The 60948-nt window shown below is 38.5% G+C and overlaps 4 protein-coding genes and 1 pseudogene across 5 annotated transcripts; 1 reads left to right on the plus strand and 4 right to left on the minus strand.

Annotated features, from left to right (window-relative positions):
- Nucleotides 1-11714: 11714 nt before the first annotated feature.
- On the minus strand, nucleotides 11715-13917 carry LOC113329033 (BTB/POZ domain-containing protein At5g17580-like). Of its 2 annotated transcripts, none has more exons than XM_026576004.1 (3): nucleotides 13788-13917; nucleotides 13628-13700; nucleotides 11715-13297 (listed from the first exon to the last, which is right to left on the minus strand). In XM_026576004.1, exon 3 carries the CDS (start codon nucleotides 12773-12775, stop codon nucleotides 11990-11992), a length of 786 nt encoding a protein of 261 aa, XP_026431789.1. In that variant the 5' UTR covers nucleotides 12776-13297; nucleotides 13628-13700; nucleotides 13788-13917; the 3' UTR covers nucleotides 11715-11989. Both variants share the same exon structure in this region, with proteins under 2 accessions (XP_026431789.1, XP_026431791.1).
- Nucleotides 13918-14322: 405 nt separating this feature from the next.
- LOC113329240 (protein TIC 56, chloroplastic-like) lies at nucleotides 14323-17279 on the minus strand. The gene is made up of 5 exons (XM_026576204.1): nucleotides 16501-17279; nucleotides 16105-16302; nucleotides 15345-15630; nucleotides 15010-15172; nucleotides 14323-14881 (listed from the first exon to the last, which is right to left on the minus strand). Exons 1-5 carry the CDS (start codon nucleotides 17213-17215, stop codon nucleotides 14687-14689), a joined length of 1557 nt encoding a protein of 518 aa, XP_026431989.1. The 5' UTR covers nucleotides 17216-17279; the 3' UTR covers nucleotides 14323-14686.
- A 4856-nt stretch (nucleotides 17280-22135) lies between these two features.
- Nucleotides 22136-24825, minus strand: LOC113329179 (annotated as a pseudogene).
- A 14623-nt stretch (nucleotides 24826-39448) lies between these two features.
- Nucleotides 39449-39793, plus strand: LOC113329180. Its single transcript, XM_026576146.1, has one exon. The coding sequence runs from the start codon at nucleotides 39449-39451 to the stop codon at nucleotides 39791-39793; it is 345 nt and encodes a 114-aa protein (XP_026431931.1).
- A 4331-nt stretch (nucleotides 39794-44124) lies between these two features.
- Nucleotides 44125-45645, minus strand: LOC113328992 (rust resistance kinase Lr10-like). Its single transcript, XM_026575973.1, has 2 exons — nucleotides 45409-45645; nucleotides 44125-45288 (listed from the first exon to the last, which is right to left on the minus strand). The coding sequence occupies exons 1-2, from the start codon at nucleotides 45602-45604 to the stop codon at nucleotides 44132-44134; spliced, it is 1353 nt and encodes a 450-aa protein (XP_026431758.1). The 5' UTR covers nucleotides 45605-45645; the 3' UTR covers nucleotides 44125-44131.
- Between the last annotated feature and the right edge of the window lie 15303 nt (nucleotides 45646-60948).

Below are 60948 nucleotides of genomic sequence, written 5' to 3' on the forward strand. Positions count from 1 at the left end.
CCTTAATATCTCCAACAGTTGGTGCATGGGCAAGTACTCTCTTTGGATTATGGCTATTTTGGGAGGAACACAATAATTAGCTTTTTTGTTTATTTCTTTTTCACAATTGGATGTTTGAGTTGTGTCTATCTCCATTTTTCTTAGATCCATTTCATTTGATTTTGGAATCTGGGATTTATTAGAACTAAACCCAGTAACAAAATCTCCAAGTATTTTTTTTCTCCCATTACTAGGTTCTCTTTCGATGTTCACTAATTTAACCAGCTTAGGCAATGTAAACTAATATACGAAGTAGTAGTTCGTCGTTAACATGCTATGTTTGGAAAAATGCGTCACCTGACAATTAGATAAAATGAAGGAAATTTTGATTCTCCAATACCTAACCTTGTTGAATGGATTTGTTTCATTTATAAATTAGGGCTGTACGTTAATTTCATGAATTGTGGTCACGTGGAAAAATTGGCAAGCTCTTTAAAATAAAATAAAATAATTATATAATGTCCCCTTTTTTTCAGTAGTGTGGTAAGAGACAAGAGGTACACATTTCACTGTAGACCAAAATGCTAGACATCCCCCAGATTTGTACCCCAGATTCATCCCCCAATGTATGGCGCTGATGTGGTCTGGGACCATTAAATGAGTATTTTAAGAGTTAACAACGTTAATGGAGACAGAAAGTGAAGAACAACTTTTATAGTTTTCACGTGGACCCTAAATTAATTTACTGTGTCTATCTGTCACGTCTCTCTTCACGGTGAACAAATTGGTTTTCAAAATTATACAGTATTTTATTTAATATCAAGGTAGATATATTAGATAAGGTAATTAATTTCTTATTTACTGTAATAGTAAGAGCGGTAGATATATTAGGTAATGTAACTAATTTTTTATATACTGTACAAGAGTAAACCGTTGCATGTTTAGATCTAAAAGAAAATTTTGTTTCAAATTCCTAAATTTCCTCCAAAATCACGGAACCAAGATGGAAGATAATTTTAAGGAATCCGAACAAATTAAACAGTAAGTTACATTTTATTTTCACTAATTTAATTCGTAAGTAAATGCTTGAGTTTATCCATTAATTTTCATTTAAATGACATATTTTGCAAAGATGACGGAAGAAAACTCCGTGAAGCATTTACTTACGAATTAAATTATGATAAGATGTCGTCTGAGCAAAGTCTAGCTTCACCAAAATACGTTGGTAGCTCTAAACCAAACACGGATGATGACTTCTTCACAAATCCCCTCGCTGCAGCCCGGAAAAATCATCCCAATTTCGTGTCGATCCTTTTGACCGGTGCGGAAGATGAAAGTAGGACCCGTTCAGTCCGACCAGAGAGTGTAATACGGTTTTGTATTCACAGAGGAGAGTACTATGCTTCTCATATTGACTTCAGAATGTGACAAAGCCCGTTGCGGTCCTTTGATAAATGTATTGAGTTTATGGTGAGCCAGGAACATATTAGTGCTATTTTGACTCGAGCACAGATCATTGATGCCGTTAAGGCTTCTGCGAATCTTCAAATTAGGAAGGACATCCATGGTTTAGTTGCTTTAATCTCTAGATGGCATCCAGACACTCATACAGTCGTATGCAGGTGGGTGAAATGACCTTCTCCTTAGAAAGCGTGGCCCTTCTGTTGAATCTTCCCGTAACAGGAAACCTTAATATCCAACTATCGGAACATGAAGAAAATATGCGAGCTATTCTTGTTGCGAGGTCGAAAGATTTCGTTCGGAAAAAGAACGAAAAGTGTTTCTATGGCTGGTGGGTGTCTCAATGGTTCTCGGATGAGCTGGAACCGAGTCAGAAGATTAGTACACTTCATGTTGCGTCATTCTTGGCTCTCTGGTTGTCCATGGATGTTTTCGATGATGGTTCCGACAATAAAGAGATAAGACAAGAGCTCATGATGATTGCCATAAGGTTATCCAAAGGCATGGTTCTCCCCGTTGGTAGCTTGTTCCTTGGTTCTCTGTATATGCATATGGATCACCTGGTTGTGGACATGTGTGTTTCAAACGGCTACATGAAAGTGGACTCGTATATCCATGTTGCTTTCCTTCAAGCGTGGTTATGGGAGCATTTTGAGAAATATTCTCCGAAACCATTGCCTTCACTTCTTGCTAGTTTGGGTGGCTCCAAAATACTACGATGGGTGAACAGGCGTCCAAGGGCCGGCTTGAATTTGGTTGGGTTCCTTGATAAGTCACACGAAGTCAATTTTCTCCCGTAGGCCCTAGTGCATGTGTCCGTAGTCCAGATTAACACCTTTGCTTATGCTCCGAATATGGCTTTGCTTTTCGAAGGTAACTTGAGTGTTGGTGAAAACTTGTTTATGCGGAGTTGCATGCCTGGTTGTATGTCGTCCTTCTTTCGGGGATTTTTCCAATCAGACTCTTATAATATCGATCGTGCTGCTCGTCACATGGGTTTCGACCAAGGGATCCCTCTGGCTCGTCAGCCGGCTGCTCCAAAGAATTCATTGCCGGTCATTCTCAATGCCAGCGTTCTTGAACCGGGTACGCGTCTACCTTTCTTTCCTTCGGAAAAAATCCCTTCGACGACCTTCAAGTATAATGAGTTCTGGAAAGATGAGTTCCTTACTATCCGTGGTTTTGTAAATCACATGGTGGCGAACGACCGTTGTAGACCCCCTCCCGAGGTTTTGGTAAAGCATCCAATGTTGAGAAATCCTCCTGCGACTAAGCGAAAGTCATCTGGGAATGTGGAAAGTCCACAGGTGAAGGAAAAAAGGTAGAAGAACCGCTCCGGTGGATTTCGGTCGGTTTTGACAGACCCGACGACTCCCGTGTCTTTCAATTCCTCCAATATTCAGGTAGGTGTCGCCTTCTTTGCTTGTTCAACAAAAACGTGTAAATCTTAATTTCGTTTCTGAATGTTTGCATCTTGTCTCTACCACGTTTTCGGTTGTGTTAACGCCTTTACTGCACTTGCTAGCCGTCTGGAGACGACAACTCTTCCGTAGGAGGTCGAAAGTGTTGAGCCTTCTAGTGATAGGGAAGAGTCAGGGAAAGAGAAGATTTCAGAAGACGAAGGTAGTTCTTCTGGAAGCAGCACTGGATCTTCTTCGGGAAGCGGTTCGGTGAGTCTTTCGTATATATTTCTCTTTTCCTTTCTTTCTTCTTTCTTTGAAACGTCTAACTCAAGATTGCAGGAAGGATCTGATTCTGGAGATGATTCTGAGATAGAGGTTTGCAAGGATTCGCCTCTAGCTTTGACGACTGCTATTGGCGCCTTGGAGATGGGAGTCAATCAAACGAAAGGCATGGGAACGACTCAAACAGCGGAGAATGCCACGACCGTTCATGAAAGTGTGGAAGTGAACCCTTTGCCAGTCGTGGGTCTGGTTGCGGGCGCCACTTTAGAACCCCCATACTTGGTTCCTTATCCAAATCATGTGCTGGTTGGTGGATTGAGAGTGCTGGATAAGTACAAGGTGTTGTATACCAAGATCTGGAAAGGCACGAACATATCGCCACAAGTAGGAGGATCACCATTCGGTTCGCGCTGGTCAAACGTGTGGAGGAAGCCCTGTCTTCCGTCGAGGACATGTGCGAAGTGACCAGCCACACTTTTTCTGAGGACGTCATAACCAGTTGGGAGTATCATCGTGATATGTGTGTAGAAAATGAGTTCAACGCCCCGTGGTTCGTTAAGGGCTTTGCTGAAATCCAGAAATTGAAAGCCGCAACAGTCAAATTCTTTTCCACATATGAAATCGCACGGCACGAAACAGAGGTCGAAGAATTGTCCAAGACGTTGACTCTGAAGAGAGCGGCTCTCGAAGATGCAAGGGAGGCTTTCTCAAATAAGAGCACCACTGTTGGATAACTTTCCTTGAATTTTTCTCTTTTTTTTCCAAACTTTCGTTTAGGTTCTCTTTTTTTTTTTGTTTGAAAGGTACATCTGGTGCCTGGTTTAGAGTTTAACTGGTTTTGATAGACGGTTGTGGTATTTTATGAGGATATTGGGTTATTTTGGAATGGATGGTTTTAATAGTATTTCTCTGATTATAACTTGCGAATATGATATCGATTTCATGAAAGTACGTGACGCTAGTCAGTTTTCTGGGTCTTCTGATGAAAACCAGATCCTTCCCGTGTGTAAGATCGAGTTTTTTGGGAAGCATCGCCGCGACTGTGGAAAGTCCCCAGTCGTTTTGAGTCACTTGATGACTGGATCGTTTGCTTTCAATTTTTGTGAAGTCCCCAGCCGTCTCTTGAGGTTTGCGACTGGTAACCAGGTTGTCTGGTATTCGATTGTGGATCTCTGAACTGATCGCTCGCTTCTGCCGTCCTGATGTCTGGATTGAAGTATGAGATCGAGGATTGAAAACTGACATTGTAACCGAAAGATCAATCTCCCACTGTGGTCGCCAATTGTTTATGGGCAAAAACCGTTTCTACCGATTTTGGTAATTTCGGTGGGTGAGTGAGAAACAAATCTAAACCCTAAACAAATGTACTGCACGGGAGTACTTTAGATTCGAGAGATCAATCTATACAAATCTAGCCTAAATCAAGAAATGGTCGTTCCAGATTTACTTTGGTCACAAAGAAGAGGAGAAGGGCTGGTTTAGGGAGGGAATCAAAGAGAGTGTTGAGACCAGAACAGTTATGGAAGAGTAGTGCTTGACTTGTATCAGAAAGTGAAATCTTTGAGAAAGCTAGCAAGAGTTTCTTTTCGGAGTGTTGTATTTCTCCTAGACCAAAAACTTGTGCCTTGGTGAAAATAGGTTAAACCTATTTATACAAGTCTAAATGAAATGTACTCTGGCCTCGTAAGAAAAGAAACAGATGAGTTAAATGAGAAGAGGTGGTAACGCCTGGTATTGATGGAATTGATGTTCCATAATGAAAGAGCGTTTCACCATTACTTCCTGTATTTACTAACCGTTTTATTCTTAATACACCATCTTGAAACGGGTATTTGTGTATGCCGCACGCTGTAAACCGCCAAACCAAAATCGTAAAGAGCATCCCCCAGTTTGTGACATGTATTGATGTCTCGAGTGTTTTCGTGGAAAACATGTAAAATGTCGCTGGTGTTTGATAAACTGAGCTTCAGAGACGTGCCGGCTCAGTGACGACCTTCGACGGTCGAGATTTTGCATCTTAAGAGGAATCGTGGCCTTTGATGTAGGCGCGGCATGCCAAAGTGCAAGGGTTGCATGGCATGTGTGGCATGCCTTGGCCGCAGGTTGCACATTGGGTGCAAGTGACAACGCCAAAGTGCAAGTGTTGCACGGCATTTGCCAATGGCATGTGTGGCATGCCTTGGCCGCAGGTTGTGCATTAGGTGCAAGTGGCAATGCCAAAGTGCAAGTGTTGGACGGCATGTGCCAATGGCATGTGTGGCATGCCTTGGCTGCAGGTTGCACATCGGGTGCAAGTGGCAATGTCAAAGTGCAAGTGTTGCACGACATGTGTCAATGGCGCGTGTGGCGGCTTTGGCCTTAGGTTTGCAAGGCTTGGCATGTCAGGTTGCAAGAGTTGATTGGCATGTGCCAATGGCGCGTGTGGCGGCTTTGGCCTTGGGTTGCACGGATTTGGCATGCCAGGTTGCAAGAGTTGCTTGGCATGTGGAAATGGCACGTGTGGCGGCTTTGGCCATAGGTTGCACGGCTTGGCATGCCAGGATGCAAGCGTTGCATGGCGTGTGCCAATGGCGCGTGTGGCGTCTTTGGCCCTAGTTTGCACGTCTTAGCATGCCAGGTTACAAGGGTTGGATGGCATGTGCCAATGGCGCGTGTGGCGGCTTTGGCCCTAGGTTGCACGGCTTGGCATGCCGGGTTACAAGGGTTGCATGGCATGTGCCAATGGCGCGTGTGGCGGCTTTGGCCCTAGGTTGCACTACTTGGCATGCCAGATTGAAAGGGTTGCATGGCATGTGCCAATGGCGCGTGTGGAGGTTTTGGCCCTAGGTTGCACGGCTTGGCATGCCAGATTGAAAGGTTTGCATGGCATGTGACAATGGCACGTGTTGCGGCTTTGGCCCTAGTTTGTACGGATTGGCATGCCGGGTTGCAAGGGTTGCATGGCATGTGCCAATGGCGTGTGTGGCGGCTTTTGCCCTAGGTTGCACGACTTGGCATGCCGGGTTGCAAGGGTTGCATGGCATGTGCCAATGGCGCGTGTGGCGGCTTTGGCCCTAGGCTGCACGGCTTGGCATGCCGGGTTGCAAGGGTTGCATGGCATGTGCCAATGGCGCGTGTGGCGGATTTGGCCCTAGGTTGCACGGCTTGGCATGCCGGGTTGCAAGGTTTGCATGGTATGTGCCAATGGTGCGTGTGGCGTCTTTGGCCCTAGGTTGCACAGCTTGGCATGCCAGGTTGCAAGGGTTGCATGGCATGTGCCATTGGCGCGTGTGGCGGCTTTGGCCCTAGTTCGCACGGCTTGGCATGCCAGGTTGCAAGGGTTGCACCGCATGTGCCAACGGCGCGTGTTTGGGGTTTCGGCATTTCGGCATGATTGCCATATATAGCGCAATGATTGCACGGTACGTGCAATTGCTATGTATTGCGTGATGGTTGCACGGTACGTGCATTCTGTCATGCTTTCCATGGTTTTGCGCAGTGGTTGCGCGGTATGTTTGAGTGGCATGATTGCCATGCTTTTGCACCATGGTTGCGCGGTACGTGCAATTGCTATGCTTTGCGCGATGATTGCATGGTACGTGCATTTGACATGTCTGCCATGCTTTTGCACAATAGTTGCGGGGTATGCGTAGACTTAGGGTTTTGTGTATCGAAACCCTAATTCAGTATTTGAAAAAGGGTACCCTGGTAATTTTTACATGAGCGCGTTAAATGCTCTAATAAATGTGCTAGTGTCACCGGTGACGTCATGTTATATGTGAGGTTTCACGGTTTTACCTCTTGTTCTAAAACCACCATCAACAGTACCTATATATTTGTAATCTTTCGTCATATTTAACTTAAACACTGTATAAGTTCAATTATGTAGATTTCTATGTTTTAGATTGCTCTCATCATTTGTAAATTAAACATAGAAAATCTTCCTTACTCATTTGTTATCGTATCATTATCACACTGCACGCTGCAAATATACTTCAACAATCACTCCCCACTGCTAGTCTTGAAACCTTCATGGTGAACGCCTCTCTTCATGGTGAACGCCTCTCCTTCTACATCGATCATGCCAATTATATAATTGTTTCATCTAGCAGAAAAACCAAGATGGAAGCTAAATTAAATTCATATTTGAAAGCAATTGAAAAAAGTTAAAAAAACACTACATTAATTTCAAATCCCATACTTCAACAGCTGTAAGTTAATTATGTGAAATCTACACGTAAGTAATGAGAAGAACTCTAGCCAAAGGGAACCCATCATTAAAATCTCCAAAACTATGTAAGCAATTTCAAGGATGGAGGATAAGATCACCTCTATCAATGGTGTGGATCCAGACACACTGAAGAACTCCAAGTTGTCCATCGAGAGTTTCGACACCATTAGAGTTATTCTTCTGTTCCTTTACAAATTGAAACAAACAAGGTTGTAAGTCAACAATACATAGAGGTGCGAAAAACATGATAGTAAGAAAATGTGTTAAATGTGGCTATATTACCTGCAAAATGGAAGTACATATATTAATTTATATTTTTATTACAAGTTAAAAAATAGAGGAAAGAAGTATCTAAGGTATATGATCAATGAAATGCCCTATCCAGAATTAAAACATTAAAAGTAAATACTCAATATTAGTGTCAATTATCAAATAACATATCCCAGAATGAACGAACCGGTAAGTGGTTTTAGATCTTAAATCAAAGATATAAACGACAAATTTTAGTGTTGGTTCATATATAGGTAATAACTCTATCAACCATCCAATCATCATCGTAGGTTCCTTAACGAGTACATGGCAGTCTCTCAAATCGAGGATCATTTGCAGTACTATCAAACGATAAATAACATGTCACACAGTTTAGCTTAAGAACAATTCCCATAGTTAACAATAAAACGTGCTAGATGATCTACAAAAAAACCTTCTCAAATAAACATCTGACCTCATAACTACTCGGTTCTCTTTTGTTATGACATAACTTCTCCATCTATGTCACTGCGCAAGGTCTGCCTTGTCAGTGAAAGAAAGGAAAAAACAGTAATGAGTCATATATCAAGCATATCAAAATAATCGGACACAATTAAGAATAAGCACTGAAGATCAAAAATACATAAAAACACCGACATTTTGCATGCAAGCAGTATATCCTAATATTTCTTCATGTTTCAACAAGTTTATCATATCTTTCTTTCATGATATTCTAAGTTATTATCTACTACTATTTCACTTCATCCACTAACAAATATACCATTTGATATATATGGTTATAAATTGTAGCATTAAACAACAATATATTACTTTCAAAGATCGATAAACAACTGAAGAAAATTTATCATTCCCTTTTGAATTTATGCAAAGATTAAGTCTCTGTAATCATTATCCAAATATTGATGAAAAATAGAATGAATCTTTGAATATTCCATAGTATTGATCTTTCCCTGATTCACTTCTATGTGAAAGTGTTGTGTGGGTCCGTAAGTTTATTTATGTTGGGCATTTCCGATTAAGTTAATCATTAAGGGCTCTTTGTGGTTAATTTAATTGAGTATTTTGGATGACAAATTCATGTTTCATGTTTTTGTGTATGTCCAAAGAAATCCTTCTAATCTTGTAAAAGTAAGGTCGCTCTTGTTGTTCCCTTGGGAATGACATTTTATGGTGGAGAGTTTTTAATTTAATGTAAGAGTTATCTTGTATCTTTATAAACTCCTTGATGAATGGATTTAGTTTTGACTATATGATTTCATCTAAACAAAGTTGATATGTTCTCTTTTAGTCATTAAGTGTCTCTTTGAGAACTTCATTATGATCCCGCTAGTTTTTGTACCTTTGCCTATTTATATTGACAAAAAGGGGGAGAATTATTTTGTAGTTCACACTACACACTATCCACATGTTGATGACGATGTCATCGGCTTGGAGGAGCATACAAAGACGTTGCTCACTGAACTGGTGAAAGATGACGAATGGCGTTGCGTACTATCTATCGTCGGTGTTGGAGGTCTGGGAAAAACCACTCTAGCTAAGAAGATATACAAACATGATACCGTTATGAGTCACTTCGATTGCCGCGCTTGGAGTTCTGTATCGCAACAGCTTAACCTAAGAGATGTTCTATTAAAAATTATAAAAAAGTCGATGAATCCAAATGACTATGAGTTAAAAAAGATCAAAAAACTGAACGATGAAGATCTTCTCGAAAAGGTGTACAACTACCTCAAAGATAAACGATACTTCGTAGTTGTGGATGATTTATGGAGTTTCGAAGACTGGAATACGCTAAGTCTTTCCTTTCCGAATGGTAAGAGGGGAAGTAAAGTATTGCTAACTACTCGAAATAAAGAGGTTGCATCAAGAGCAGCTCCCCATAGCTTTCAACTCGAGCCTGAACTTTTAAATTGTCAAGATAGCTGGGAATTACTGTGCAAAAAAGCATTGCCCAAGAATTCCAACGGAACTAATTGTTACCCTGCAGACCTGAAGAAAATAGGGACAGAGATGGTGCGTAAATGTGGTTGTCTGCCCTTGGCAATTTGTGTTCTTGGAGGGATACTAGCAACAAAAAGGTCAGAAGTCAGGGCATGGGAATATGTCAATAGAGACATCCCCTCAAACATTAATGAAGGCAAAAATGGAGGTGTGATGGGAATACTGGCATTAAGCTACAGCGATCTGCCAATTCACTTGAAACCATGTTTTCTCTTTCTTGGTCTTTTCCCGGAAGATTATGCTATTCCAAGAAAAAAATTGATCCGATTATGGATTGCCGAGGGTTTCATACCACATACAAAAGAGGATGCACGAGTAACAATGGAGGACCTAGGGAAACACCATTATCTAACAGAGTTGATTCAAAGGTTTATGATTCAAGTTGACAAAGATTTCATTCCTGGAAAGCGCAAAACATGTCGGATACATGATCTCATGCGAGATCTTTGTTTGTCAAAAGCCAAGGAGATGGACTTCCTTGATGTTTACGCTCACCGCAATAATGGCATATCAAATTCTTTGAGCACTGATACATACAGAAGACTGCGGAGGTGTGCTATCCATCTTAATGACAAACCTACGAGGTATGACTTTTATTTCAATAATTCAACTTGCGCACTTCGTACTCTTCTTGTCATAAGCCCAATGACGACGCCATTGAAGTACCAAAACATCAAACTGCTTCGAGTCTTAGATCTCGAAAATGTAAGAGAGACTTATATAACAAAAGAAGTTTGTACATTAATTCACTTGAGGTATTTAATATTATGGGTTGATCAAGACGCTCCAATTTTATCATTCATAGACAATTTAAAAATTTTACAAACCCTCAGATTAAATACTTCCAAGGGATCTTACCCAACACAATAATAAGGCTGGTACAATTAAGACACCTAAATATATCATTAGGTGTAATCACCGAAAATTCTCAATTATTAGAGAAGTTGATAAACTCCAGACCCTCAAAAATATAAAAACTGGGAGATGGATAAAAAAAGGTTGTTTGGAGAAGCTGTCAAGACTCCGGAAATTGAGGGTGTTGCATGCTTCACGAATGCAAAGTGATGTTCTTATAGATGAGATAGTTAGCAACAGGAGTTCATCATCAACGATATTCATAGTAACGATATATTTGAGCAATATCAGGACCCTCTTAAGGTTTTGAGTATTCATAGTAACGATATTTTTGACGACAGTATATTTGGTTCACTTTCTTGTTGTCGTAATCTTCACCGAATGCATTTGTGGGGTAGACTAAATGCTCTTAACCTCCTGCGGTATCCACCGAATCTCAAGAAGTTAAAATTCTATGACAGCGAGCTGAAAAATGATCCGATGGAAACTCTTCAGTATCTTCCGAACCTAACATTTTTAATGATGAAGAAGGCATACACAGGAGAGGAAATGGTGTGCTCAGCAAAAGGATTTCCTAAACACCGTTTTTTATACATATATGAACTTAAACAACTAAAGAAGTGGAGGGTTGAACAAGGAGGGATGCCATGTCTTAAAGAGTTGTACATACACAGGTCAAGGGAACTGAGTATGCTTCCTGAAGGATTGAGGTTCATCACTACACTAAAGAAATTGGAAATTTGTGGGATGCAACTGATCAGAGACAGGGTTGTAAGAGATGTAGGAGAAGATTGGTATAAAGTCCAGCATATACCATCACTGGTAGTAATCGATTAGAAATTCTGATGTGTTCTTGTTAAATTATTGATTGTTCAAATATTCTTGTTAAATCTATTGTAAATTAATGTAAATAAACAGTCTCTAATAAATCATTTCGAAAGTATTCGAATAAGTGTGTATATTATATAGTATATGACGCCCATCTTTGTAGTTTTCAGTTTTGGATTCTAGTCTGACCTATTTCCAGTCAATTCTCCGTTGAAATGAAATTAGGAAAGTGTGAAGAAAACAATGTTTGCAAGGGTTTAAGAAGGTTTTATCTCACACCCTCAAGAAGTCGGGGGTTCGAATCCCACTTCCACCAGTATTTGAGTAAAATTTTCAGTGCCATTTTCATTGAAAACGTTAACAAAAATTCTACATATAGCAAATTCTGCACCAAAAACTTAAAGATTAACTTCTTAAACAAGAATTCAGATTTTCACATTAACTAACTAGCTAGGCACCATTTCTAGGATGGACCTTCTTCTTAACTTGACAATCAGTATGGGCATGGCTACTGCTCATGCAACCAAGCTTCCTTTTCAACGCCTTCCACGTGCTGTTTTTCTCTTTCGCTACGCCTCCTTCTATTTGTTTCTTCATCCTGTCACACTCGTTCTCCAGCTCGATCACTCTGTTCTCCATTTCGATCCGTGCATCGTCAGTAATGTCGCTTACAACAATTGAATCTTCTTTTCTGGACCCGTTATCCGATTCTTGTGGTGATAACGTCTCTTAGGTGCAGCTGGCTCGCGAATAATGCCTGCACCACCACCCTGAGCGGCAATAGACTGTTTTGTGCGGCATGAGTGCATGCTTCCGGAGACAACCTGGAGCAATCCAGAACTTGACATATTTCTTCTTTCTCAGCTTCTGTCAGGTAATTGTGTTTGTCTAAGTAGATATTGATAGCCCGGTATAATCCGTCTGAGTATCGTTTTGTTTCTATTGATGTTGCAAGGGATAGTGCGGAGAGTGAAATGAACGAATCCTTGGTGAGATTTATGTCTCTCGCAATTGTGGACAGGAAATCTTCTATGAGCTCCGCAACTTTGATCATCCCGGCATTGTCTGACGAAGTATAGTTGGCGTAAAAGTTTTTTAGTATCCTTTTCACACAAGCTGTATCAAATTGCATTTCAGCTGCATAACCTTGAGAGGGTATCAACAAATCTTCCACTGCGTCTTCTTTTAGCTGCTTCCCTATCCTCGTTTCAAATCCGTACCTGCAGCTAGGGCTGGCATTGAAGACAATTGCAGCCTGGAGCATCTCAAACAACAATTTGCAGGGAAGTACTTCTGTTTCGTCAGGAAAAAGCTTCTCGATTGTTTCAATGACTTCTTTACAATCCTTCACTGCTTCCCCTGTGATGTCAACATTCGCCCATTTCTTTGCGTATTTGTAAAGAGAAGCAGCAATGTATTCCGGTTGCACCCCATTTTGAACCATATTCGATATGGTCAGATCATAAAGCCGGAGACTTAACGACATTAAAGCCTCTGATGAAGGACGCTGATTAGGTGGAAACAATTTCTTCCTTGCATTAGGTCTACAATCGCCATTTTGTTTGCTGACACCATCGTCACCGTGGGTTGGTTTCTTGAATGGTTCTCCAAGGAGGCGAGGATTCTGACGGGCCTTTCAAAGTAAAGATTCTAGACAGGAATCAACCAAACCAAGATGACTCGCTTCATCAAAAACCAGTTCCGTCGTTCGAAACGCCTTAACAGCTTCATTCCATGCAGGTAGGATTTTCGAGTAAAAGAAGCATAATGCAATGTTTAAGAGATTTCCCTTACAGTGATATTCGGTCATGTCGAGGTAGAAAGCAAGACAAATGAGAGGAACCACATTAACAGATGTCAGTTTTAGTTCATTGCCATAACAAAACTTCATGACAAGTGCAAAGGTTGTGGAATCTCCGGGTATGTTCTTAAAAGTATATGCAAGCTCTTCATTCTTGTGATTTTTTAGTAAGGCAGCAAATTTTCCTGATTTTGCTGTCAGAAGTTTCTGCAAACAGAAAAAACAGACACATTGATAAACAGTAGGAATGAAATTCCAGGATACATCTCTAGTGACCGTATCCCTCCGTTTCAGAAAAATTGGTACTTTCATTTATTTATTTTCATTTTTGCCTAAAAATAGGCCAGATTGAAAAAGTGAAAGTATCACTTTTTCTGAAACGTAGATTGATACAAAGAATAGTAACATATATAATACCTATCTTTTAAGAGATTTACTACAAAGATGCAAACCATTAATCGAGCACAAAGATGCCTGTGCAGTATCTACATAATAACTGCAATCTGGCTACAGGTAAAAAGTGAGTGCAAATCTTACTCTATCTAGACAATATTGCTCGCCATGAATCTGAAAACGAACTTCCGATAACGCTGCAGTGGGCTTACGATACCTGCAACAACAACACCAACGAATCAATCAAAATGGAGACACAAACATACAAAGATAAATATGAAGAATTCAGAAACGCATTCATTACCAATTATTAGAAGAAAAAGAAATGTTGGTGTTTTCTTTATCAGCCATCATGGTTGTTCAGTGTTAAAACTGGATTAGTGTTTTTCTATGTGTTTAGGGTTTATGAGAATGAGATTAGTAATAGAGAAAATGATGCAGAATTTTAAGTTGGTTTCAAATTTATGGATCCTGTAACTAACTGCATCTTTTTGAACGTTTACTTGACCAATTCCTTTATTCTTTTCAAAACTTATCGGCCAGTGTTCAAACTTTTAAACAGTCAGTAACTACCTTGAAAAGGATATTTCAACCCCATTTATATCCAGATTCGTCAAAACTACAAACCCAATCGAGCCGAGTTAGCAAAAATGATAACACACTCCATTTTTAACAAGGATATAGTCGAACTAAGAAGACGAGCGAGCCGAGTAAGCAGAACGCATATGCAAAATTATGGCTGGAATCTGGTCGTATATGTTGTATTTTTGCACCCAGCTTTATAAACATTGAAGAGAAATGAGTCAACTCAGATAAAATCACCTAGGTGCCAAGTCAACTCAGATAAGACCATGGAGTGACCGATTCAACTCAGTTGGAATTATGCTGATCCAAGTCGCAATATATGCAATTTGATCAACAATGTTGTGACAAAATGTACATTACAAGAAGTGTTTTATATCTAATGCAGCAATTCAAAAACTTCGAAAATAAGCACAGAACTAGAATGCAATATAGATTACTCTCTCAGGCTGTCAGAACAGTAGTGTTCTGACAACACATATAATTCGAACCCTAACAAAGTAACCAATGAAGCCCCAAAAATAGAACCTGCTCACCCAAAACGATATAAAGAACAGGAAGGGATGGTGGGGATGTTTGACATTACAAACGTTCGGCTAAGAGCGGAATGTGACATGACTATTAATTAGTAGGAGTAGCAGGTCCGCTTACGATGGATTTCTCTAGTTCCAGTTTCTTCTCTGCGGCCAACTTCTCATTCCGCTTTTTCTCTGACTCAGCGCGGACCTTCCTCATTACTTCACCGAATCCAGGAACTGTACGCTCTAATTTGTTATAAACTCTGTAGCTGAGGGTGTAGAATATTCTAAAGATTCTCTGGAACAAGTAAGATTAGATGTTAAGTGGCTTATACCAATCAAGAATAAATTACAAAACAAAAACAAGAAGAGAAAGCATCATATCTGATAAAGTTGAAGTTGAATGGTGAATGGAAGTAAACATACCTTGACATCCTTATTCCAATTCCTTAGATATGGAGGGCCTGTTGTGTAGGAGCCAAGACGCTCACGGTACCATTTTCCACCGTATGTAATCTGATCCATAGCTTGTTCGATGCTAAGAACTTCCCACGGCCTCAAACCAGGAATTTCTTTTTGCAATTGTTTCCTGCCAAACACATAAAAAATCACCAAACCTTTCTCTAGTTGCCAAATGATAAGTAATTTGGAGGCAGGACATGTAATGCAAGGGAGCGAGATACAAAAGAAGCTATGGAACTATAAGAATAATATGGGGAAAGATCTGATGAGTAGGAAAAAGATGTAAGAGAAGCTCATACCTAAGATCTTTGGAGATATACTTATTGGGCATGTGGTCTTCACCTCTCAACATATTGGTTAGTTCTGAGCCACTAGCCCAGAGAAATAAAGCATGGCTAGGTGTTTTCATTCCAGGCCAAACACCATCATTAGCTTCAAGAACTGCTAAATCCCGGTTTTTGCTTGCAATTGCTTCTTCTTGAAGTTGCTTACAAGTCTTCTTTTCCTGCCCCTTGAGTGGTACCCAGGGAGGTATACCTTTCTGTAGTTTATGAACGAAAGCTGTTGCAGCAGCTCCTAGTCTAACTGGAGATAAACCAAACAAATGCTAGATTAAGATCTTTGCATCGAAACAGCTCACCAATATTACAGCTATGTTACAACGAAAACCCAATTTCTGAAACATGAAATGCCAATTGAAGAAAACCATTTCTATAATTCAACAGACGACGTGGAAGTAGCTTAGCTAAAATCTCAAAATATCTATCACACAGATCACTCAGGAAAAATGAACGCTATGAGCTGCTCCAGAAGGTCAAGCCACTTCCACCACAACCATAATTTTTGGCAAAGATTGATTTTTATTACTCAAGTACTTTAAATTGACGGTCAATAACTACTTTCAACTTTGTATACCCATCATTAGATGGTGGTTACCCAGCGGCATCGTGACATGCTCATGCAAAGTTATCCTTAAAATCAAGTATCAGGGTAGAACAGTTTTGACATGATTTTAGAAATTTAAATGGTAAAAAGCAGAGCAAAAAAAAAACTACCAACCTTCCCAAGTGGCAACTGCTCTTTCTAAGCCATAAACCATGTGAATAGGTGCCCATTCATCCATGTCTTCACCCCAAATGAAGGTATCCTTATCAATTATCCCAGCACCCCAAGCAGTTTTCATGGTTATCAGCTGTAAAGGCCCCCTTGTTCGACCCAATCGATCCTTGTAGTACCAACCACCACTCCTCATTATAACTACAAGAAACAACTAAAATTAAACAATCTAGCAGAAACAATTTCTAAGATTCAAGGTAACAAAGTGCATATGTACATAAGCACCATAATTAAACAAAGTGGTTTACACACGAAAGATGTTCACATGCATTATGAAGATTCCCAAAACCCATACTGAAAATCTTGGTACAAGCGAAATTCAGTAATGATCATACTTACAATCGTAGTACCGTTTCTCGAGTCGCTTATACCCAATAGCTTGAGCAACATCAATAGGTCTACCAGGTGGATAAGGTCTTTGTTTAAAACCCCAAAGACCAAAAAAGAACTGTCTAGCAAAATCCCAAAACTTATCATCAGATTCTTCATCAGTCTTAATAGCTTTCCTAGGCATTGGTCTACCATCTAACCCCGGAACATGTGGTACAGCTTTCCAAAGCTTCCTATCCTCTTTCCTATACGGAGTCTCATTCTCTTTCAATTCCTTCTCATTCTCATAATCAGCAACTTCTTCAGCTCTTCTCAAAAACTCAACAATTGGGTTCTTATGAAATTCTTCCCACCATTCAGCATTCTTCTTAATCTCTTCGTCAGTTGGGTTAGTCTTTTCCTCAAACACTTGATCTTCATTAAGTATTTTATCTACTTCTGGTGTATGCCGATAATCTGGATTGTTCTCACATTCCCATACATATTGGTCATACATATTTCTGTAATAACCAGGTGGTGGTCTATCTGGGTTTTCATCTTCAGGCTTTTTCTTAGGTTTTCCAAAGAGATTTGAAACTGAACTACTGATTGAAGCAAAATTTGAAGAGGGTTTTGAGAAATTTGTTGTTGTTGTGAAGGAAATGAGATTGATTGGAGAAATTGGGTTTGGGGGTTTTTGAAACCAGTTTTCTCCACCAAACCAATTGAAATTGATTGATGCCATTTGAAAAACTAGGGTTTTTCAGAGAAACATTTGGGTGTGAAGTGCACTGGAGAAAATGAGAATAGGATAGAGACGGAGAGGGAAAAATAACTGAGAGGTTTCGATGTTTACACCCAACTTTTCACTTGTGACACTCACTGGACAGAGATGGGGGGAAGTTGACCATGGAGTAAAGGTGGTAATATCTAAGGTTGTTCATTATCGTGTCAGATGATTTTGGAGTAAAGCTGGTAAAATTTATAGGTAGTTTTTTCTAGATATTCGAGTCAGATGATTCTGGAGTAAATGGTAAAAATTTATGGTTTTTTATTTTACAGACCCGTTAGTTGAGTCTGACGACTCTGACTCTGGAGGTTCTGTCTAATTCCTGGTTTAAACGAGTTAAGGGTTTGGCTGGTAAATTCTGAAATGTGAAACATGATTTTTGTCTTTGGAACGTCAACTCATTTGGTCATATTAAAAGCACCATTTTTAAACTGAACTCTGAGATTGAAAAGCTTCGATCCTTGCCATATTCTCCTGCTTTAGGTAATTTCATATTAAATTATTCCAAACAGCTCGACTATTGGTATGAAATTGAGAATTCATTCTATAAAAAAAAAATCGAGAATAAACTATTTATTCATTATGACAAAAATACTCGGTTCTTTCATTAATTCAGTTAAGCTAAGAAACATGTATAATACCATTCATACAGATAAAGACGAGCAAGGTAATTGGTTGGAGTCCAGGGAACAAGTTGTCTCTCTTTTTGAAAGTTATTTTAAAAAAGTATTTCTCTCTTCTAATCCTAGTCATGTTGATATTCAAGATGTTTTGAAAGATGTTCAGCCTGTAATCACTGATGAAATAAACCTTTCTCTCGTGTGAATCCCTTCCACGTAAGAAATTTACTCTACAATTAAGATTATGGATACATGGAACTCTCCTGATCCAGATGGCTTCTCGATAGGGTTTTTCCGTGATAACTGGGACATTGTTTCTGTTCAGGTAGTTGAGCATATACAGAATTTCTTTTAGACTAAGTTTTTATTAAAACAGTTAAACTATTCCTTTATTGCTCTCATTCCTAAAATGAATAATCATTCGACTCCGAATGATTTTAGACCTATCAGCTTAGCCAACTCTGTTTACAAAATCATTTATAAGATTTTAACAAATTGCGTTAAACCCTTGCTTGATACTATTATCTCTCCCTTTTAGTCAGCTTTTGTTTCTAGCAAACAAATTTAGGATAATATCATAATTAGTCATGAGATCTTACATTCTTTTAAAATAATGAAAAAGAGGGTGAAAAGGGGTTATATGGCCATTAAACTTGATCTGTCGAAAGCATTTGACAGATTAGAATGGTCTTTTATCTTAGCGGTCTTTAAGAAACTTGGTATTTCGGATGATTGGTGTCAGTGGATTCTCAAATGCATTAGTACTGTCTCATATTCAGTTCTTATTAATGGGTCGTCGGGGGAAGTTTTATCTTCTTATAGAGGCATTAGGCAAGGGGATTGTATACCCCCCTAAATCTTTATACTTTTTATGGAAGCTCTTTCTCAGATGCAATTAAAAGCGGAATCGGATAATTTGATCCAGGGTTTTAAAATTAGGAACAACGGTCCTACTATCACCCATTTATTCTTTGCAGGTGACTGTATAATGTTCTCTAAGGCTTCTATTGCTTATGCTAGGAATCTTATGCAGGTTTTAAGCAAGTTGCCAAAGCTTCGGGTCAGGCTATTAATTTTGAAAAGTCAGGTTTTTTCACTAGTACGAATATGCATCATAAACACATAAAATTGCTTTCTATATCTTTAGGGATTCAATTCCTGTCTAGTTCTGAAAAACACCTGGGAACTCTTTTGTTTATTAATAGGGATAGAACGAAATCCTTCAATTCCTAATTGATAAGTTCCATGCTAGATTGGGTAATATGAAGAAAAAAATATGAATGGTGCTATTAGAATTGTTGCTACGAAGCATGTTTTTTCTAGCCTTACAGTCTATCACATGTCTTGTTTTCCTCTTCCTAAAAAACTTACTTCTAAATTTGATTCAATTCAAAGAACTTTTTGGTGGTCGAAGAAAAATCCTCGTAGAGCGGTTTATTTTCGATCCTGGCTTGATATAGGCAAATATAAGAGTTGTGGTGGCCTTGGTATTTGAAACTCATATGCTTTGAATCGAGTATTTATATCTAAAATTGCTTAGAGAATTACTCAGTTCCCTGATCACTTAGTCTCTATGTTCTTGAAAGACAAGTATTTTCCCAACCAAAATTTGCTTGAAATTGATGAAGCTGTTGACACCTCCTCTTGTATTTTGAAGGGCATAGTTAACAGTCTTAACTTTTTAAAGTCAAATACAATTTATAAGATAAATAATGGAAAATCTACTAGGATCTGGACTTCTAACTGGTTTCCATATTCGGCTTCCCCACCTTTATATATTCATCCTAATTTCAATAATTATACTTTTTTTAGTGAACTTATTGATTCATATTATAGTACTTGGAATCTTGGCTTGCTGAATATTTTGTTCTGTCCTGAAGATGTGGCCAAATTCGATCCATTCATCTGAATCTTCTCTGTGATGATAACATCATGTGGGCTCATTCTAGGGATGGTAATTTTACTATTAAGTATGCTTATAAAGTTTACACTAATGACTATAGTTCTGCCGAAGAGTCTTCTTTTTGGAAAAAGGTTTGGTCCTTGCATTGTCTTCCTAAGATCAAGTTTTTTATGTGGAAGGTGTTTTTCCACATGCTACCTGTCAACTCTACTATGAATGTCTATAACAACTCTATTGATGCTTCCTGTCTTCTTTGCTATAATGATTCGGAAACATTTCTTCATCTCTTTTTTTTTTCAGTGTCCCATGGCTTCTCATATTTGGTTTTCTTTGTCTCTGCAACATTTACTCTCCCTTGATTTTCCTTGGCCTGATGATTATTTTCTTAGATGGTTAGATGTACCGCTAGGTCAGTCGTCGTTCCCTGTGGGCTGGCCTACCATTGGCGCAATTGCAATGTGGTGCATTTGAAATCTGAGATGTGAAGTGGTCTTTCAGAAAGTTGCTATTAATTTGGATAAAGTTATTCTCAATACTAGAAGAATGATAAATACCTATATAGATTCTCCTCTTATGCCTGTTCTTCGAAAGGATATTAAAACTCCACTTAGTGATGTTAGTCATATTCTTTTCATAGATAATTCTTTTAAAAATTTTAACATGGGTGCTGGTATGATCTTATATGATGTTGCAGGAAGAATAAAGCATTCTCGTTCGGATTTTGGACTAGTTCCAGATGCAGTTTGCGCTGAAGCTACTGCTCTATTTTTGGCTATCTCTTGGGTTCGAGAGTTGAACTTGTCCAACATTCTATTTGTTAGTGACTGTCTTCAAGTGGCGGATTTTGTTAATGGAGTCGGTCACTCGGCTGGGTGGAGGTGTAGCGATCTTCTTGCTGAATGTCGGAGCTTCCTTTCTAGTAGTAATGTCTTTAAACTTATGTATATTAGCCGTGCTAAGAATAAAATTGCGTACCGTCTTGCACGTCGGGTTAGGAAGTTATGTATTAAAGCATCTTGGGACTCCTTTCTTCCTTTTTTGAACTATCTAGTAAGGGATGAACATATTGTGGATGCTTGTAATTTCCTTCTTTGTTAATGAATAGTTTGTTTCTCGGCAAAAAAAAGCATATCAAAGCTGGTAACTATGAAGCAAATCTAGTAAAATCCATTCATATTCAAGTTTTAGACATGTTAATACTTTGATATTTCTTTTTCTTAATTTAAGTTGCATGTAGTAGTACTAAACAATTGAGCGTTCCCAGAGTCATACTAACAGGACAAAGGTGTCATTCTTCTTACCTACCATAAGGTACAACGTCTTTACTTCTTGGTCTACCTTGAATTCTTGAAAGTAATAATAGTAGACCACTAAAATCGTGTGCCTACGATATTTGATTTAAATAATTAGGAGAAGTTATTATGGACTTAACAAACTTGAAATTTGTACATTTTATTTCCTCCATAGACTTAACAAACATGAAAAACGGGCAAACAAATCAACAAAATTGTTAATTTGTTGAGTGAATGGGAAGAACTGACGCGTGCTTGATAGAACACCGAGCCGCCGAAAACAAATGCGGGCATGTCAACTTCATGCGCGCGTCTGTACATTTTGAACTGCTCATTATTTCTTTTTATATTTTAACACAGGGGAAGATATATAAAGTGTTATAATATCGTGTAAGTGGGGGACATTAATCATTGGTATATGGTAAATAGATTTAAATATTTAAAATTAGAGTAATTATAGAATTCTGTGATATACAAATTAATATTATATCTGATAGAATAATGTTTTCTCATGTACTTGTTTGAAAATAAGATGCATTTCCTGTGCAATTCAAGAATGTGAAAAACGTGTTTGGCCATTCACCTGTCTCAATAAGAAGAATTATTTAGCTATTGCCATAGTAACTGCCCTAATTAAAATGTCGATTGCAGTAACAAACTTATATATAATTGTTGACTGACTGACTGGAAAAAAATCTACAACATACAATGACTGACTAAGGTCTAAGGTCACATGATGTAGATCTAAATCTACGGCTTACTCGAAAGCATTCACAGCAAGAATAACTGCAAGGTCGGAGACATAGCAACACCAAAAATGAAATCATTTTCTTCTGTTATTCTTGTAAGCAGGAGAGATTAGATGAACATGGCCTTTTCAGCTTTTTCCCTATTAAAGTTGGCACATAACAAAGCTACTAATAACATGAATCTCCTCCTTGGTTTACAAAACAAATGTTTCTCCCATCTCGTCGTTGGAATTGCAATGACAATCAACAACCGATCCAAAAAAAATTTCAGTCCATTTTCTAGTTAAATAATTTTCAGAAAAAAGAAAATCCTACTGAAATATCCTCTTCCTTGCTATCTCCGCCTGCCATATGAAAGAATCATTAATTAGTGGAAAGCGTTAAATTGATCGCGAATGACTAGAACTTCATGAAAATTACGAGGAATAATAACAATACTACAGATTGTTACCTGTTTTCCCCAATTTGTTTGGATTGTTATGACACAAAGTATAGCTGTTTATATAGCGGCCCCAGACATAATTCCAAGCCAAAGCCCTCTTCCTCTCCAATGTAGAAAGAAACCCGACAAAATAGATACTGGAATTCCACCGATGCACAGTGAACCTAGGTTTACATACGCACCTATACGCTGCCATCCAGTCCCTCTAGCAATACCTGCAAGGAAACTTGCGTGCTGATCAAGTTAGTAGTATAATGAGATTTACTGGAAAATTTCTTACAGAGGGTGACAGCAAATTACCTGAGAGGACACTTTGTAGGCCGTCCAGAATGGTTGAGAGACAGATTAGTGGAACCATTGCTGTCACATTGTCTACCACTTCTTTTGCATTGCTGTAAGCATATCCCACAATATGACGACGCACAAAAAGTGTCGAACTTACTACAACGATCTCAGTTCCCGCAATAATCATAACGGTGAAGACTGCCAAACCTGCTGCTTGCGGTCTCCCAGCACCTAACTCATTTGATACTCGAGTTCTATAAATACACAATGTACACAGACAGAGATTAAGGGATTATTGAGTTATATTCAAAATCCTACATACATAAGTATTTGTATAGAGAGAGCAAACCTCACAGCAGCAGCAATTCCAGATGGTATCATGTAAAGTAGTGAGATACTAGTGAGACTGTTCATTCACAAACATAATAGAGCACTTCAATTGCATTGATCGTTTGATAAAAATTAAAGCTAACGGGATACCTAATTTTGCAAATATCTTGAAACTGAATGACATTGTGCATATTAAAATATGGCCTTAAAATATATCATGCGTAACCATACCATATAGAGAGCACTGAAGTTTCAAGTTGAGGATTAGGTAGAAGTCCGGATAACAAAATCATAATTTCGAATGACCACCACTGCAGACTACAACCAGCAAGTTTAATTAATTAGAAGAACTAGGAGAAGACCCACTGTACCGCATATATGAAGATTGAATCAAGGGTTAAAGGACAAAATGCCCTAAAATTGACCCTCTAGATTTGAAAATGCCTCGGACGTTAAGCAAGAAATCAAAATGCCACATTCCGTTAGTTTTCTCTATTTTGGTCAAAATGGGGCATTTTGATTTCCTTTGACTAGTCAACTGTTAGGTGAAATGTCTTTTTTGCCCTTTATCCCAACGAAGCGTGTAAGTCTCTATGACACGTGTGCCCCAAAATCGATGACACGTGGGCATCCAAGGTCCCGACACGTGCACCTTAATCGACACCTGTTCCACCCGTGTGGTTCGTACGTGTGCACCAGATCTTATCATCCTCCTGTCGAACCTAAACCACACAGACCAGAGATAGAGATAGAGGCTGGGAGAGACAGGCGAGTGAGGAGAGAACCCATGAGAGATTGAGAGGGTGGAAGAAGAAGAGAAGATCTTGCTCGATTAGACGGATTGGACGCAAGGCAAGGTGTTCGTGGACAGGTGAAGAACAGGTAAAAGTTAACCCAAAATCTCGTTTTTTATTTTGATTACGAGCAAAGGTTTTCACCATTGTTCTTCAACGTTTCAGAGAGAGATTGATAGACAAAGAAGATGAGCTTCAGGAAGACGATGTACACAGGAAGACGGTGAGAGATTGAGAGACAGGAAGACGAATTGGGTAACTTCCTTCAATTTTATTTGGTTTTACGATTTAGGGTTTGGGTTCTGTAGGATGGGTTTTTCGATTTACGAATTTTTTTGGGGTTTTATGATTTAGGGTTTCTGTAGTAGAGGAAAATTAGGGTTTGGCGAATTTGGGGATGGGAAGGGGATTATAATTTGGGGGTTTTCAATTTTTAGGGGATAATTGAATTTGGGGATTACTGTAAAAGCCCCATTTGTAATTTTATTAGGGAACAAAATTAAAATTGCAGAGCTATATTATTACTGTATAAGCATGAGCTATTTGAACTAAAATGGAAATTATTACTGTGATGGTGTAAAAGCATGAGCTATTTGAGCTATTGTAACTGTAAAATTGATTGATTGTATGGTGATTGTGAACTGTGTTAACTAGAATGGAAATGGACATTAGCATAGTTGGGTGATGTTGTTGTAGTCAAGGTGGACATGCCAATTTGTTATACTAAAAAATGAACTTGATTGTTATGCTAATCCATATTTGAAGTGCATGGTTTATATGTTGATTAAATGCTTATCCATATTTGAATCTATATATCCTTGTTCCTGCTGCTTATCCATATTTGAAACTGAAGTTAGGTGAAATATATTGTTTTATCAGCATTACCTATGTATTACTTATTATTTGAAGCTCAAATACAATGGGCTTATCAGTATTTGAAGCTCAAATACAATGGCCTTATCAGCATTCTGTATGCATTGCAGTTCTCACTTACAATGGGCTTAACCAAAAAAAATAGGCTTAACCAAAAAAACAAAAAACCAGTCTTGTATTTGATGTGTTACACTGTCATCTGCATTTCCACCTTGTAATGGACTTGTAAATTTTATACAAGAGCATTGCCATTTGTATTAGGTAATGTATATGCCATTTTAATTGATTTGTTTCATTATTGTTAACTGTTTCAGAATGGGGAGTGAGGATAGGAATTTCTGGTTAACAGATATAGGTGGCAGGTTTAAAGACTTGTATTTTCTTGGTTGTACAGCTGGTACCAGTGGACATGCTTTTATGGATATGGTAAAGAGACAGCTGGTGAATGCACATGGTATGAATTCTGCACTTGAACTGTTTTTATTTAATGATGAAGAAGGGAATGCATGTGATAAGTGTGAATCATAGGAAATGTTTATTTCATTTTGGAACAAAGGTAAACCAAATAAAGATGATTTGGTAAGACTGTGGTTCACTCCAATCATTCCTACTCCTACAGTTAGAGAATGGGGTTATGTTTCTGATGTTGCCAGTGTTAGTGGGGTAAGTGGTGTGACTAATTTTACCAGTCCAGTGAGGAAGAAAACAGTTAGTAAAAAGCTTGAGGTTAGGAGGAGTCCAAGACTTAATAAAACTGCTACTGTTAGTGGGGTTAGTGATAAGAGACAAACAAGACTTGATTTTGAGCATGAAGAGCAAGTGGAATTGACACAAGCATATGTTGCAGACAACCATGATCATGAATCTCAAAGTATTCCTACACAGGAATCTGTTGCAGCCAACCATGTACAGGGGTATGAAGATGACCAGGTGAATTTGCCTAATGTACATCAAGATGAGTGTCATCCTGATGACAGGCCTGACTTTCTCTTTAAGGACTATGATGAGGAAGAGGATGGTGAAGATGAAAGTGAGGATGAGAGTGGAGATGATAGTGAAGAAGAAACACAACAACAGATGAATTATGAAGATTGGGTTTCTATGTGTGCTAGGGGTATAGATGTTGGTAATGACCCTGATGATTGTAATGAAGATTTCAATGTAAGTGGCTTTTATGAAGAGCAGAGTGCACCAGTGAATGCATCTTCAGATGAAGATCTTCCCAGCCAAGAAGTCACTCAAGAGGAAGAAACTAAGTGGGAAGAAGATTTTGGTCAGCATTTAAATGAACCACAACGTCTAGAAATGATAAATGAAGATGCTCCTGAGGTCATACCTGGTGAAATAAGTACTGGTATGGCTTTTGGAAGTATGCAAGCTTATAAGGATCATTTAAGAGAATATGCAGTGTTGAAACATAGGGATTTTAAGGTGAAGAAAGGAGATAAAATCAGACACTATTCTTACTGTGCTTACAGGGATGCCCAAAACTGTGCTTGGATGGTGAATGCAAGAAAGGTACCAGAGAAAGATGATATGACAGTCACAGTCAGAGAATGCAACATAGAACACACTTGTAAGAATCCCAATGAAGACTACAGCAGAAAATGCAATGCAAAATTTGTAGCTAAGTATTTGTTGAAGACGATGGATGTTGCTTCACCAGTGGACAAGGCAGATGATATAGCTAAGAAAATCATTAGACCTCAGTTGCAAACTGAAATACCAAAATGGGTTGCTCGTCATGCAAGGGTATCATTTTCATGCTTTGTTTTTGTTACCTTTTGTTTGTTTATTTAATAAATTTTGGTATATTTGAATTGCTAATTTTTTATTTGTGTGTGTACACAGAGATTGGTGCTAGCAGAAAGGGATGGAACATTTGAGACTTGTTACAAAAAAACACCACAACTGGTCATAACTGCTACCTCATTGAACCCAAGGAGCATAGGTCATTTCAGCTGGTCCAAAGATGATAAAGATAACAGATTTGAGAGTCTCATTTTGGCGTATAAGCACAGATAAAAGGTTTTATGCATGGTTGTAGAATGGTTATTGGGTTAGATGGAGATCACCTAACTGGTAAGTTTGGTGGTGTGATGCTTTCAGCAACAGGAATAGATGCTCAGAATGGGGTATTTCCTTTATGTATGATGATTGCATTAGAAACCCATTGGAAATCTTCACATTCTAGGCATTTTAGGTAGTCAATACCATAATTCCATGATGTTTGAGCTATGTTTAAAATCCTCACCTTTGTTGAATTGCATTTGGGGTTGATACATCTAGTCTGTGACCAAGGACAATCAGAAAATTTGTGATCACCAACACAAGCTTTACAACCTCCATTGTACTGAGGTGCAATGGATTTAATTGCATCCTCAAACCATTCGAAGTATGAACACATGGCATTAGAGCAAGAGAAAAATTTCTTCCCTGAATTAGCACCATCTTTGACCTTTAAAAGTTTACAAATACCATTACAAGGAACTAATTTACACCTTGTGTAGATCCAATGACAATCAATTGATTGATGATTTCTTTCGTTGCACATCTCACATTCCTGGCTTGATGTAGCAGCCATTATGAAAAAAAAAAATTTTTTACTGATTTTTGGTTGGATCATCTTCACAATTTATAAGTCAAGGGAGACAAAAAAAAATGACCGTTATTACAACTGTCGGAATCTCGCAACGGTCGAAAAATCTAGCCGTTGATTAGCTAGGATGTTCCACGTGTCGCGATCCTAGCTAATAGGACACCGTGGTCATTTAAATTTTTTTTTGCGGTAAATGTAAAACCTAAAATCTCTCGCCGTCCATTTTTGTAATCGAGTCGTGTCGCAATCTCAGTAAATGACGAAAATACGACCCTAGATTTTCATCTTGGTGGGCAGAAGGGTATAAATGTCAATCGATTTCCATGTGCGGGCCACATGCTTACGCATTTGACCACTTAACGCTCTGAAACGGAAAACATAACAGAATTGGGCATTTTGATACGATTTTGGGGCATTTTGATTTCTTGCCTAACGTCCGGGACATTTTCAAACCTGGGGATCGATTTTGGGATATTTTGTCCTTTAACCAATCAAGGGTATAATTACCAAACCATTATGGCAGAAGGAACTGCAAGGCTTAAAAACTCTCCAACTCTTTGAAATGCCTCTTTTGATAAGAGCACTCGAGTTGATTTGCATGATATACTAAATGCAAATGCAGCACCAATGTAAATCATGCAAATCAACTTCACCGAGGTGACCCACCATCATCAAAGATATGACTGAAATGAGCTGAAAAGACAAGGTAACAGCAACCATAGGCCCGGCAATGTAACCCACCTTCTTTGCCTCTTCCAAAAATGCACCCCATGTCAAGCTTTTCTTTCCTCCCTCTTCTTCTTGATCTTTTGCCTTGAATAACAGACCTTCTTCCATATCAGACGGAAAAACCTGGAACACCAAATTTACATGAGACTGAATTCCAGAGTTTGTTTGCAGAAATAATCAGAGTTGGGAATCTCAAAATAAATCTGGGTGGGGTGTGACTTAAAGTATCTTTGTCTAGGATCACTTAAAAAAGCAATAAAAATCTTCATGAATAGATTAAAATATGTTTTTTAAGTGAGTCAGTGGAGTCCCCCTCTTATTCCATGTTATGGCACACTATTTTCACACTTTATCCACTATGCTGCTTACCTACCACCTTCGGATCATCTGCACCACCAAGTAATGATAAACTTACACTAATAACTTGATGTAGGACATGTGTGGTGTCTATATCAACAATCATTGTTAATCCCTTACCTCTGTATCAACAATCATTGTTTTAGTTTACTTGTTTTGCAAGTCTTTTATCTTTCTAGTTTAGGTGGAATTCCTTTTTAATTTGTTTTAGTCGATTGTGCAAAGCTTATATAAAAGCTAGGTTTCTTTGTTTAGAACACATCTTATTATCAATATTAATATATTATTATTATCAATTTGATTATCCATCTTTTAACCTTAGAATCTTGATCCTTGAATCAATTTTCTATTAAGTTTCTGACGAAACTTAAATATCCCTTTTAATCTTGTTCTGTGCTATACTATTTGGTATCAGATATAGAGTTTTTAGATTCTTATCTAGAAACAGATCCTTACCGCTTCCGCAACCCTACACCAAAAAGAAACATTCAAAACCTTATTCCACATATAAAAAAAGAAAATAATAAATTAAGAAAAAAAAACCCTATTTTTATTGTTCTTCTACGTTTTTGATCATGAAAGTAGTCCATATGCAAAAGATTTTGCAGCTTAAACTAGAACTATCAACAATTATTCGCGAGTATTCCCATGAAGTTTTCAAACTTCGTTTTAAGTTTTATCTTCACGAAGATGGTGAAAGAAAAATAAAAGCATATTCTCTTGCCATAGAAGAGAATAAGAAAATACTGGAGGAGCTTGAAGAATTTCTGGCTGTTGAAGCTAAACGTGAAAGGGATGAAGCTGAACGTAAAAAAAACGTGAAAAGTTTTCTTTGGATGAAGCTGTACGTAAAAAACGTGAAAAATTTGCTTTGGCTGAAGCTGAACGTGAAAAGTTTAGGCTTGCTTTAGCTAATGAAGTACAACAAAATTCATCGTCTTCTAATGATTCCGTAGTTGTTTCGAGTACATCAGTTAACACAAAGGAGTTGGAAGTTGTTGTTCCCGTGGAAGAAATAAAAGCTACTTCTGCAGAGGAAAATCAGGATAAACAAGTTTCGTTATTTACTGAAGAGGTTTTGTTATCATCTACGGATGTTGTAGCTGTTTCGGCTACGATCAGTTAACGAAGAAAATCATGTTTCTATGCAAAAAGAAAATCTAGTCGACGAAGATGAGCAATCACATAACAATAAAGTTGTATCGTTATCAACTCAAGATGATTCGTCTTAGTCTAAAGGTCCTGGAGATATTTCGACTACATTGTTTTATTCGTTCGTCTATGGATGTGGTTTTCGATCCTTTGAAGACATAACGGTGGAAAATTATTCCAGAAGAACTCATGGTCGAATATTCTCAAAAGCCGAAAGAGTTTCGTTGGCAAAAGATTTCTTAGAGAAATTTGGAAACCGCATGACGGCATGTCCAGTGTTTGCTACTTACAAGAAAGATTATTTTGTGCTATGTCCGACGACAAGATATGTACGATGGACAGTTTCATATCCGACGGGAGGAGTAGTTAATAAGGTATATTGGGTTATGGAAAACTTCCTTGCCCTCCTTGTGGGAGAAGGGACCATATATATATTATTATTAATAATCTCTATTAAAGAGAATATCCTTGGTCCGCTAAATATGGTAGAATATAATCTATTACACCCCCTTAGTCTTAGCGGGAGAGGAACAAACACTAAGACTAGTACGAAAACGAAGAAATAATTGTCTAGGAAGACTCTTCGTGAAAATATCAGCGTACTGATTTTCGGATGGAATGTGTAGCACCCGAATGTCCCCAATACGGACGCGTTCACGAACAAAATGAATGTCGATTTACACATGTTTGGTGCGTTGATGTTGAACCGGATCACCCGACATGTAGACAGCACTCACATTGTCACAATAAACGATAGTAGCCCGTTGTAGTGGTATATGTAGCTCAAGAAGTAAATTCCGGAGCCAAGTCGTCTCGGCCACGGCATTAGCCACACCCCGATATTCAGCTTCAGCACTGGGCGGAGGGAGACAGTCGCCTGACGTTTGGAAGACCAAGAAACAAGGTTGTCACCCAAAAAAATGCAGAAACCAGAGGTAGATCGTCGTGAATCAGGACAGCCCGCCCAATCAGCATCAGAGTATGCATGGATGCCAGAAATGGTGGATACAGATAAAAATAACCCATGGTCGATAGTGCCCTGGAGGTACCGAAGTATACGCCGAAGCGCCTGCATGTGAGGTTCTCTAGGGTCGTGCATGAATAAACATACCTGTTGAACCGCGTAAGATATGTCCGGTCGAGTAAAAGTAAGATACTGTAAAGCCCCAGCCAAACTTCGGTATAGAGTAGGATCCTTAAGAGCTGGTCCAGAGGTAGCGCTAAGCTTGGAGGTAGCAATGGTGAGAACTGTGCGGATAGTTGCGGGCTTAACAACCGGACTAAACGTCTCAAAGCAATCAACACCAACTTGTTGTGATTTACCGTTAGCGACAAGGCGGGATTTGTGACGTTCCAAAGTGTCATCTGCATGAAACTTGTGACGGAATAGCCACATGGAGCGAATGATATGAGCACCAAGAGGTCTCGGCACTAGATCCCAAGTGTGAGTTTTCAACATTGCAATATATTTATCTATCATGGCTTTCTTCCAGTTTGGGTCCCTAAGATCATATAGGTGAGATTTGGGGAGGGTGGAGATGTGGTTTCGGGTTTGAACGTGGAGATTGAGCTTGTTGGAGGGACGGAAAATCCCATGAGAGGCCCGAGTGGCAGGGCGAGAGGGAGCAGCAGGAGTGTTGCTCGGGGGGGAGGGAGGGGGGAGTTGCTGTCGGACAGGGAAGGTACTGCTGGGTTTGAGGGGGAGTTAAGGGATGGGATGAGTTGTTGGGCTTGTTGGGCCGGAGCGGGTGAAGACGGCGGAACAACAGAGTGAGAAGAGCTGGGCTGAGACGCAGAGTTAGGTGAGTTGGGCTGGGTAAGAGAGGGAGAAGAAATGGGCCTGGCAGAAGAGGGGGAAACGCTGGGCTGAGCAGGGGAATCAGAGTTGCTGGGTAATGTGTCTGTGTGTGGGAGAGCCGGACAGGTAGAGGGAGAACATGAGATGGGTGGAGATGGGACAGCGCAAGAAGGTCGCCGTGGACGGCGGTGAGGTGGAGTGTAGAGGTGGTGAGACGACGGTTGGGTAGAAGGAGGAGATGGGTAAGCCAGTGGGAGTGGAAAATGAGGAGAAATGGATTGGGTAGATGGTTCGAGGTTGTGAGAGCGATGGTCGGAAGAAGTGCGGAAGGGAAAAACGTTTTCATCAAACGTTACATGGCGAGACAAGATAATTTTGTTAGTGGCTAGGTCAAGGCAACGATAGCCACGATGATGAGGACAGAAACCAAGGAAAACACATCTAGAGGACCGAGGGGAAAGCTTGTGAGGAGTGGTGGCGGACAAATTAGGATAACAAAGGCAACCAAACGTACGTAGGTGATCATACGTCGGTTGGCGTTGATAGAGAATTGACACCGGTGAGGCGAAGTGAAGCACGGCGGAAGGGAGGATGTTATGGAGATATACGGCCATATGGAGTGAATCGGCCCAATATTTGTATGGGATAGAGGCATGGGACATGAGAGTGCGGGTGATGTCGTTAACACGACGAATCATACGCTCCGCTTTCCCATTTTGAGATGAGGTGTGAGGACAGGAGGAACGAAAGACTAAACCAGAGTTCTTAGAAAAATCATGAAAAGAAGAGTTATCAAATTCACGTCCCATATCGGATTGAAAACATTTGATATCTCGCTCAAATTGAGTGTTGACAAAGGACCGAAACTCCAAGAATTTGGAGTGGACCTGAGATTTGAGCTTCAAGGGATACACCCATAGATAATTAGTATAGTCATCCAACAAAATAAGATAATAGCGAAAACCAGTATCAATATGTATAGGACAAGTCCATAAATCACTATGTATTATATCAAATGGAGCAGAAGTGAAAGAATTTGAGTCAGAGAAAGGAAGACGAACATGTTTACTAACTTGACAAGAATGACAAAGTTTGGTAGACTGTTATTTATTACATTGAATTAAAGAGTGGGAACGTAAATTATTTAAAATAGCTTGTCCAGAATGACCAAGACGGCTGTACCAGACATCATGAGAGCAGACGGTAAGAGACAGTGGTGGAGACTGAGATGATTTTGAAGTGGGCACGGCAGAAATAGCTAACAATAATACTGGTTATTCTGTTTTCATTGGTGCTAATGGTCAATATAGTATGGTGGATCCCTCTGTGTATTTACTTGATGAGATGATGACTGAAATAGTTCGACCTGATGTTGTCACTTTTATTTCATCTAATGATGGCTATTTAGATATGTACCCACCAAGTTTTAGTTTGAACAGAAGTGCATTGGCCAGCGCTGTTACTGTGAGAAGACATACGAATGACACCGTGAGTAATACTTATTATTTTAACGGTGACATCAAGGCTTTCTCATTATTTGGTTCATATACTACTGGAATGTACATATATCCGAGAACTGGCATGTATATATTCCAAAATATTTTCCCTGATGCTGAATGGATTGTCTATGCATGGGTAGAGAAAAGTGTGCCATTTGAACTACGGATGACTGCATCACTTCTTCGTCTCCATTATCATGAATGCTCTATCAACTGTTGCATTGTTTCTGGTGTACGTCCTATTTTTGGGATGAGAAATCTAACTACGCTCTACAACTGTACCTTGGAGTATGATAGTTACAATGTCAATGATTTCTTTTGTACAGTTCATAAATCCTTTACGGAAAAGGAATGAGAACGTTAATAACTTCTTCAAATTCCGCTGAATTAGTACTCTCAGCTACACATCGGACTATATATGGAAAGGATATAATAAATCCAGGGTGCAGGTATGATCCGCGTCATACGAAGCTTTAGAAAATTGCTTTTTTGTTGCATTTGATAATAGTCTCTCAATTTTTCAAAAGCTTCGTATTCCTTCTTTAGCACATGAGAACTCCTTGTACCGTATTAGAGAAGATAATTACTCTTTGGGTTATACAACATTAGCAAGAAATAAGATGATTTGGAAAAATGGTCAACGATTAAATACGATTTTTGTGCCGGTTCGTAACGATGATCTTATAGATTTGCTTCCTGTTACCACAAATCTATGTATTGTGAAGAATCATTGTGTCAATCAACGAAGTGTGACTATTCGAACTGCTGATTTCGTGAAGGCATACTTTCCACTATTTTTCAAGTTCTTCGATCTCTCTTCGTCAATCCTAGTGCACGCTGTGAAAATCCTACTCTTCTTCGTGATTAGAATATGGTACCTGGTGATGCACATACATTCAGTACTCTCTTCTACACTTTGGGCAGGAAATAACAGAGATATTTGTGGAAATTATCTTGCTTTGATTGAGAACTTTGATGAGATCGAGACATGGAACAACATACATTCTTGTTTTCAGCAAGCTACATGGGAGCCTGGAGGGGGATTTCCTTTTATCGTGTTCGATAAGGGTGAAGAGATACTTATTAATACTTCCCACTTGAAACCCTCTGGAAAGTCTCAAAAGAAATTTCATGAAGGTCGAAAGCTTAAGTCTGCTGGTAGCTGTGGAGTTTCAATTTGTCCAATATATAGGGAAGAGTTAATAATCATTACAGGGTGCCAGCATGAATGCGACACAGAGCTAAAAAATTTGACATCTTGATGCCAATGAAGTTGGTGATTGTTAATACTTTTCGTTACTATGATCATGTGATATTATCTGCTGTTGAAGATATTTGTGATCACTGTGTTGCTCAAAGAAGTGTGTTCATAGGAGGTAATTACTACGAAAGAGGCAAAAGAAGCGTGTCCATAAAAGATGCATTAACTGCTCTTTTTAATGCAAATCAAACTTTTGCTGGAATGTTAATTCTTCGTTGCTGTTCTAACAAGATGGTTATTCATGTTTTACAAAGTCCAAAGGATGTAGTATTATACATGTCTAATAGATAATAAAATTCTGTTACCTTATTTATCTGGGAGAATATACGATATGCAACGAAGTCTCCCAGATTTCCTGTAATACTATTTATATGAGTTTATGGAATAAGAATAATCAAAGGATTCATTTACATCCGACATGGTATCACGAGGCCAAAATCGGTCCTCCTTCTTCTTCCTCTAAAAACACCAAAAACACCAATAATCATCAATGGCAAATAATCAATCCATGCCAAGTAATAAAAAAACCATACATCCGTCTTTCGCCGTTTCCAACGTCAAAGTTTTGATCCCTGTTACACTAGATATCAAACAAGACGAATACTCTTCATGGGTTTTGCTATTTCAACTTCATCTTCAAGCGCACAACCTCCTTTTTCTTATTGATAATTCTTCTCCCACACCAAATCTTGACACCGCCACCATACTACAACTTGACGCCCTATGTCGTCAATGGATGTTCTCCACCATGACCAAAGATCAGATGCTGACTGTTCTCAAAACTGGGAAAACTGCGAAGGATTTATGGAATCATCTCAAACGTCTCTTCCAAGAAAACAAAGGAAACCGCGCTGTCAGCCTTGAAAGTAAGTTCGTAAATCTAAAATTTATTGACTGTAACAACGTTGATGATTATTGTGATAAGCTACAGGCACTCTCCAATTGATTGAGTGACCTCGAGTTTCCAATGGATGAAAAACGACTGGTTATCCAACTTGTCAATGGACTTCCGGAGGAATATAATACTGTTGCCTCTTTCATTCAACAATCGATGCCATCTTTTGACACTGCTCGATCTCAACTACGCACTTAAGAGATTCGCCGTGAACATCAATCCACATCAAATACTCACGCTGCCCTTGCTGCCGGAACACCGCACGCCTCCCATCACCTTCTTGTTGCTGCACAGCGTCATCAACAAAGTCCGTTCTTCTCTACAGAACAATCACCTCACTCCCTGGATCGCACAGCGCCGTTGCTTCCCAACCCAACAGGCCCACTGCATTCTCACCAGCAGCCCACTACTGGATCGAACAGAAGCCCACTACTTCCCAACCCAGCAAGCCCATTTCACCCTTACCCACACTGGGCTTCTCCCTGGAACGCTGCTGCACCTGGCCCATATCCGGCTACTCCCTACTGGGCTTCTCCCTGGAATGCTGCTCCACCTTCCACCCACGGACGAGGCCGCCATACCCGTGGAAGAGGACGGGGTCGTGGCCGCCATCCAACATCCGGCCGATCACCGCAAGCCTACATGGCTCCGACCACAGACTATCTACAACCGTCAGATATCGCCGAAGCCTATAGCTCTATGAGCATTCGGACACCCGATGACGATTTTTATATGGACACCGGAGAAACCTCACACATCACCTCGGATCCAGGTACATTACAAAAAGTTTTTTATTCTAGTAATGTTCGTTCTATCTTGGTGGGAAATGGCAATAGCATTCCGGTAACTGCTAGTGGCTCTAAGTACATAAATCTTCCAACTCACACCCTTCACCTCAACGACACCCTTGTCGTTCCTTCCATCATAAAAAACTTAATCTCTGTTCGAAAATTTACCACTGATAATCATGTGTCTGTTGAATTTGATCCTTATGGTTTTTCTGTGAAGGACTTGAGTTCGAGGAAGACTATTCTCCGATGCGATAGTTCTGGGGAGTTATATCCCATCACCACCTCCGCCGTGCAATCCTTTTTTTCGCCACCACCTCACCAATATTCTCTTGCCGTGTGTTCACCTACCGTTTGGCATAGTCGCCTCGGCCACCCTGGCAAAGCTGTCCTAGATGCTTTACGCACAAAATCTTTTATTCAATGTAATAAGGATAATTCCCCCAATCTTTGTCATTCTTGTCAAATTAGCAAACATGTTCACCTTCCCTTTTATGACTCTCATTCTACCAGTATTTCTCCTTTTGATATAATTCATAGTGATTTATGGACGTCTCCGTTGAATATAGATACGTGATTTCGTTATTATCTTCTATTTTTGGATGATTTCACCAATTATTTATGGGTTTTTCCACTAAAATTAAAATCCCAAGTCTTCACCAAATTTTTGGAATTCCAATCTTTTGTTCAAACTCAATTCAAACGCCAAATTAAATCATTACAATGCGACATGGGGCGCGAATTTGACAATTCCACTTTTCACAACTTTGCTAGTAAAAACGGCCTAGTTTTTCGCTTCTCGTGTCCTCACACATCATCTCAAAATGGTAAGGCTGAACGCATGATTCGCCGGATCAATGATATCACTCGTACTCTAATGTCTCATGCCTCCGTTCCTCCCAAATATTGGGTTTATTCTCTTCTTATGGCTGTCTACCTCCACAACATTCTTCCTACTAGACTTCTCAATTTTAAATCACCAATGTCCATCTTATATAGACGCCAACCCACATATACTCATCTTCACATTTTTGGTTGTCTTTGCTACCCTAATCTCTCTTCTACCACACCACACAAACTTGCTCCTCGCTCAACTAGGTGTGTTTTTCTTTGTTTTCCACCCAATCATCGTGGTTATCGTTGTCTTGACATTTCCACAAACAAAATCATTATTTCAAGACATGTCACGTTTGATGAAAACATATTCCCCTTTTCTATTTCTTCTTGTCCAGGCTCTTCCCCTACTCACAACCCACAAATCCATCCTCTCTATTCATTTCTAGATTCCTCCACCTATCCATCACCTGTGCCTTCAAATCCTGTTGAGCATGTACCCACGCTCACTTCCGCTCCACCTCCTGAACAAGGCCCATCTCACTCTCCCTTGTACACTCCTCCACACCGCAGGCTAACTTATCCCTCTCAGCCCATTTCTACTCAACCCACTTCTACTCTGCCCACTTCTACTCAGCCCATTTCTACTCAACCCACTTCTACTCTTCCCACTTTTACTCAGCCCATTTCTACTCAACCCACTTCTCCTCTGCCCACTTCTACTCAGCCCATCTCTTCTCATCCCATTTCCAATTCACATCCCATCTCCCTCGACACTCCAACAACCTCCCAGACTCATCCCACCTTCATGCATCCCCTCTCAGTGCCTACCTCTTCCAGCCCACTTCATCCAGCCACACCTTCCTTCCCACAGCTTCGAGCGACATCTCGCCCAACCACCAGGGACTCCCGGGGCATCTTCCGCCCCATCCAAAAACTCAATCTTCATGTCCAATCCACAATTCCCATTTCCCCTCTTCCACGTTCTCATCTTTATGCTCTTAGGGACCCAAACTGGAATGCTGCCATGAAGAACGAATATAATGCTATGATTATGACCAACACTTGGGAACTGGTTCCTCGCCCTAGTAACGCTCATATCATTCGGTCAATGTGGCTTTTTCGTCACAAGTTTCACGCTGACGGCACCTTGCAACGTTACAAGGCTCGACTAGTGGCCAATGGCAAATCTCAACAAGTTGGAGTTGATTGCTTTGAGACGTTTAGTCCAGTTGTTAAACCAGCGACTATACGTACTGTGCTCAGCATCGCAACATCTCGTTCTTGGGGCATTCGTCAACTAGACGTCAAAAATTCCTTTCTTCACGGTGACCTGGCTGAAACAGTATATATGCATCAACCACCAGGTTTTGTTGATTCCGCTCATCCTGATTATGTTTGTCGCCTCCGTAGGTCTCTTTATGGCCTTAAACATGCCCCTCGAGCATGGTTTCAGCGGTTTGCACAATTTATTATTGGTTGCGGTTTTCGTGGAAGTGTTTGTGATCCGTCACTTTTTGTCTATCACTCTGGTTCGGATACTGCATACTTATTACTATATGTGGATGATATTGTCTTAACCGCTTCTACTGATGCACTTATAGACCGTTTCATTGGGTTGATGAAACGTGAATTTGCTATGACTGATCTTGGCGCGTTACATCAATTTCTGGGTATTACTGTGACTCGCTCAGATTCAGGATTATTTCTATCACAGTCCTCATATGCACAAGATATTATTGCTCGTGCATCGATGACGAACTGCAACCAAGTCACTACTCCTCTTGATACACAACCGAAGCTCAGTACTACATCTGGCCCTCCACTCGAGGATCTGACTTTATACAGAAGTCTGGCCGGGGCTCTTCAATACCTGACCTTCACCCGCCCTGATATTTCATATACCGTGCAGCAGGTTTTTTTATTTATGCATGATCCCAGGGAGGAACACATGCAAGCTATTAAGCGCATTCTCAGGTATCTTCAAGGCATTCTTTATCACGGGTTATTTCTCTCCGCTTCCCCTATCACGGGCTTGACTGCATACTCTGATGCTGACTGGGCGGGTTGCCTGGATTCTCGTCGGTCGACATCTGGCTACTGCATCTTTCTTGGAGACAACCTGATTTCTTGGTCATCCAAACGACAATCTACTGTATCTCGTTCCAGTGCGGAAGCCGAATACTGAGGAGTTGCCAATGCCGTTGCTGAGACCACTTGGTTACGCAATTTACTTCTCGAGCTTCACATCCCTCTATGCCGTGCCACAGTTGTCTACTGCGATAACATTAATGCAATTTACATGTCAGGGGATCCTGTCCAGCACCAACGCACTAAACATGAGGAGATTGATATTCATTTTGTACGAGAGCGTGTACGTATCGGTGAGATTCATGTTTTGCACGTTCCTTCTGACAGTCAATACGCAGACATCTTCACAAAGGGCCTTCCACGGGTATTGTTTGTTCGTTTTCGTTCTAGTCTTAATGTGTGCTCTTCTCCCGTTACGACTAAGGGGGTGTAATAGACAATATAATTCTGTTACCTTATTTATCTGAGAGAATATACGATATGCAATTAAGTCTCTCAGATTTCCTGTAATACTATTTATATGAGTTTATGGAATAAGAATAATGAAAGGATTCATTTACATCCGACATGGTATCACGAGGCCAAAATCGGTCCTCCTTCTTCTTCCTCTAAAAACACCAAAAACACCAATAATCATCAATGGCAAATAATCAATCCATGCCAAGTAATAAAAAAACCATACATCCGGCTTTCGCCGTTTCCAACATCAAAGTTTTGATCCCTGTTACACTAGATATCAAACAAGACGAATAGTCTTCATGGGTTTTCCTATTTCAACTTCATCTTCAAGCGCACAACCTCCTTTTTCTTATTGATAATTCTTCTCCCACACCAGATCTTGACACTGCCACCATACTACAACTTGACTCCCTATGTCGTCAATGGATGTTCTCCACCATGACCAAAGATCTGATGCTGACTGTTCTCAAAACTGGGAAAACTGCGAAGGATTTATGGAATCATCTCAAACGTCTCTTCCAAGACAACAAAGGAAACCGCGCTTCCAGCCTTGAAAGTAAGTTCGTAATTCTAAAATTTATTGACTGTAACAACGTTGATGATTATTGTGATAAGCTACAGGCACTCTCCGATCGATTGAGTGACCTCGAGTTTCCAATGGATGAAAAACGACTGGTTATCCAACTTGTCAATGGACTTCCGGAGGAATATAATACTGTTGCCTCTTTCATTGAACAATCGATGCCATCTTTTGACACTGCTCGATCTCAACTACGCACTTAAGAGATTCGCCGTGAACATCAATCCACATCAAATACTCACGCTGCCCTTGCTGCCGGACACCGCACGCCTCCCATCACCTTCTTGTTGCTGCACAGCGTCATCAACAAATTCCGTTCTTCTCTACAGAACAGTCACCTCACTCCCTGGATCGCACAACGCCGTTGCTTCCCAACCCAACAGGCCCAATGCATTCTCACCAGCAGCCCACTACTGGATCGAACAGAAGCCCACTACTTCCCAACCCAGCAATCCCATTTCACCCTTACCCACACTGGGCTTCTCCCTGGAACGCTGTTGCACCTGGCCCATATCCGGCTACTCCCTACTGGGCTTCTCCCTGTAATGCTGCTCCACCTTCCACCCACGGACGAGGCCGCCATACCCGTGGAAGAGGACGGGGTCGTGGCCGCCATCCAACATCCGGCCGATCACCGCAAGCCTACATTGCTCCGACCACAGACTATCTACAACCGTCAGATATCGCTGAAGCCTACAGCTCTATGAGCATTCGGACACCCGATGATGATTTCTATATGGACACCGGAGCAACCTCACACATCACCTCGGATCCAGGTACATTACAAAAAGTTTTTCATTCTAGTAATGTTCGTTCTATCTTGGTGGGAAATGGCAATAGCATTCTGGTAACTGCTAGTGGCTCTAAGTACATAAATCTTCCAACTCACACCCTTCACCTCAACGACACCCTTGTCGTTCCTTCCATCATAATAAACTTAATCTCTGTTCGAAAATTTACCACTGATAATCATGTGTCTGTTGAATTTGATCCTTATGGTTTTTCTGTGAAGGACTTGAGTTCGAGGAAGACTATTCTCCGGTGCGATAGTTCTGGGGAGCTATATCCCATCACCACCTCTGTCGTGCAATCCTTTTTTTCGCCACCACCTCAGCAATATTCTCTTGCCGTGTGTTCACCTACCGTTTGGCATAGTCGCCTCGGCCACCCTGGCAAAGCTGTCCTAGATGCTTTACGCACAAAATCTTTTATTCAATGTAATAAGGATAATTCCCCCAATCTTTGTCATTCTTGTCAAATTAGCAAACATGTTCGCCTTCCCTTTTATGACTCTCATTCTACCAGTATTGCTCCTTTTGATATAATTTATAGTGATTTATGGACGTCTCCGTTGAATATAGATACGGGATTTCATTATTATCTTCTATTTTTGGATGATTTCACCAATTATTTATGGGTTTTTCCACTAAAATTAAAATCCCAAGTCTTCACCAAATTTTTGGAATTCCAATCTTTTGTTCAAACTCAATTCGAACGCCAAATTAAATCATTCCAATGCGACATGGGTCGCGAATTTGACAATTCCACTTTTCACAACTTTGCTAGTAAAAATGGCCTAGTTTTTCGCTTCTCGTGTCCTCACACATCATCTCAAAATGGTAAGGATGAACGCATGATTCGCCGAATCAATGATATCACTCGTACTCTAATGTCTCATGCCTCCGTTCCTCCCAAATATTGGGTTTATTCTCTTCTTATGGCTGTCTACCTCCACAACATTCTTCCTACTAGACTTCTCAATTTCAAATCACCAATGTCCATCTTATATAGACGCCAACCCACATATACTCATCTTCACATTTTTGGTTGTCTTTGCTACCCTAATCTCTCCTCTACCACACCACACAAACTTGCTCCTCGCTCCACTAGGTGTGTTTTTCTTGGTTTTCCACCCAATCATCGTGGTTATCGTTGTCTTGACATTTCCACAAACAAAATCATTATTTCAAGACATGTCACGTTTCATGAAAACGTATTCCCCTTTTCTATTTCCTCTTGTCCAGGCTCTTCCCCTACTCACAACCCACAAATCCATCCTCTCTATTCATTTCTAGATTCCTCCACCTATCCATCACCTGTGCCTTCAAATCCTGTTGAGCCTGTACAAGGCCCATCTCACTCGCCCTTGTACACTCCTCCACACCGCAGGCTCTTATCCCTCTCAGCCCATTTCTACTCAACGCACTTCTACTCTGCCCATTTCTACTCAACCCACTTCTACTCTGCCCACTTCTACTCAGCCCATCTCTACTCTGCCCACTTCTACTCAACCCACTTCTCCTCTGCCCACTTCTACTCAGCCCATCTCTTCTCATCCCATTTCCAATTCACAGCCCATCTCCTCGACACTCCAACAACCTCCCAGACTCAGCCCACCTCCATGCAGCCCATCTCCGTGCCTGCCTCTTCCAGCCCACTTCATCCAGCCACACCTTCCTGCCCACAGCTTCGAGCGACATCTCCGTGCCTGCAAGTTTCAGTTTGAGCAAGAGTGTTTTGGCTGAAGCTATAACTGGAAAGGTAGTACTTCGTTCTAATATGGATTCTTTGAAATACATAAATTTGGAACGGGAGCAAGTATGTAAAGAAGTTAGTCTTTTTGATTTTGGTTTTCCGGGTACTTTTAGTAATTACTTCGAGAGAGGCAAAGTAGTATTAAGGTCGGAGGAACATTCTGAGACGACAAAAGAATTCATTATTCAGTTGTCGCTAAGCAAGACGGACATGCTACTAAATCAAGTAAACTACACGATTAATAATAGTGATTTCGGTTCCTTCTTTCCTGATGACTTTGAAGATGTAGAACCAGAATTACCATTCATGAGTTGGAGCAACAGTATATTGACTGGACATATACTTGAAGTAGTTATTTCTTTAGTTTCACGTATTGCGATAAGACATAGCACAATTCAGCTTGGTCAAGGGAGTTATGGTAGAGTACTATCTGATGGAGCAGTTGTCGACTTTAAGAGTGCACAAGAAAGGTCATTACACAAAGGAAAATATATTGAGCTATCTAATAAAGACAAAAGGATTTTCGTTTGCAAGATGAATGGACAGTACACCATGCACAAATGTACGCTACAGCAAGGAGTTAAAATAATGGACTTTGTTTTTGATCGTGGTAAAAATCAACATGATCTGATGATAAACTGGACAGTCTTCTGGACAAAGAAATGTTTGGGGTAAACCAAGTACGAGGAGAAAGGAAATTACTAGCCAAAATTTAACATGGTAGACATGATTATCACATTCTTTTCGCCGCTCGCTGCTGCATCTTTAGTTGCGACTTTACTAGATCTCACAGTTGATGCTAGACGTTATGTTGAAAACAAAAGACTTGGTTGTTGGATATTATTTCGAAACAAAAATGTTGATACTGAAGTCAAGGAAGAATTTTTGAAACAGAGAAGGAACGAGTCAATTGATTATGCTTTAAAAGAAGTAGCTCTGAATTTGGGAGATACATATGCTGTACTCATGGAGGACGGTGTTGGCTTGTTTTACACCGCCATTGATGACGTGAATTTTGTGTTCGGTGGAGAAAAATTTAAGCACCATGCTTTGAGACACATTTCTTGGATACTTCGGTTTATGATCTCTAGAAATACAAGTTTTGTGATTGATCGTGGTAAGTCGGTAAACGTGATATCTACATTTTTCGTGGTGGAAAAGAACTCGTATTCTTTGATGACTACTCGAAGTCTAGAGCATTATCCGGAGAGAATGAAGTCTTTCTTATTAGCTAACTCGAGGGCGTGTTTCTTTCAAGAAGGGGTACTGATGTAGGACATATGCGTCTGTATCAACAATCATTGTTGATCCCTTCCGTATGTTTTAGTTTACTTGCTATGCAAGTCCTTTACTTTCCTAGTTTAGGTGGAATTTCTTTTTAGTTTGTTTTAGTCGATTCTACAAATCCTATATAAAGGCTAGGTCGATTTGTTTAGCAAACATCTTATTATCAATATTATTATTATCAATTTGATTATCATTCTTCTAATCACTTGATCCTTGAATCAATTTTCTATTAAGTTTCTGACGAAACTTAATTATTATTTTCAATCCTGTTCTGTGCTACACTATAACTAGATGCTTAAAATTGGATTATTTGATCTCGTTTCAACTTATTTAGCCCCCCAGCTATTGTAAAGCCAGTAAAAGGAATACCAACTTCTTTAAATATATTGTTGCAATTAGCTAAGATTTTCAAATAGAATCATCAACTGATGATAATTCGTAAAAAGCTAAAACGGCAGCATATTTTTAGTTACTCTGGAGTGAAATTTAGCAGAAAAAAAAGTTAAATTTTTTTCTTTTCTGAAACTGAGTAAATTTTTCCACACCATAGTGTTTTGCCCCGACAAATGGTTGAACCAAGACAGTAAATTAACTACTTACTATTTGTATAATCTTTAGCTACTTGTATTTAAACTATTTTTATTTTATTTTTTTGGAGTTAATTACATTGCTTGAAATAATATCAGTTATTACATTTTCTTCACTATTCATGCTTGTAATTAATCTTCTAAGATAACTGTCAATTCTGTCTCTCTTTGATGATTGAGAACACTTGTAGAACTGGGAAGAGAAGATGTGGAGGCAAACGGGTTAGGCGGCATGACCAAGTTTTCAGTATTTCCTTCTAACATATGAAGGACAGCATTCATGGAAGGGCGATCGACAGGGTTCCATTGGATACACCAAAGTGCCACTGTTACCAATTTCTTCACTATATCTACATCGTCTACTTCAACTTGAATTCCCATATCTTCCCCACGAATCAAACAATTGTATATCCACTCTGGGAAGTATTCTTCATTACCATCTGTTTCAATTTTGGTTTCAGTATTCTTCTTACCTCTTGCCATTTCAAGTAACAACATTCCGAAACTATACACATCTGATTTGTACGATATAGTCCCAAAGTTTCTAGAGACAACTTCTGGTGCAATGTAACCCAGAGTTCCTCTAGTGGCAGCCATAGATACAGAAATACCGCTATCTTCTCCTTTAGAACATAGCTTTGCTAGTCCGAAGTCAGAGATCTTTGGAGTAAAGTTTTGGTCTAACAAAATATTTTGAGGTTTGATATCGAAATGGAGAATACGCTGGTCACAACCTTGGTGAAGATACTCTATCCCACGAGCTATACCGATAGCAATTTTTTGGAGCTTTTGCCAACCAACTAATTTCTGGTCTTCTCTCCCAGCTGAGAATATTAACTTATCCAGTGAACTATTCGGCATAAATTCATAAATTAGTGCTCTCATTGATCCTTGAACGCAGAATCCCAAAAGGCGCACAACATTAAGATGATGAATTCTACCTATAGTGGCAACTTCATTGACGAATTCTTCTCCATTATTGCCTCCATCTGAATTATCAAGAATCTTGACTGCTACTTGGGTGTTATTTGATAGTTTTCCTTCGAAAACGCTCCCATATCCTCCTTGTCCCAGTTTGGTCTTAAATTTGTTTGTAATCTTCTTTATTTCTGCATGACTATATCGTGTCGGTTTGAGAGCACTGTAGTTTTCCAAGAACCGTTCGATCATCAATTGATTTTCTTTTTCATCCTTACTCGTTCTGTTTCGTACTTTGACAAATATGATCAGCACGAATAATACGAAAACAAATGATCCTGATGCACTCAGGCTTATAGGTAACTTATTTCCTGCAAAAATGATGTCCGAATATACAACTCAATTAACGCAAATGTGCAAAAACAATTTCTCTTCTGTTAAATTCTTATCCAGGAAGAGTGTTGTAATAAAACCAAGAGAAAATTCAATACCTTTGGGTTTCCGGTAAGGTGGTAAAATTCTGAAACATCTAACAGAAAGGCCAGAGTTGCTGTCATTTTTGTACCCGCATCTACCTCGATCACGTTCACAGCTACCGCATTCGGGCTTGTCCCAGTTCAAGGAAATACTTTCCAAAGCATTCCAGGTCAAGTATAACGGTATTGGCGATTTAATTGAATCTGCCATTGATTCACAATTGCCCGGTAAACTGCCTACCGCAAGAGAAACATTTGAACCGACAGAATAAACTTGGTATGTCGAATTAGGACTACTTAGACAACTTATAGAATCATAATCCTGGAATGATTCCCTATCATCTGACCCCTTCGAACAGTTTAAGAAGGTATAATTCCCATATAGTTGTGTTCTAAAAGGAGTATCGGAAAGGTTGAAATCTACGAGTCTTTTCGGGAAGCAACTATCTTGATCGTATATTTTCATACTCTGGTATGTATAATTGATGTATTTAACAAGGAATCTCCCTGAATATGGCAGATCAACTACTGTTTCATTGTTGTTTGTGCAGGATAATTCGAGCCCAGGATATCCGCAGTGTTTTGGTTGTTGATCCTTTATTCGAAATGGAAATCGGATTTGTAAGTTTCCACACGACAAACTTTGACAGACGTTGCTTGCGGTTACAGTAGTACCATTTCTTATTATGTAATGAAGGATGATGATGAAACGCATAATTGAGAATACCAAGCCATTCTCTCTTGTACTTGCCATTTCAAAAACTTAAGAGAGACAGAGAAAGAGTTTGCTTCAAATCCGAACAGGTAAATGGAACACTTGACAGTCCTTTGTGAATTTTCACTAGTATCAGAATTATTATTATATTTGCACAAGGGATCGTTACGAGCAACTTCACAGAAGCTCAGAAGAACGACAGTAGAAAGGACCTAAACGATGTAACGCTTTGCCGAATAGAGACCAATAATGAATCGACAACCTTCTACTGACTACTAACTCGACCTGCCATAGAGCAGCTATAACTGGGATCTACAAATTCATGTGCATTAAAAATAAAGTGCATATACATTATTTCGATTCATTTTCGTAAATAAAAATAAAATATCTATCGCAAAAAGTATAAAAGTTGGCATTCTAATTTTTCTAAACTAATATTCAGCTTTAACTCATCAATAAGAACAAAAATAAGGACTTTTTTGTTTCTCCAAGATATAAATCCTTCTTTCCTCGATAACATGACAACCATGGAACAAATACCGCGCAATCGCACTAGTGATAAACAGACACTGCCGTCCATAACCCGGTAACCTGTAACATCTTTCATATTCTTGACTTGGGACATTCCAAGTCGTCACTAAATGTTAATGTGGAAGATAATCTTTACGGGTGAACATTACCCCACCATTATTCTTGTGGGAATTATATAAATGACCCTTCTTTTCTAGGGCTTCACAACTACCCTTATCCTACAATAAAAATGGACGATTTTTTAGGGTCCATGAATTTTTTGAGGGGACCATGATTTTATTAGGTCACCTTCCCTATAGTGATAAGAGGTGTCCTAAAACGTTAAAATGACTAACCTACCCTTAACCTAATTTAATTTAAACCAACCTAATAACCACCTATATATATATAACCACCACCTCCTCCCACTACCACCGTCTACCACCGCCGATTACCACCACCACCTCCGATTACCACCACCACCACCTCCGATTATCACCACCACCAACCACCGATTATCACCACCTCCTCCTCCCACCACCACCACCGCCTATTTAAGAAATGTAACAACATCAATGCAATCACAAGTAAGTTCAGTTACATAATAATTTTATCGAGTATAAAAGACGCCAGCCGCAACCTGATTCTGCCATGGGACCACTCCAGAGGTATTTTCCAACAAACCCTTCACTTTAATTTCATTTTGATTGCTTCAATCGAATAGAAGTCATCGAAATAGAGTTTTAATAGGAGTTACAGATCCATGTTCGGTTAAACCGATTTTCCAACAAACTCTAGTTTACTAACCGAACTTCTTGAATATGAAGAACACGAAGAACAGTTCGGTTCTATTGGATTTAAAACCAAGTCACCGAACTCTCTGTTCGGTTGTTTCACAAAAACAAATTCTTAACCGAACTCAGAGTTCGGTTGATTCGCAAAAAAATACTTTTAACCGAACTCCTTGTAATAGAACAACAAGTCCATAAGTTCGGTTCCTTCCCAAAATAAGGATATCACCGAACTTTAGAGTACGAAAATAATGATAAGTCCAAAAATTCGGTTCGTTCGCAAAAATGTTAAGTTTTCTTTGTAACCGAACGTTTGCCTAATTGCATATGTAAGCCCAGTTCGGTTGATTCTCAAAATGTGTTGAAGTTTGCGAACCAACCGAACTTTTAACAAGATTAGGGGAACCTCTAACAAGATTAGGGGATGGTCCCCAAAGATTAGGGGATGGTGCTGAAGGAGTAGGAACAGGGCCCTTGGAAGGGAAACTAGAATCCTTGGGATTCGTTATCTCATCAAGGTTCAGAGCTTTGCGAGTCCGCCTCGGAGCATTGGTAGAATAAGAATGATTTTTTGGGGACCATGGTATTTTTGTGGGGATCATGGTTTTATTTTGGGTAAGACATTAGAACTAAATCTAGGTCACCCCTTATCTAGATATTTATATTAATACCTAAATTACCCTCCTCATTAATTTTGGGTAATGATTAGTTAGTGTTGATATTAGTTAGTGTAATGATTAGTAAAATGATTAAGTTAAAGATAATTAGTGAGATTAAAAAATCAGATGGTTTTTTTTTTAAAAGAAGTAGAATTATTTTGAGAGTAAAGTTAAAGAAGATGAAAAAGAAAAACATGGGTTTTACCAGCCACAATCGGAGGAAGAATATTTGGGTATCTAAGTGTGCTTCAAATTTAGATAATGTTGGTTGAATTGTTCCAAATTTTCAAAAGAATGTAAATTTTTGAAGTAGATTTGTGCTTGTTCGGTTACCTTATGTGAAGAATATGTGACCGAACTCATCTGAAAGTGTAGTTCGGTTACTTTTTCCAAACATGCAGGTTACCGAACTTGCTCATTAATGGAGGTTTTAGAAATTCGGTTAACAGACATGTTACCGAACTTTGTTATAGGATTTACAGAGCCATGTTCGGTTTTCCCGCAATGTTACCGAACTTTAGGGTCTAGAAGTTCGGTTGGTTGGCAAACAATATCTAACTGAACTTTACGTTAAAAGAAATTTATACCAAGTGTAAGAAGTTTGGTTGGTTCGCAAACTTGTACCTAACAACATATCTAACCGAACTCAGTAGTTCGGTTATAAAAAAATTGAAAATTTTCCTTGCGATCAAACCGAACTATATATTTGATGTGACCATTAAATAGTTCGGTTACAAAAATATTTAGAACTTTATACGATCAAACCGATCTTAAAGTTTGGTTGGGAAATATTTTTTGCAACTAACCGAACTACAAGGTTCGGTTGGGAAATGTGTTTTGCAACTAACCGAACTGTTAGGTTTGGTTGGGAAATATTTTGCGAAATAACCGAACTAAGGTTCGGTTGGGAAATGTTTTTGCAACTAACCGAACTAATAGTTTCGGTTGGGAAATGTTTTTAGCAACTAACCGAACTATTAGGTTTGGTTGGGAAATATTTTTTTGCTACTAACCGAACTATTAGGGTTGGTTGGGAAATATTTTTTGCTACTAACCGAACTAAGGTTCGGTTGGGATTTATTTTTTGCGAAATAGCCAAACTGTTCTTCATGTTCATCATTTCCATTAGGTTTGGTTAGTTCGACAAAGTTTTTCACATAATTCCTAGCCGATCTTCTCTCTGTAACTTCCATTTTCAACTCATTTGATGGTTAATACTCATTTTTCAATCGAACGAGGAACGTCAAGGAAAGAGATAAGAAGAAGAGAATAATCTTTTTTTTCAAGACTAAAATTTTTCGATTCCCCCTGTTTTTGTTTTTGATTTTGATTTTGGTTAATAGATTCATCTAGATTAGATAAATATATATATATATGATTATTAGATTTATATAGTTATTAGGTGAGTTTTAATTTAAATTAAAATAAAAGATAAATGTGTATTTATCCAAATTTAGGATACCCCTTATAAGTATAGGGAGGTTGTCCTAATAAGATCATGGTCCCCAAAAAGACCATGGTCCCTAAAAAAATGGTTCTACAATAATCGCAGGGTCAATCTACAAAGTACAAAGTCAGAAAATAGCCACGAAAAGGAAACGACTAATGAAGGAGAGATAGCATACCTGAGCTGATGAAGGATCCTGCTCACTCTTTTTAGGGAGATCCTTAAGCAAGCCCGCAGCAGGGAGGGAATACTGAAAATAGGGCGATCAGAAACAAAGAGTTATTGAGGAAACGAAGAAAATAAACGAAGAAGAATAAGGCATGAAATTTACCCCCGATGGCTTCTCTGAACACACGAGTTTCCCAGGTTCGTAAACAGCGAAATGAGCATGCTTGGAAAAAGGACCAGAACGAGCCAATCCATTATCATCTAAACCCCAAACCAAAAGATCCTCAATAACAAGAGGAAACATCATCCAACCCTCATCATTAGACCAGCGAAGACGATCGTTCTTCTTATACTGGCGAAGATCTAAGTCCAAGAGCAGAACAGTAGAACCCTTGCCCATGTCATTCCGAACAAAGCGAATAGCCCACTCTTGGTAATTGCGCGAATGTAAGGTTTTAACCTTATAATTATCCATGAAGTAGTCAACTGAATAATCAGACGATGTATATAACTTCGCATGCTGCGGAACAAGAGAACGACCTTCGCCTTTAGATCGACGGACACATTCATTCTGAATGAGAATTAAGTTCCCACTCATTTGAAAGATCCCTCGCTGAATCTTTTTCATTACTTCGTAAAAGAAGGGATTCGAAGGATCATATAACGGGAAGGTCAAACCGGACCTTAGCTGCCCGAGTGTAACAATGACGCGAGTCGACGACCAAGCATCAGACTGAATCCATCTGTAATTTAACTCCATCTACTCATTGGTAGTAACCAGAGGAGAAACAGAATTGTCCACCACCGGCGAGATAGTAAACTCCTTTTTTCCCAATTCGGTTTAAAATTCATCCAAAGACCATAATGAAGAAGGAGACGGGTTGTTCTTTGGGGCCATGGTGGTTCTAAGAGAAGTCAAGAAAACTCAGAGATGAAGAATGAAAGAATTGACTAAGGATAAGGCTAGGATAACTGAATTGCTTGGAGACAACGGAGAGAAAAAGAGTAAAAGGATTTTCAAAGGGTCGGTCAAACCATTTATAGTAAGATGATTACCGTCTAAAGTAGGTGGACAGAGAAAAGGGATTTGTTATAAAGGTTGACGAGATAGGAGAAAGACACATGGAGAACACGGAAGAAGAATTTAGGGAAATGTGGCGACTGAGAATCTTAACCGGATTCTTTTTACCTCCTCGAATATCGCAAAGGAAAAAAGAAAAAAAAAATGTAGGTACAGAAAACCCACGACGTGCCCCAAAGAGAGTATCTCAAATCTCGAAGAGATCTTTTAACCAACTTCGGAGACAACGCATTTATGAGAGGTCAAATCAATGTCAGAGAAAACTTTATTGAAAATTGGATCTACGAAGTAACTCAGATCTATCGTGAGATCAAATATACGAAGATAGACATGATGAGAAAACCAATAGACGAGGTAGATGAGATCCCAGGAGAAGAAAGACTCGTTGAACAGCCGTGAAAGCGAAGCAACTGCCAACAATATGCGAAGATTAATTATGGAGCAAGAAATCAGTCTAGATGTACCGACAACTCGCTACAAACACTGCCGAAAGTAATGGGATAACTTTATCGAAAACGAGACCGATGAAGTATAAAGTGAAAGTCACGTGAATTATGTGATATCTCGCGAAGTAAAATAAGTTGTAATCCACTTCTGTATTTGCCTATAAATATAAGGATTAGGAAAACTAGAAAGGGGTTGAGTAATTATTGAGTGGGGGTTATGCCCAGGAGAGTTCAATAAGGAGAGAATTAGGGTTTGAGATATATTTTCCTTAGTTTGTATCTCCATCTTTTAATTAATACAACAAGTTTTAGATCAAGGTCAAGAACTTCATTTCATTTTCGTGATTATGTTGTAAATCATTTCATAAAACTCTTCTTGGGTGTAACTGTGGGATTTCCTGCAGTTACATCCAGAATCAGTTCTTCAAGGACAGGGCAATTGACAAAGAATTGCTCATTCCAACAATCATCAGTAAATTGAAAAGGAGTTATTCTTAGGACAATATATTCTAGAGGTCTTCAACATTATGCTTTTTTAGACTTGCGATCCATGAGTAATTGATGAAGATTATTTTTTATTTTTTTTGAAGGAATAATTGATGAAGATGCAATGATGTATCCGCAAAATCCATGAAATTATCGATCTCTGGTAATGAAGGGCGAGGTTTGGATCAATCCACGAATAATTAATTAAGCTAATTATTTTATAAAGATGGATTAATTATTAGTTTAAGCTAATTAATTAATAGTTAATTAAGCTAAAAAATAGTTTGGGTGAAATGGAAAAAGAAATAGCAAGGATGAAACTGGATTCATCCTGGCTTAAACTTAAAAAATAGCAAGGATGAAACTGGATGCATCCTGTGTAAATTAAAAATAAGAAAAAGTATTTGAAAATTGGCAGGATGAAACTGGTTACATCCTGGCTATTTTTAAATTTTTGGTCATTTAAACAGTATCAAAATCTAAGTGTCTTTTTCACCCAGGAATTATTGGTTTTGGTCTTTTTAACCAATTTTGTTAATAATTAATCCCCACATAATCTCAAGAATTTGAGTCAACATCTCAATATAACATTAAGGAGGGCTAAATCTATATAACATTAAGGAGGGCTAAATAAATCTTGTCTTTAAAACATGGATTACGGACAAACCTGAACACCGCTGCTACTACAGTAAGGGCGACCAAAGAAAAACGAAACACCACTGATTGCAGAACGCATTATACATCCTTTTTTGTTGAAATGTTATATTTGAGACACCGTTCTGGTGGTTGCGTAACTAAATTAGTGGATGCATGAACCAAAATACGACTGTATAAAAAATTAAGCATCCTTTGAGGTGGCTCCATAATTTGTTATGCATCTTTTTTTTTGTTGGAATGATATTGTTAGGCATATACATCATTTTATTACTTGATGCATAAACAAAAATATGGTTGCATAATGTGTTATGCATCCTTTGTGGCGGTTTGTATAATCACTGTGCATTCAATTTTCGAAAATTGTGCCTAAAAGGATAAACACTTCCGATTTTTTCGTAAAAACCCTAAATTTGATATTGTTGTTTGTACTCATTGTGTAGATCTCTTTAAAATTTTTAGAACGAGATAAAATTTGTAAAACTACAAGACATGGATTTTTAGATATGTTATATTCCAGTTTGCTTGTCAATTATACCCCTGAAAAAATAGGATACATAAAAAGATATGATAATTGGACCGAAAGAGAGGGAGACATTGGATTTTCTAATAGCTGCCATTTCCAAAAAATTTTTTTATCAAATTGCACATTTTTATTGAGTTTCAATTTAGAAAAATAAATAGCCATAAAAGGAACTCCCTCTCTTCAGCTCTTCCTAAGGTCGAGTCAATTATATAACACTGCTTAAATAGGAAAGTATATAGAGCCCATTGTACTAGCTAGTTCACCAAGCTTTGCCGATACTACTTGCTAGCCCGTGCAATATAGCCCGATCCAACTAAGTTCAAACCATCTCTAAAAACAACAATCAACTGACTGGAGTTGGACTATATCCTGTTTTGCATTCTATGTATCAAAATTACTTGGTTTATGTCAGCCATAGGGAATCTCAATCTTTTATACTTCATGAGCTCACTGATTTATGTAAGGCAATGTTATAAGGTTGTCATAATTAAGTGCATGGTTTTTATCGTGGCCAATCAATTGCAATATCGCATGAATCTCATCTCATTTATGTCCAGCTTGATAACTTAGGTTATATGAGACGGGATTCTCAACATTCCTAATGGGAGTGTTATATTGCTTTCGGGTGTATCAAAATACATATAGGACAAAATATCCATTTTTTTGGGGTTGGTACATCCCAACAGTATCGCACCCCCATTAACAGACTTGGAGATTCTGGTCATGCACTTCTTATAGGAAAGTGGCATTTGTCAAGTCATCAAGGTCAAAAAGTGGTTGGAACGGAACGTTGGTATTGACGGCGTTACAGTAATTTTCATACTGACAAATTACTGCCACACCTAACAGTTAATTATGTGACTAATGAATAAGGGGACACCGTAAATACAAATGTTGAACCACTGACCATACACTCCTTGTAGCAAAAGCCAATTACATACTTCATCTCTAGTAATATTTGGATTTGCTATTCCTTCGGATGATTACTGCAAATTTTGTATTGATCTTTCCTGCAAGTTATGCTATTCACATTTTTTATGCGTTGTAACATGACCACCTTGCGTGGTCGGAGCACATGATTCAACTAAGATCAATTTATAATGACTTAAAATAGTTTCTTTTGTATCTAAAAGACTAAAAACAGAACATGTTTGTTTTCAAGCCATTGTAATTTGAAAATACTTAGAATTAGCTAAGAACACAAATTTCTGAACTGACAGCCTAATCCAAATTAACACTGTACAAGATCGGGTTAACCAGAATTGGTTAATTTCATAGGGCTCAAAAAATTTGGTCAATGACTCTCAACTCGCGAAAAATTCTCGATCTCCTCTAACTAATTCCAGCAGGTATAATATAGTTTTTTTTTTGGCAATAATAGGCATAAAGGCATGATTAATTCCACGACTCTATCCTTCTCATTGAATTAAATAAAGGTCTGATTTGACTTCACTGATTTAATTACAGAAGTACTCATTTGGCTATACATCCCTACAAACAAACTGTAAAAATAAGATTGAAATATATAACTAAACACCATTTTATTACTGTTTAACCATTGTATCTAACGTCATAATACAATTTTTTTTACTGGGTACATATTACATTTTTATCTTGCGAATAATCTTTTTATCATTTTCGAAAATTATATTACTTGGAGGATAAAAATGTGAAATGTACTCTAATATTGGCATTTCGTAATCCAAACTAGCTCTCCTAATAAACGGAGAAGAATATGCCAACTCCGAATAATAGAAGAGCTTGTTCACACTTAGAAGTCGATGATGTCAGAAGGAACTTCGATGTAACCGCCAGAGAGGATCGAACATGTTGGATCTCTTTCCGGTAGGCTGGCTACTCCTTTCTCGACCTTCAAAGAATAAAATGGAATCTCGGCTCATACAATCTATTAATTTTTAATATAACTAGCGTAATCAACAATATCTAGTAGTTCATTTATTTGAACGACTAGTCCTACTATTGTTGGAATATTGAAAGGCATATTGATGAATAGTAATATATATTTCTGACAACCAAGAAACTACACGGATCAAAATCCAATTCAAGATAGTTAAGATGAAGAAAAGATGAAATCTCAAAGGATTATATAGAAATGTCCATCGTTAACATTGATGTAATTTACATCGGCTTGCAACTTTGTTGTTTACAAAATTGACAGTATTTCATTTACTGATTTCTCATTTTAATGAATTACTGATTTGTCAGAATTATTCTCACCAATTTTGTCCATGAACTTCGTTGTTTCCTCCGAAATAGGCAGGCTGGTTGCACCAACTCTTAACTCTCTGAACTTGCCAGAGATTTTTGGCATTATTGTATGAGAAAGGCTGGCCAGTGAGTCCAAAATTGATAAGAACATTCCCTGTATTTACCTAATCAGTTGGTAGGAGGAATCAGAATTAGGGTAGACTTTCAAACTTATTTTGAAAATGTCAGCCAACCCTAACTTACAGCTAATTTCTCTTTGTCAGGAGCATACATTTGTAACCATAATGGGCTTTGGTGGGTCATCCTAACGTGTGCGGTTACGATGTGATCGGGCCACATATTTCGAATATATGGTCCATCTTTATATTTTGACGTATAAATTTTTTTTCTATAAAACAATTTTATTACCTAATTTTCTTGTGTTAACTTCCTACTTTTTCTTGAAAAATTAAAACAATTACGGAAATTTAGAAGGGGCTGGTTTTTAATTTGGTAGTGTCAAAATATCAAAAGGGGTCACATACAAAATGTATATGGCTCAACCACATCTTAATCGGAGCGCATCCTAACCTTTTTGAATTGGATTTTGATCTGTGTAGTTTCATGGTTCCCAGAAGCATACATTTTCGTCAATATGCTTTCAATATTAGCAGAGTAGGCTTGACGGATCAAAGCTCAAAACTCATATCACAACAAAGCTAATTAATTACTTTCCAGATATTTACAATATTTTCAGTCGACATCTCCAGATTTTGTAATAAAACCAGGAATTCCTGGTCTCCTCTTACTTTGATTAGAAAGCAAAACAAACCGATTTGAAAATAATAAGAAAAACTATGTAAATGTTTAGAAAAAAGAACATATGAAAAAACAAACATGGCAAAACATATATACTTTTAAGAGTGTATGTAACATGAATATCAACTTAAATAACACTGACAATCGTCTTATACTAAAACAGGAATCAATTTTTCTATTGTTCTGGCGATTTTAGGGCGACTGGTCAGGCGACGCTGACTAAGTCAATTTCAAAAAAAATAAATCATCTTCTTCGATCAATTCCTCTCCTTTTCATTCTTAATCAGTTAATCTTTTATGAATTTTTGATCTCTAATTAGTCCTTATCTTCCTATCGATCTAATTTTTTTTGTTACAGATCCCCTAAGTTTCTTTCTATGTTTTGATTTTCAAAACCCTACAACTCTGTTGGTCTAGTCTTTTCAATCCAATCTCCTTATTTTCCTCCCTTTCTTTCAATTGGATCTTATTCTTGTCTATTGATTTTGTTACAAGTCCCTGTGATTCTTTGTTTGCATATCTTCCTGAATCTTTTTCTAACTCGTTAATTTTTCTTTCTGATTAGGTTATGAGATGAGGTAGGAGACAACATAGGGTTCGGGTCTGCACCATCATGAGATTAAACAAAGTGACAACTGATAAATTGGTTGGACAGAGATTTTTTACGTGTATGGTTCATTGTTTCTATCAAAGCTGCTTTTTTGGCCTGAATGAATTTTCTTTGAAGATTGTTCTGAGAGATGCTATTATTAGCATTATGATATCCTACTGTTTATAGGGATTTAATTTTTTTAAGATATGAATTATCAACTCTGATCTTATATTTCATCTGAAATTCTTAATTCTGAGTTTTTTAATTGCCTAAAAGATGCTGAGGGTTATGATTACCTATTCACTAGATTATAGATTCTATTGATAGGTTGTGTGTTGAAGAATTCTAAGGGTCTGTCTCTGGATATGTTTAGCTTAATTCTTCACATTTTTTAGTGAAGAAAATAAATTAGTTAATCAACTGAAGAATTAAAAATGGTTAATATTTAATGATTAATCTATTATATTAATCTATAACGGGAGAAGTATTTTTCAGAAATCTTGCAACACTTGGAATTTTTGATATTGTAAATTGGGTTATCTTTCTTCTGTTGATGGTATGTTGGTCTGTGGAGTGTAAATTTGCTTTTTGAGTAAGATATTTGCAGAATTCAGAATAGAATAATTGAATTGGGATGCAAGTAACTATAGTTTCAATTATATAGTTTCTTTTATAAACAGTTTTTCCAATTTTGAAGCTCATTCTGCATCTTGTTATCTGAAAAAATCCTTCACACTCTGAACATTTCTTTTGTTTGAATTCTTTGATTATGTGAGATAATGATTGTGCCTGAAGATAATGTGAGGGTTCTTGATCTTGATGTAGATGTGGAAGAATTTCCTTTTAGGTTAGCAGGATTAATGTGTGATCAGTATCGTAACTATCATAAGACTTCAGTTAAACATCATTTGAATAGAGTGTGGACTATTAAATCTGCAGATTTCAAGCTAGCTAAGCCTTATGTTCAAGGAATGAAAGGTTTCTTAAATATTTTTGTAATTATGTTCAAGAAAAAGTCTGATCTAGATTTAGCAATGGCTGCTAGACCAACTTTGCTTTTTAGCCAACTTTTTGTTGTTCAACCTTTGGGTGAACTGGAGTCTGTGTTTGATTTGGTACGGGATAGAACTCTTATGCCTGTTCAGGTTACTATACCAACTTGTCTCATTACCATAGGTTATGCTTGGGGAATTATTGAGCAATTTGGTAAGATTGAAGTAGTGGATACTCCTATGGGAAACTTTTATGAATCAAAGGTGATGGTTCCTTTGAAAACTCCAATGGCCAAGAAAGTGGTTTTCAATACTACTGGAAAAACTTATACTATGTTTGCTTTTTACCTTAAGTATCCTTTTCATGCTTGCACAAATTTTTTTTTTTAGTATCATGATGCTGTCAAATGCAAGGAAATTCAGTCTAGAATCTTTGTGAAAGCTTTGCCTGCTTCGTCAACTAATGATACTCATGTTGCTCTCCCTAAGGTTGTTTATGAAAAAGGCGAAGGTTCAGGTGCATCCAAGAGGTCTGGAGGCTCTTCTGCTGCTGAAATTGGAGCTCCTTTTGATTCATCTAGACAACCCTCAACTTGTGGTTTTAGTCTCCAACCAGTTGGAAATGTTCAAGGTTCGGGTTCTCATGCTTTATCCTTATTATCCTCTATCTTACCATATTTTCCTTCTTTTGCTGCCCTGACAATAAAAGAACCTAGTTCATCATATGCTGATGGGTCTGTTCAGTCCACTTCTTGTTCTTTGCTTTTATCTCCAAATACTTATACTGCATTTGAGCATGGTTTATCCTTTGAGACATCATATCTTATTCATGATAGAAAAGGAAAAAGAACTAGAATGAATTATGAATCTGTTTTTATTGGATCCAATTCAAGCTCCTCTACTTCTTTCATGATTCCAAATTCTAGTTGGCCTCCTATGGTTTCCATGCCTCCCTTTTCTCCTCCTATAGGGGTTTCTTTCAATATCAGAAAAAGTGGGTCGTCATTTTCTGAAAGTATAGAGCCTAATGTATTTTGGTCAGCCTCTTGCACCTCTGTATCTCAAACAGTTTTTTCCATCTTTGGGGTTATTTTTAACTCATCCACTGAGCTTAGATATGCTTCAGATATAATTGTTAATCAGTCATCAGATATCGATCCTAGAGCCAAGCGATCAAGTTTTAGATAGCAGTCTGGTAAAACAAGTTGTCTATGAACCTATTCACATTGTTGTATTGCCTCCTCAACCAGTTGCACTGAAAATGAATTCGAAAATGAAGTTAATCTCATGACGGTGGACTCCTCGGACGTTATAGATGCTGATCATGCCTTTGCTCATAACCTTGTAAGTTACTTGAACTTCTTCATATACAATTTTATTTTATTTTTTGAATATTTGCTTCCTTAAGGTTTTTTATATATTTCAACCATGAAATTTCTATGTTGTAACATGAATGGCTGTTGTTCGGATAAAAAATGGCTTCATTTGCTAAACATGTTTAGGAAATATAAACCTACTGTCATCTGCTTATTAGAGACCATGGTAGACTCTGAAACTGTAAACAAGTATAATTATCATCTTCCTTATGATTCGTGGTATGTGTTGCCGTCTGTTGGTAAATCTGTAGGTTTAGCATTAGGTTATTTTAAAAATTCTAATATTGAAGTGATTGGTTCTGCTTTTAATATAACTCATATTGTATGTGACATATCTCCGGTTATCAAAACCTGTTTAGTTTCTTTCATTTATGGTTCTCTGAATGCTTTGGGTATGAGGAATCAATGGAATTATTTAACTCAAATGTATGATGATGGTAATAGGCCTTGGTTATTATTAGGGGATTTTAATTTTATTCTGCATGTCTCGGAGAAGCAGGGTGGAAATCCTGATAATTCCGCTGCTCCAGATTTTGTTAGAAATAGTTTAACACAGTTAAAGATGAATGAATTTTTTTCATTTGGTAATCCTTTCACTTGGTGTAATCTTAGATTCAAGAATCCTTCTGAATTGATTTTTGAAAAATTAGATAGGGGTTTCATGAATGATAAATGGGTCTCTGTTATGCCTCATACGAGATTAACTAATCTAGGAAGAGTTTTCTCTGATTATAGTCCCATCTTATTAAAATGTTTTCATCAAGAGCAAGGTCTAAATATTCCTTATAAGTTTTATAAATGTTGGCAACTAAGTCCAGACTTTAAAAATGTTCTTGTTAACTTTTGGAATAAAGAATTTAATGGTTCGCCAAGTTTTATTGTTGTTGGTAGCTTAAAAATCTTAAGCAAGATCTCAGCAATTGGAACTTAAATTCTTTTGGTCATATTAAAACTACTATCTCCAAGTTAAATACAGAAATTGAGAAACTTCAATCTTTGCCTTATAATTCTCAGATTGGTTCATTTATTTTGAATTACTCGAAACAACTGGACTTTTGGTATGAGATCGGAAATTCTTTTTATAAACAGAAATCGAGAATTGATTACTTTACCCAATATGATAAGAATACAAACTTCTTTCATAACTCTGTTAAATTACGAAATATGTATAATACAATTCATACTTTAAGGGATGGTCAGGGTAATTTGTTAGAGAACATAGAATAGGTTGTTTCTTTTTTATCTAACCATTTTAAAAGTATTTTTGCTTCGTATTCGCCAAGTAATGCTGATATAAAAGAAGTTCTCAAGGATGTTCAACCAATTATTACGGATGATATAAATGCTAAATTAATAGAAACTCCTATTATTTGAGAAATTCTTTTTAGTGTTAGCAATTTGGTTCCTTGGAAATCCCCGGGTCCTGATGGTTTTCCAGGGGGATTTTTAAGAGATAATTGGGATGAGGTTTCCGAAGAAGTGATTAACCATGTTCAATCTTTTTTACGCAACAAGTTTCTTCTAAAACAGTTAAACCATTCCTTCATAGCGGTTATTCTGAAGGTAAATAACCCTTTCACTCCTAATGATTTTAAACCTATTAGTTTAACTAATATAGTTGTTGATGGTGCCTTTCAGCTTAGGGTTAAAATCGTAAAATCCTTACATCCGATGTGACGTCACTCGGTAAGAAAGTGGAGCCATGGGTGCAAAGCCTCTCCACTGGAATATTTATTGAGTCGTTCAATATATTGTAATGAAATTTATCCTGAACTGGTGTATGTAGCAACCATCCCAGATGCTCTGTAGATTTCGGCGCATTTCTTATCCACTTAATATAAATTCTAAGCCTTGGACTTGCCAAGCCATAACTTGGCCACCGCGCCATTATAAGTCTTGGCCTTGCCAATCCATAACTTCGTCACCGCGCCATTATAAGTCTTGGCCTTGCCAATCCATGGCCAACGCGCCATTCTGAGTCTTGGCCTTTCCAATCCATGGCCACCGCGCCATTCTGAGCCTTGGCCACCGCTCCACTCCCAGACCATGGTCACTCCAAAGCCATGCCGCTCCACTCCGAGCAAT

This window comes from Papaver somniferum, unplaced genomic scaffold (assembly GCF_003573695.1).
Source record: "Papaver somniferum cultivar HN1 unplaced genomic scaffold, ASM357369v1 unplaced-scaffold_115, whole genome shotgun sequence".
NCBI lineage: Eukaryota > Viridiplantae > Streptophyta > Magnoliopsida > Ranunculales > Papaveraceae > Papaver > Papaver somniferum.

Excerpts from the sequence above, each read along its gene's own strand:
- LOC113329240 (XM_026576204.1), bottom strand. The coding sequence starts at position 17,215 with ATGGCATCAATCAATTTCAATTGGTTTGGTGGAGAAAACTGGTTTCAA. Across the intron at positions 15,631-16,104 it reads AGCAGTTGCCACTTGGGAAG|TTAGACTAGGAGCTGCTGCA; the intron begins GTTGGTAGTTTT and ends GTTTATCTCCAG. Across the intron at positions 15,173-15,344 it reads TATATCTCCAAAGATCTTAG|GAAACAATTGCAAAAAGAAA; the intron begins GTATGAGCTTCT and ends TGTGTTTGGCAG.
- LOC113329033 (XM_026576004.1), bottom strand. The coding sequence starts at position 12,775 with ATGTCGTTAAGTCTCCGGCTTTATGATCTGACCATATCGAATATGGTT.
- LOC113329180 (XM_026576146.1), top strand. The coding sequence starts at position 39,449 with ATGACCAAAGATCTGATGCTGACTGTTCTCAAAACTGGGAAAACTGCG.
- LOC113328992 (XM_026575973.1), bottom strand. The coding sequence starts at position 45,604 with ATGGCAGATTCAATTAAATCGCCAATACCGTTATACTTGACCTGGAAT. Across the intron at positions 45,289-45,408 it reads ACCTTACCGGAAACCCAAAG|GAAATAAGTTACCTATAAGC; the intron begins GTATTGAATTTT and ends TCATTTTTGCAG.